At 39.9% G+C, this 56473-nt stretch overlaps 1 protein-coding gene across 1 annotated transcript; it reads left to right on the top strand.

The window, feature by feature from the left end:
* Nucleotides 1-9860: 9860 nt before the first annotated feature.
* On the top strand, nucleotides 9861-47532 carry LOC129356834 (transcription factor 4-like; the record flags this gene model as incomplete). Its single annotated transcript, XM_055026383.1, has 7 exons — nucleotides 9861-10601; nucleotides 10724-10780; nucleotides 11068-11106; nucleotides 14357-14429; nucleotides 46532-46587; nucleotides 47311-47386; nucleotides 47428-47532. Coding segments are annotated over exons 2-7 (403 nt in total), but the record flags the coding sequence as incomplete, so codon positions are not given.
* Nucleotides 47533-56473: the final 8941 nt, after the last annotated feature.

Here is a 56473-nt window from a genome sequence, read left to right on the forward strand (position 1 = left end):
GTAGAAAGAAAACTAAACTTCACTAATCGTCTCTGAAGCAACGTTTCACTGGTGAAATTGTTCAATCTGTTGATTGTTGAATGAATTTTGGGACAATCAGGTGAAACCAGATCCGATCCGGTTTGGGATTCCAGCTCCAGTTTTTCATGCCTTTCTTGCCTCTCTGAGCTTCTCACCTTTCCTGACACGTTTCCCTGGAAGGTGTGCTGCGGCTCACACCTCCAGGCAGGAAACGATAACGAGCTTCGCACAGAAACTCATCGCCTGCGCCGTTTATTTTCAGACGAGACCAAAAGTTTCATGAACGGCGGCTTCGAGTCAGAAGGGAGGGGAAGAAAATGGAAATATGTTCATTTTTTATTAAAACAATGAAGCTATAAACTGATGCATTTCAGTCAGAGGTTGCTATAGTGGAGGGGTGTTCAAAGTGCGGCCCGAGGGCCATTTGTGGCCCATGGACTGATTTTGTGCGGCCCACAACTGCAATTCAAAAATGATTTAAATTTGTCCCATAGATTCAGTTGGAGATTTTCAATTGTAATCAGGGTGAAAAATATAATTTTCTTACACGGGAAAATATAAAATACAGAGTATTCATGTCTTTATAATAAAGTTTTAACAAAACAAAACTTTTAGAGAAAATCCAAATATTCTGCATCCAAATCATCTTTTTTCTTTCTAAAACTTTGTTATATATAGAGAACGTTTATTCTGCCACATTCACAGAAATATTAGTTAATATTTATTGTTCCCATCAAATAAATTCATCTAAATTTAAAAAGTATAGCTCTTTAGCTTTAGCATGAGCATAGCTAGCTTTTTAGTTAGCAATGTCCACCAATGGCATTCAGACACGTTTGTGCAAGTCTCACTTTTCTCCATATAATTCTTCCATGTTTTACTCATAAGCGTTTAGCTGCAGGCTAACAAAATGGCTGCCAAACTGGTACATCTACAGTCAGTTTTCTCTAAAATGAAAAAAATTATTTTAATGATTTAATGACAGTAACTGATCTGAAAATTTTATTGTGAAACAAAAAAAGAAAAAAACAAAGTGTTTTCTTACTTGTTAACTTTATGCTCACAAACAGCTGAGGTCACTATCCTGTTATTTTTTCCAGTAAGAATCCCTTCAGTCAAACCTGAGGCCCGGGGGCCAAATCCAGCCCGCCAAACATTCAGAATGTGGCCCTTAAGTCAACATTAAAAGAACTTCAGAAATTAACTGTGTTCAAATCTTATTTTATCAATCTAATCAAATGTTTATCAATACTTTACATCGATTTGAAAAGAGATTCAATATCATTTAATTTTAAGAAGAACTGGAATTGAGAGGCAGATTTTTCTTCATATTTTCGTGGATATTTAATGGGTGTTCGATTTGTTCAAATTAAAGGAGTTTTCCTGAAATCACATCATTTCCTGTTTACAACAAACCAGAGTCCATATATGGATTTCACTTCCTTCCTTTCAATCAGGCTGGAAACTATTTTAAATTCACATCTGTCCGAAAACTGATGGAAAAGATGATTATGATTTATTTATATTTCATGTTTATGGTGTCGATGGATAGAAGAGAATAATGAAAATAAACCCGTAATAAAAGAGTCACATTTGATCTTAACCCTAAAGAAAAGCAGAAGTGTGTGTGTGTGTGTGTGTGTGTGTGTGTGTGTGTGTGTGTGTGTGTGTGTGTGTGTGTGTGTCCTCAGGCTGAAGCAGGTTTAGGAAATCTGTATTCCATTAACTGGTTTAGCTGGGATCCAGCCCTCCTCTCTCCCGTCTTTGCTGCGCTGATGCTCACAACCTGCTGCAAAGCCACATCTGGTTGTTCAAAGGCTCCGCCGTGTGTGTGTGTGTGTGTGTGTGGTGTGTGTGTGTGTGTGTGTGTGTGTGTGTGTGTGTGTGTAGGTATTTTCCCAGCAGCTGCCAGCAATCTCTGCAAAGTGCCTTGGTGTGCCTCTCGCACACATCGCCTCGTACAAACACACATTATTAAAACCATTAGTTGGTGTGAAACAATGTTTTTCCTGTGCCTCAGAGCGCTGCGCTCATGTACAGTAGGTGTGTGTGGACGTGTGTGTGCCGCGGCCGGAGGAGCAGGAATGCACACGTGAACCTATAAAAGGAAAAGGTTAATGAAAAGCAGGAGCTCTGTTCACGGTGTGCATGTGGGACGAAGCAGCTTGTTATTTAAGGCAAACTTTGAAAAGTAACAATTAGCCGTTTGCTGTGGAGACGCTGGCGTTGAGCTTTCTGTCACCAAGTTGCTGCAAATTCACAAAACGCTCAGCGATGCAACAGCCCAGCTTTTCAATAAACTCACTGATTCTCGATGCAGATATTCACCTGATCTGCTTTCACTGGGGACTACAGTTGCAAACCAACCTGTTCCCCTCCTGGCCTGTGGGGGCGCTGCACCAAGATCCACTGAGAGCAACTTCCCTCTTCACTAGATGGAAACAAGATGGAGGCATCAGAGTTTAGTGTTGGAGGATTTCTCTTTAGTTTTTGACTGAAGACCAGGAGCTGTTTCTGCTGCTAGCGCTAGGCTAACATGTTAGCTTTGGTTGTGTTTACCCAGAATGCCCTGCGCTGTAGTCCACTTCCTGCTTTCGGAGCGGTCTCTGGTCCGCTCGGCGTTCACATTAAACCGAACCCAGACTGAGGTTTGTGGTCTGACGTTTTTAGCCAGAAGCTAAACATGTCTGATCCAGGCTAACGGTTTACTCATGTTTTTGCGTGTTTAGAACTCATAATGCTAGCTTAAATTTACCAAAATGATTACCAAATCATTTCTGTTTCCTCTTGGGTTGTATTGTGGCGATTCTCTGATGCTGCGACATAATTCAGATGCTAAAATGCTAAACTTCCTCTGTTCTCTGAGTGGAATGAAAACTGTCTGGTTTTGTATTTCCAGTGTCGCCTTGTGTGAAAATGTCACCCAGTTTTTATCTGTCGGACCTGAACCGGTGGTGCCGAGGCGACAAATGTTTTCTGGACGTGTTGCATAATGGATGTTGTGTCTTTCTGTTGTTTGGGCTCATGCTGAGCGGCAGAACCGCCTGGAACCGTCTCTGCTTTCGCTCCGTCCTTGGACTGACTTAATGTTACGACATGAAAACAATGAGCAACTGGCGCAGATGATATCAGCACCTTTAAAAACATGAGCTAACTACAGATTCAAAGTTTTCTTTCAATTAAATGAAACAAAACAGCTTACATTTTTATTAAAAATCTGTTATAAGAGGGATAACTTGGTTGTTATTTAGTTAAATCTCAACATGACAAGTTGATAATCACTGCAGTCGGTTAGCTAACGGTCTTGTTTCCAAGCTAAATCAAAATGTACACTAGCTAGCTTCATTTATGTTAGCTTTCATAACAAGTTAGCTAGCTGGCTGCCTGTCAGTTCAATAGATTATATTTTTCTTTTAACTTTACTTTTAAATATATTTTCCTTATCATTGTTATGTTGCTTTATTTAAATGAATTATGCAGCACTTTGGTTATTGTCTGATGTTTTTATGTGCTATATAAATAAAATCACTATCACATCATTTCTTCTGAGCTAATAGATTTAAGTTATTAGCTGGCTAGCTAGTGATTTGTGGAGCTAGCTTAGCATCAGTTAAAATCCGGCGGTTTCTGCGCTAAGCTAAATATTTCTGGGCTGAAGCTGTTGAGCGATTTAACAAGCTTTGCCCACATTATTATTATTTATGATAAGAAACAGCATTTTGTGCACATAAAATCTGATTGTAATGAAACTGACAATAATAAAAAGTCAAAAGTATTTTAGTGAAAAATCTGCCAGACCAGCCAGAGATTACTCTGCAATCTGCTCATTTACAGCTCGCACATATAGAAGCACAAACACGTTTTGATGAGTTGTTGGAAGCTAAGATTTCCAACAATGATTGACCTTTTGTTTAAATATCAACAGGCAGATGGCGCTCCGCCGCGCAGCAGCCAAAAATCTGAGTCTGGGTTTTTACTGAGAGGAAGGAGCTAAAAATAAATCTGCTCAGCAACGGAGCTTCAAAAAGCTGAAACACTCAGAGCATCGCAGCAGAAACCTGCGACTCACCTGGAGGCTCCTGGAAGCTCCTGGAGGCTCCTGGAGACTCCTGGAGGCTCCTGGAAGCTCCTGGAGGCTCCTGGAGGCTCCTGGAAGCTCCTGGAGGCACCTGGAGACTCCTGGAAGCTCCTGGAGGCACCTGGAGGCTCCTGGAGCCACGCGCTGTGCTTATGCATCACATTGAAAGATTTTATTGCTCATGAAGACAAACTGTGTTTTAATCAATGGTCCAGCTAAATTTGCTGATTTAGCTGCTGATTTTCTAGCAGGTTGATGAAAAACAGCAAAAAATATAATTAATTGACAATATTTATTTAAATCATAAGGAATGTGAAAACAGTAAATTTAAATATTCAAAGCATTTTGATTATGCAGGGAGGCCCAGTTTGGCCCGGGGGCCAGTCCTTGTTGGTTTATCATGAAATAAAATGATTTTGAATTATTTTTCATATCAATCATTTTCATTTTGATCCTTAAAATATCAAAATTTCCACATAACTTTTTCTTCTAGTCCATCAGACTTTAGTTTTAGTTAGTAAATCTACTTTCACTGGTTAATGTTTCAATCAGTTTGATGTTCTTGTGCCAAACAGGAACCATAATTATTAAATCATGAAACCTTTATGTATGTAAATCTCTGGTTTTGTCCCGGCTGCAGCCCGGCGTTTCCTCTGAAGTGGTTCTGATCTTTTTATGTCGCATCTGAGCCGCCGCAGCTCCAAATAAACACACTTCCCTCAGGAACCACAGGGGCCAAACCAAACCGAGGGCCGCTTCTTTCCCTCCCAGAATGCACTGCAGCGGCGTTCGCCTTGCTGACTCAGCAGCATCGCTTTAAGCCTCGACACACAAACGACACACAAACGACACACACACACTTCAACGTGCGGCGTTGCGACGTTGCGTTGCAGCGTTGCGCCACATCAATGGTTAAAATAATCTCATTGTAATTTGAATTAAATGAATAAGAAAAATCTTAAAACAACTTTTTTGACTTTTAGACGAAGAAACGGAGAGAAAATTTGCTTCATTTTGATCCACATTATGCGTCTTTAATGAATCATAATTTTGCTTTTTTTTAAAAAAACTTTTACATCTGCACAAGATATTAAACTCATGTAGTTAAATGAGTTTCTCACTTTAATGAGACACATTTTATATATTGTTATAACGGGTTTCTTAAAGTTTCTCACTGTAATGAGACATTTTAGTGAGAAAGTTCTCATTGTAGCTTAGTTTGTGTCTCATTAAATGAAAGTTTTCTCATTTTCATGAGAAACTTTATAAGATTTAAAACTAGTCTCATTAACTGAGGTTTCTCATTTTAATGAAGTTTCTCATTTTCACATGATTTGCATCTCGTTATAAAACAGTTGCGCTCTTGAATCTCTTTCCAAGTTCTGCCAGAAACATAATTAAATATTTATGAAGAAAGAACGACAGTTTAATAACATAAATCATGAATTTACTGTAGAAATGTGTAAAAATAGTTTTTCTCTTTAATGTTTTCTGTTTCGTTTGGAGGGTTTTACAGAAAGTGACCTGAACTTCACCTCCTCTCCCTCCTTCAAACTCCGTCACCTTCTGGCCAACATTTACAGTAAATACAAACCTGAGACACCTGTGTAAACCGCTGCCGCCGCCATCTGCCTGCTGCAGACTCTGCTGTCAGGAGAAACCACCAAACGGCCAGAGAGGCGCAGAGGGCCACTTTAAACTCACTGAGAGAAGCTCTGAGTTTATAGCTGCTAGTGATCGGGGATCAGCTAGCTGCATGCTAACACATTAGCCTCAAAGAAGACAAAATAATGTAAAATGATCTAACATATACATCACAATTACCCTAAATGATGTGAAGTGAGAAATTAGAAATGATCATTTTACACCATCAAAGCAGAATATTTTCCACAGAAAACGTTTAAACTGACATTACAGTTTATTTAAAACTTTTAATATTATAGAAATTTGGTATAAAGGTGAGAAAACATAAACATGCCTTTACATTTTCAGGCAAACATCAGTTCATAGTCGTGTATTAGCTTAGCTTAGCCTAGCTTAGCCTTGCTAATCATTTCTTTAGATAATCTTAGTTTAGCTTCCCTTAGCTATCTTAGCTGGCCTAGTTAGCTAATCATAGTTTATATTACATGTCTTAGCCTTTCTAACTTTACTTCATTATCTATTCTATTTAAATTAAACATGTTTCAGATTAAACTTTAAATGTTTTTATTATTTTAAAATTAAATCTGGAACTAACAGGGATTTCTTAATATGGCTCCTTCACAGTTTTATTAATGTTTGGTTGTTTGTCTGAAGTTTGTTTCCAGTTTTCTGCTAACAAAATGAAAGCACCAAGACGTTCCACCTTTCGCTGTTTTTGGTTGATATGACAGCAGAATAGTTTAATGCAATGAAGTCACATTTGAGAACCAAACATTGACAACAAAAGCCTCTCTGTGACATGCAGCTAATAACCGTTAGCTGTTAGCTGTTAGCTGTGTGGTATCCAGTTCCTCCTCACTTCCCACTGCTCCCCACAGCTGGACGATTACACAGGTGTTTGGCAAAAACACACTGTTTGGACTACAGAGGGGACGTGTGTGTGTGTGTGTGTGTGTGTGTGTGTGTGTGTGTGTGTGTGTGCGTGTGTGTGTGTGTGTTTGCTTGCACAGCTTTCCTGCAGGGCTTTAGTGTTTAAATGTGTGTTTTTATTAGCGCTGATTCAGAGCAGGAAGAAAGCTGGTCTGAATCGGTGCTAAAAACTTTCACCACACGTTCTGAGTTTCCAGCTACGTCTCAGTTGTAGTCATGCTTGTAATGCTTTTCAAAACAAATCAGCGAGGTCCGGGTTCCTGCACCGTCTAGATGCTCTGGAAAAACAAAATGAGGCTTTAGAAATGTCTCAGCGTCGTCCTGACCTGGATTATTTAGCTTTCCTAGCTTCTCATCACCTTTTTAATTAGCTCCTTAGCTTTGCTTAAAGTTTACTTGTCTTGCTTTTACACTTTTCCTTTTCACTTTTAAATCATCTAAACGTTTTATTCCCAAATTGCTTAAAAATGTTTTTTCTTGTTGGAGGCAGAAAATGCTACTAAAACATAAACAAACACGTCTCGTACACAAGGCCTAAATCGTATTTTGACAAAAATGAAAGATTATTATTTTAGGAAGGTGACGATGTTCATTAACTGTTTAGTTATTTGTAGTGAAAGTTGTTTCCATTTTAAAAGTGTAATTTGTTTGCTTTGTTGCAGTTTGATAAATTTTTTGCTTTCTTGCTACTTTTGCTAACATCCTGTGGGCTCAGCCCCCTGGTGCTTAAGGCCTAGAGACGCCCCTGGATGTTGAGAAACATAATAGGAAGTAGAAAAAAACCAAACAGATTGACAAAATGAGACAAACAGGAGCAACAGGAGACGATAAATTCAACAAAAACAATCAAAACAAAACAGAATTAAGGCTTAAAAAGTGAATTTAAAGCCGACAAACAAGGAATTAATTTCCTCTCTCTGCACAAGAGAGACAAGAGAAAAACGTTTCTACACTTCTGTTAAAATGAATCTGATTTTCAGGTACCATGAGACAAATGGTCTTGATTTGGGGACATTTTCTGAGAGCCGAAGTTTGGAGCGTCTGGTTGGAATCGGACCGGTTCTGGACGTGGCGCCAGGTGAATGTGTTGCTGTTCGACCCGCTCACACAGAGATACGCTGTCAGGATGTAACTGTTCGTTCTGCTGCGACTCAAGGATGAAGCTCAGACTAAACTGTTGTTCTGAATGTTCTTCCTTCTTTCACACACTGATAATAAGAGTTTATTCTGCTGCTCAGACACAGAAAAACACCAAATAAACCTGATAAAAATCCAACAAATTCAACATTTAAATCAGCAGTAGTTTTGTCTCTCAGGTTTTTATGATCATTTTAAACCTTTTGCTGCAATTTGTGTATTTTTTTATTTTTTTAAATAAACATAATCTGCAGAATTAATCATTTTATAGTTTATTTGATGGGATTATCTTCCAGACAACAGTAAATACTTAATAGGTCTATTAATCTGCTAATATTTCTTTAATGGTATAATATGAGAATAGATTCGTAGTAATACAAAATGAAGCCGTAGAGTTATGAGAATGAAGTCAATGTTTTGATTATACATGATGTTGTAAAAATATGAGAATAGTTATAATATTATGACAATGAACTTTTATGAGAATAAAGTTGAAATAATGTGAATAAAGTCAATATTTCAAGGATAAATCTGTAATCTGAAGATTTTAATCTCTTATCCCTGATATTTGCTTTAAGGTGGTGCACTTTATTTTTACCATGTGTATAGTTCCGTATAACTTCTTATTATTACTACCCACATGCTGCTACCTGCTAGCTTGTTAGCATCTTTAGCCTCTTTAGCTCCTGCTTGACTTTCAGATTTGGGATTTCAGGCGTTCAGACCAATAAACCTGCTTCATGCTGCGACTTGGTGGTGGCAGCATCATGCTGTGGGTCGGAGTCGATGGGAAGAAAAACCTGAAGTAGAAATGGATATTATGGGATGGTTTAGATCAGGGGTGTCCAAAGTGAGGCCCGCGGGCCGTTTGTGGCCCTTAAAATGATGGAATTAAAGTTATAAAAGGACGAGAATAAAGTCATAAAACTGAAAATAAAGTCATGAGAAATTAATTTTAAATATTATGAGAATAAAGTTGTACAAGAAAAAAGTCTTAATGTTGCTGCAATAAAATCAGAAAATTGACAATGAAGCTGAAATAATGAGAAAAAAGAAAATGGCTTTAAGAGAAACTTTAATGACATTTAAAGTCATTTACTGTATAATTTCTAAAGCTCTGAAAAATAATGTTATGTTTATCATTTGTTTTGAGCCACATTCATAAAACTAGAATATTTACATCAGGAAAAGTTCTGGGTTTGAGTGAAGCCAACATGCAGTTCTCCAGTCGTCCACCAGGGGGCGGATGATGATAATCTGATCTGATAAAACGGTTTTAGAGCAAAGCAAACATTTACATTTAGATTAAAATCTGAACTTCAGACACTCATTCATAACCCTCTGAAGGCTGCAGTTATTCTAGTTGTTTGCATTTTTATACCACAGTTTTTCCTTCCACTAAACATTCCACCACTACAAACTGAGAGCTTCTTCAGAAATGAGGCTCTGTTTCTTGTCCTGCTACATCATCGTGTATTTTTTGCTTTGTAACTGAATCACTTCAATAAATGAACAATTTGTGGATAGATATTTATTGTTTTGCACTTTTTTCTTCCACTTAACTTTCTACTAATATATCCAAGCAGCTGAAACTCAAATCCCCCCCTTTTTTTGTATTTCTTGCAACTAAATCACTTTAATAAATTAACTATTTATGAAAAAAAGTTTCTTTTTTGCACCTTTTTCTCCTGCATTTTTTCCTTCTACTGAACTTTCTGCTGATATATGCCTGAATAGATCCATCCAGCCTCTTCAGTCGTTACATGTTTGGGTTTCCATTCTCAATAAGCCACAATCATCAAAATAGCAAATCAAAGGAAATTAAGTATTTTTATAATTTTTTTCACTTTATTATTTCAATTTAATTTTTGTGACTAAACTAGTTAAAATAATTAAGTGTTTTTTGGGCAGGTTTGTTGTTTTTTTCACTGTTTTGCATTTTTTTCTCCCACATTTTTTCCTTCCACTAAACTTTCCATGGAACAAGCGCGAGCTGTTTCTCCAGTCGTGACCTTTTTGCAGCATTTCCTCTGTAAAACACATTCATGTTCTTGTTTCCTGGATGTTACAGAAGAACTTCCAGCATGTCCCCCTGCGTGGACTGCGTGGGGTTTCTGGTGGGAATTCATGAAATAACTGCGGGTTTGGGTGATTCGTGGAGACGCACCTGTGTTAGTTTGCTAATTATCGCGGATGAAAGCAGCCAATCACCGCATCAAACCGCCAGTCAATCAAAGCGCCTCGTCAGTTTTCTGCTTCTTCCAGCTTTAGTTGTGCGCTCAGAGTTTTGCTCGCTCCTGCAGCCGCAGCAGCTGTGAGCTAGGTGGCCGCAGTCCCGCATTTATCACGCAGCCAGCCGCGCATCCAGGCAGGCAGCGCCGCGCAGGGGCTCCGTCCTGCGCACCGGGGATCTCCAGCAGCCGCCGCCGACAGGAGCGCACTGCCAGCCGGCGTGGGAGCAGCGCGCATCCCGCCTGGACTCTCCCTCTGAAACACTCAGCTTTTTCTTTTCTTTTCTTTTCTCTTGTTTTTTTGGGTTTTTGCGGCTGGAGAAGAAGAGCGAGTGAGTGCGGAGTGAGGGGGGGAACACGCGAAAACACTCCCCTCTCTCTTCTCTTCTTTTATTTCCTGTCAGTTTGTTTTATTTCCTGCTGCCAGAAACCAGGAACCGGGACTGAAGCGAGCCGCAGCGCGGAGGATGAAGCCGAACTAGCCCCGCTGGTCGCGGCTCCGCGCTCCTTTTTCTGGATTTATTCCGCTGTGGAGGAAAAAAAGCGAAAGAAGCGACCCGGTGCGCACAGACCCCTCTACTCTTCCTCTTCCTCTTCCTCTCCTCCCCTCCTGTCTCCATCTCTGTCCGTCTGCTTGTCCATGTTTGTAGGTGATTTAGCTAAAATGCACCATCATCAGCAGCGGATGGCCGCGTTGGGGACGGACAAGGAGCTGAGCGACCTGCTGGATTTCAGCGCGGTAAGGAGACGCGCCTCTCCGGCCGCCGCGGCGCGGCGCGGTGCGGCGCGGCGCGGCGCGGGTCTCTGACTCGCTGCTGCTTTAACTCACTTTAACTTCTGATGCTTCTGTTGTTTGGAGTAACTTGCTCTAACAGAAACAAACTCTGTGCATATATTGTTGTTTGAATTTGATTTTTTGCCTGTGTGTGTGTGTGTGTGTGTGTGTGTGTGTGTGTGTGTGTGTGTGTGTGTGTGTGTGTGTTTAGACAATTGTGATGCTGCATCAGTAATTTTGTTGTCTTGTAGATGCCAAACAGCGATTTGAAAATGTTCCCAACATCCATGGTAGTATATCTCATTTTAAGTCCTTTTCTTTCTCCCTGTGTTTCTCCTGATGATTTATTCTGATTTTACTGAGTTTCTGCAGCAGGATAGAAATGATCGATGCTGGATTTGCAAAATGCATGACAAAAAAAAAGCCCAGCAGGATTTTATGTCTCCAAACTTCATTTAAATTTCTGCCTCTGTTTGTGATGAACAGCTTGTGTTTTGAACTTGACGGACAGGAAGTCGTCTCCCAGCTCCCTGCCATGTTTTTTTTTTCTCCCTCTGAGATCAACTTTAGAGGAGGAGGGAAAAGAGAAACTGAAACACCCTGAATGCGCCGCAGTTCGCAGGAAAAAACTCGCATTATAAAACGTCTGCATGCAAATCGGGAATAAAAATCAGTTTAAGAGATTTAATACATAATGTTTTTCATTTAAATTAGACTGCAGAAAAATGTGCAGAGAAATATCCACAAATTATTTTAAATTGTTCAAATTCACCACAAATTGACTAATTAATAATTAAAAAGCAAAAGAAATGAAAGAATTTTTTCTTGTTAATTATAAGGAGTTAAAACTGAACGTTCTTGTTGCAGCAGGTCCCAATAATAAAATCTCTAAAGCTGCTCTGTAATCTAAATATCGGCCTTTATTTCCATAATTCTCCCACTTTTATCCTCTTGTTTCTCCTGCATCACCGTCAGATTGAGGAACCTGCGTATCCAACATGTGAATCAGTTTTGATTTAGTTGAATTGGGAGCAGATCCGTCGTCAGCGCGTTGAAACAAAGGAGGGCAGAGCAGCTAAAACCAGCCTGCTCTCTAATTTATGCGATTATGTGCCTTCATGGCGCCTGGCGGCCGTTTATCGATGGAGACGCTGATAATCCAGATTAGGACCAGAAAACGACTGAAACGGCGGCGTTTCTCTGAAAGCGTGGCGTTTGGTGTTGGGCGCCTCTGATTGGCCGAGGATCCAGCCGCTTTAACTCGCCTTGTTTCTGCTGCACATGTCTAGAGCAGGTGGCGACTAGCTGTGATGGTTTCTGCAACGTTTCAGTCTGAAATGAATCGCTTCACTCCAAGACGAACCGGCGCCTTTGTGACTCCTAACACTGCTCGAAACTCCTGTGTTTTTGTCTTCCTATGATGGCTGGACCAATCAGAGCCGAGTCTGAAACACCTGAGCGACTCGTTCCAGAGGTCATTCCAGAGTCGCAGGATGACGACCGGCGTCCATGTTTGTTTTAAAAGCCTTCAGACGAGACAAATATTCAGACCTTGATGTGGAAATCCTTGAGCTTCAGACATTTTGTTCCCAAACTTCCCGGCTTCAAACCAACAAACTCGTGATGATCCCAACTTTCTGACCTGCTAGACTTTTGGCTTGTTGAGACAAAATGAACTGACTGAACTGTGTGGATCGTTGGCCAGCTGACCCGTGGTTTCAGCTGATCGGGTTTCCTGACTGAACTTGCAGGAATAAAGAGCCGTGAGGTCAAAGGGTCAAAGTTGAGTCCCAACCTTCACAGCATTGACATGTTCATGACTCGGGGATCATTACTCGTATTAATCAGACTTCATGTTGCATTTGGAGGTTTGCATTAATCAGTCGTGGCGTTGCTTTGTATGGACCGAGATCCAGATCTGGAGTCTTGGTTTCACTGGACTGTTGGACTCATTGGACTCATTGGTTTCAGCAGACTGTTGGACTCATTGGACTCATTGGACTCATTGGTTTCAGCAGACTGTTGGACTCATTGAACTCATTGGACTGGACTTGGAACCTGACTCAGTTGGGATTTGACTCTGGATCCGTTGGTCTTGAGGTCGACTCGACTGCCTTTCTATACATGATCTGCTCTTTGCTTTGGGTTTTCTCGCCACACCGTTGGTCTCTTTGGACGGACTTGGACTTGGCTCTCAGGATGTTGGTCTTGCTTTGGGACTTGCTTTGTGGTTCTGACTGGAATGCTACTCATCTTGACTCCAGACTTGATCCTGGGTGACCAATGCTGGTCGTAACACGAGTCTTTGTGTCCTTTAGACTTTCTGACCAGATCTTGACATCGTCCGGATTCTCTTGGGTTTAAAACTCATTGACTTGTTGAATTGTTGAACCTTGTCTCGGACTCGCTCCCTGTACTGATATTCATATTGGAGTAGACAGCCCTAATCACGATGTAGCTGATGTTGACTAAGCAGTTAATTCCAGATAAGATCAGGATTTTGGTCTGGCGCCATTGAAATCCAGTTTCAGGGCCTGAGACTCGCATGCTGGTCTTGGTTTGGTTTGTCAGGCTGCTGCTGTAACTTACCTTGGACTTGCTTATAACTTTATGCTTGTTGGACCTGGAAGCTAGCTTCCTTTAGTGAGGATTGGACTCTGGACATGTTGTCTTTGTCTTGACATTTCTTGTTCAACTGTAACTGTGGACTAATTGAACCAAACCTGAGGTCTAAATAGTTTGACTCTGGATGAATCCCTCGGTGTTGTACCTGTTAGACGGAGTTGTAGTTTCTGTTGGTATTGATTGAGAACTTTGACTTACTGGACCTTATCTTGAGCTAACCTTGGTTTCAGACGTGTAGGATGAGTCGGGTCCAAAAGAGTTGGGCGTTGCTGGTCTTGACGAAGGATCCTTCATGCAACGTCTTGATGTCTGACGTGCTCTGCAGTTTCACGGCCTTGGAGGAGCTCGTTATGACACCTGCCTGTGATGCGGATGTTTTCTGACGTCTTCATCATCACCTGTTCCTCATGATTCCCAATCAGCCAGAATCAAGGCCTAGTTCAAGACTTTGACCCTCTTGGTGTAAGATTTGACTCGCAGTCAGTGTTGGACCTTCCACTTGAGATTTGACAACTTGTCAGATCTCCTACCTTAGACTTACTAGTTACAAGTTTTGTGTCGTTAGATTGGCTTGAGCTGATCCTGGACTTTGACTGAGCCTTTTTGACTTGATGTTCAATATATGAAACATCCCTGTGACACAGAGACTAAGGTTGATAAAACATTAATTAGGATACCAAGAGACTCTGCTGGATGATCAAACCCAGTCCAAGTCATGATATGAAGACAAAACCATAAATAAAATGCAGATGATGCCTGGACGCAGGCGGCCGATGTGCTGCCTGCGTCCAGCTGCAGGTGTGATGTTTGGAGTGAAGCGTTTCATGCACAGTGCAGTGATGTAACTGTAGATGTTTCTTGCTGTTTGCAGCGTCAGTGCTCTCAGAGGTAATCTGTTCTCTGTTTGTCTTGTAGATGTTTTCCCCTCCTGTTAGCAGTGGAAAGAACGGACCCACCTCCCTGGGGAGCGGACATTTCTCCGGCTCAAGTACGTCACCATCACCTTCCTCTCTTCTTCTACTTCCTCCTCATCTTTTTCCTCGATCCTCTCTTTCCCTACACCTGCTCGCTGACGGCTGTTTGAATGTTCCTGCAGTGTTTGGGTTTTCTGCCGGAGCGTCTTGCATCGCTGGGCCTCATTTTCTTTTTGATTTTATGCTAAATAAGTCTTTAGAGTCGTTGTACAGAGTGACTGTTAAAAGTTGTTGGTTAGTTTTTACTTGTTTTTGCTCAAACTGCCTTTGCAGCTCGTTTTCAGTGACCGGTCCAAGTTCTGGCCCAAACCCCCAGGTCTTCATTTGGTCTTTAATTTTTGCTGCGATGCATAAAGTTGTTGCTCATGTTCACTCCTGATGGAAACTTCCTGTTTTCCTGATTTGCTGCTCTTGTCCCTTCCTGCCGGTGCGTGTTGCTCAGATCTGGTCATTACATGCATTGTTTGGGTTCAAAGCAAAGAAACAAGCTGTGGATTTTCTCCATGTTTCTTATGTTGCAGCTTATTCACTCATTTTATTCCTCTGTTGCCTCTTTCAGCTGTTTTTGATGCTGCTGTTTGGTTTTTATTAAGCTCTTGTTGTGAATGTTTGTGTGCTGATGCTGGAAAAAGTGACGGAAAAGCCATGAAACGCCGTTTGGTTTGTTGTTCAGCAGCAGCTGATGGCGTTACGGAAACAAAAACCTTTTAGGATTATTTTCACTCAGTTTGGAGATGAATTGATTGCTGATTTATAAAATCCACACTATGCCAGCTTCCTGTTGACCATCTATGGACTCTGTTTGTGGGATCCAGTTAGCATTTATGCTAACTCATCAGGCTAATGAGACCCAAATACAACTTTCTGATCAAGCCCAAAAAATTTAATTTGAACCAGTTCCACATGTGGATCTGAATCATAAATGATCATTTTTAAAGATTGAAGGTCTTGTGTTGATTTTTGCCTCAGAGTTTAAAAGTGATTGGTCGTAAACAAATCTGTAGTTGCTTTTAATTAGGAAACGATCAGTTTATCATCAACATGTTTATTCCATATATGTTCCTTTAAATACTTTCATGTTTGCTGCCTGTGATGAACAAAGTGCACTGATCAGATTTAAAGCTCGTTGCTGTTTTTCCAGATATTAGCGCTCACTAGCTAACTCATCCTCAGCTCAGCTGTCAAGTTAATTTATTTTGTAGCCATTAATAAAATCTAAAGTATTATAAACTCGATCCAAACACCCTGACCTTCACACGCCACACTGACTGCACTGCAGCTAAAGAACGTAGCTTTGGCTAACTGTTAGCTCTAGCTAACTTAGCTAACAGCTAGATGAGCAGAGATGAACAAATATCTTCAAAAGTTGAATGAAATGATTGAGGTTTAGCATCAGTTGACGTGAGGCTAAGCTAATGGTTCAGAGGAGGCCTGTTGCTAATGGAGTTAGCATTAGCTTAGGTGTTAGCTGAAGATAAAGTTTACAGGTGAGCACAGTCCGTGGCATCACCCCTCCACCACCGAGCTGTGAAATGTTTGTCATTTAATGTTAGCGATAAATGTGAAACGTTCTCATGACCACAGAATTAATAAACGCATCAAATTCAACTCCAGCTCAACTGGATTTGTCTGCGATCAAAACTCATTGAGTTCTTCCTCTGCTGCCCGTCAGGCCGACTCCACACTTCCTGTTCTAACAGCCAATCGGGTCGTTCTGTTGGCGCTCTGCCTCCAAGCGAAGCTCGGAAGCCATTTTGTTTCTTGGCTGGGAAGCAGAGGGACGTCGAGGTGTCGCCTTTGTTTACCGCGCCGATGTGCCTGGTTGTTGTTTTCTGCTCCCTGCCGTGAATGCAGATCGCAGGGAAGACGACAAATTTACAGATTTGGCAGCTCGCTCGCTCGCCCCTCCTCCCCCTCTCTCTCTCTCGGTTCTGTTGGGCCTGAAGTTCTAACTCATAACCAGAACGTTCCTTTATTTTGATTCACATAGTTGTATCATGCAAACACACGAGCACCGCTCTCCTCGGACAAATCACGCCCTGGTTCCCACACACACAGACACACACACGCGTGCTGCCACCACACACAGACACACACACGCACACACACACACACACACACACACACACACACACACACACCCTGCCACACACACACACACACACACACACAAACACGCGCGCGCGCGTCCTGCCACCCCCGCTGCGGCTTTCTGCAGGCCTCGGCATTTTGATGAGCCGGCTGCTGAATGCAGCTAATTAGAGCCTGTAGGCTCCACAACCACCAGGCTGAGGTTTCCAACCGCCGGGGCGCGGCCACAGGCTGGGACGGGCCCAGAACGAACGAGGTCCTTCACGCCTTCCAGGCCTGATGGTGGATTTTTAAACCTATGAAGAAACATCTGGATTGAAAATCTACCTTGGTCACGATTTTCACTGAATTTCATAAATGTCTTTATTGGAGCAAAAAGGAAGTTTGAGTAATCCAGTTTAACCTGATTAATTAGAAGATCAATGAAAATGACCAGTTATTGACAAACTGCAGACTGATGTAGCCAAGTGTATGTGGTGGAAAGTTGAGTGGAAGGAAAAAGTTGTAATTCAAGAATATGTCATACAGGAAGTCAAAATATTTTATTAACATAATAAAAACTGCTGTGAGGTCTGAGATGTTTGAACTCCAGGTACCTGGAGATGACCTTTGACCCTCTGTTGTTCTTCCTCCCTGACGTTGTTAACGTGTGACACAAAGTGGGATTTTTAAAATGCATTTATTTTTAAATCAATATTTTTATAAATTGTAAAAATATTTTTCTAGTTTTTGTTTGCTTATCTTTCCTCTGTGGCATTTTCAAACATTTTTTAATTTTAAAAATGTTTTTATTGTATATTTCTAGTTTTCCGGCCTGAACAGGAACAGGAAGTTTTTCTTTTTCAATTAAGCTCTTTATTCGTATTTTGGCTCTTTATTCGTATTTTGGCTCTTTATTCGTATTTTGGCTCTTGCATTTTAAAAAACCTCCAGTTTCTGTTTCTGCAGCTAAAATCATTTCTACTAAATGTGTTTTACTCTGATTTGTTTGACTAAAGGAGAAAATTAATTAATTTGTGACGTTTTCTATTAATTTATCGTTTTCTGACTCCAGTTTTAGCCAAACGTTCCCAGCCTTCACTGCTCTGCTGTCATTTCTGTCAGGAAATCTGCACATTGTTGCTGAGGCGTTTCAATGAAAGCCGTGAAGCGGAGGTGAAAACATGTCGGATGCTAAGCTAAATCAGGCCCAGGCTAATGAATAAACCACAAAGAGCGACTTGTTTCCTGATGAGATTGGATTCCCAAATGACAGCTTCCCTCTGAATTAACGCCTTCATTCCGGGCCAGAAACTCAGCGCTGCACAAAGGCCTCAAACACGGCGAGAGAGGGGCGAGCGAGCGCGCGCTGCGACCCATGGCGGCGGCGCCCACGGTCACCGCCAACCAGGAAGTGGATTAGGAGCTTTAATTATTGAGAGATTTCAGCGTTGTTGTTTATTTTGGGATCATCCCTGGAAAGATAAAGACAGAGAGTTTCTGTGTGTGTGTGTGTGTGTGTGTGTGTGTGTGTGTGTGTGTGTGTGTGTGTGTGTGTGTGTGTGTGTGTGTGTGTGTGTGTTCTCCTGGATGACGCCGTTTGGCTTCACGCCGTCCATCAGAACCGCAGAACATTCAGACGTTTCCCAGTCAAACGGGAAACGTCTGAATGTTCTGGATCTGCTGGGAGTCCAGGTCAGGAAGAGCTGCAGAGGTCAGAGGTCAAACCAGGCGGAGCGGAAACCATGGAAACAGGTTTATGGAAGAGAAGAAACGAGGGAAGGTTCTGATGCAGATGGACCGGATCAGAACCACCGACTGTCCGTTCACCATAATGTTGAAGTTGTTTCTTCATAGTTTTCCATGTGAATCTGTTTAGTGCGGAGTGCTTCTGACTCGTTCTTCCTCTGCTCAGGTTCTCGTCCATAAACTCTGGCCCGCAGTATGATGCTGCCACCGCCGTGCGTCGCAGTGGACTTTATTTTTACTGATTTTGGTGTTTTGTTTGTAAAACTATCGGCGGCTCGTTGCGGCGCCGCTGCTGGTAGCCGAGGCCAGAGACCGTGCTGCCGTAAAGCGGATTAAAGTGCTGACAGCAGCAACAATGCTCTTTCTCCATCAGTCTCAGCGTTGGAGTTTGTATTATTTGCCTGAATGCGTTAATGGTTATAAATATCCGCTCCTTTCAGTGGATTTCTCTCCATTCATTCCTCTTTTCCTCGTCAAAACCTTGAAGACAAACGCGGAAACGCGTCGCCCGCCAGCGAGCGTCACGCGTTAGCGGGGCAATCTGGGCGCACGCGGCCCGATGGCGCGCCTGATTTTTGTTCCCTAATTGGCATAGCTTATTAAGTCAGAGTTGGCAGCGGGGCAGAAAGGGGGTTGCTTTAATAACATCCCCTCTCCGTTGGATTTGATGCACTTGTTCGGAGGCCGATAACGCGGCGCGCCGCCCCCGCCGCCGCCCTCCTGTCTTTATCCGGTGAAATGTGGCTCCGTTCCGCCCGTCACTCAGCGCCGCCGCGGCTGACGGCGTTCAGAATAGAGCAGTCCTCGCCCCCCCGCCGCCGCTCGCTGCTAAATTGTCTCGTTTTCCCCGGCATGGCGGTGCAGAACGGCTCACAAAAACACCCAGCCATGCTCCTAATTGTGCCTGGATTAGGGATTAATAGGCGTTTTTAGCTATAATGGCAAATATTATTAGCCCCATTTGCTTTTCTAATGCTAATAATGACTTTACTAATAAAGGCAGTGATTTCAAGGTTAGCGCCTGTGAGCTCCGATCGCAGCCGCCGGTTTTCTTCCCGGAGCTCAGGAGCGGCGGCCGCCTGCTCCGACGGGCCGCGCAGCACCGAGTCGGCGCGCCAGATGTTTTCCCCCAGGAGGAGGCCCAGAGGTGCTGAGCTGCTAGCGTTAGCTCTGCAGTCATTTAAACAACACAAACTTAACACTTTAAATGTCTTTTACTTGTTTTTTATGTTTTCTGTGATTCAAGCTTCAGTTGGGTTTTTTCAGATTGTTAAACATCAAGTCAAATTTAACATTTTTATCTATTTTAACTGTTTTTTATGTTTTTTGTGCTCTTTCAGTCCCACTTTAGGCTCCAAAATCAAACCAAGCTCAATATTTAAAACCTGTTTTTAGTTTTTTATGGCGTTTCTTGTTGTTCTCACTTCAGGCTCTAAACTCATAAAGTCAAATTTAATGTTTCAATACACTTTTTATTCTAACATTAGTTTTCACTTCAAGCTCAGCAATATTTAAAATCAAGTCAAATTTAACATTTGAAATCTGTTTTTGTTTTTCATGTTTTCTATGCATTCATTACTTTACCTGCAGAGGGAACAAATAGTCATCAATAGAAAAACAAACTGAACACTGACTGGAAAATGTTTCTATTTATTCATAAATCAGGTGAAAAATTGAAGATTTTTCTTTGATTTAACTTCCACAAAGAAGCAGGAGGAACAAAAATGCATAAAATTTCTTCAGTTTTATTTATTTTTATGTATTAAACAAACATGGCAGCAGAATCAGTTCTGCTACATTTATTTAATGGGTCACATTGTCATTAATTGCAAAACCGATGCGCTTCTCTGGGAGAAAAACAGTTCATAAAAATCGGACCAGGATGGACTTCCGGTTCCGGTTCCGGTTCCGGTTCTTTGTTCAAACACACCTGTTGCTGTGGCAACCAGCTGACAACTGCCCCACTAGCCACAGAGTGGACTCAGTCATTCAGGAGAACCAGGAACATGGCGTCTGTCCGGTTCTGATTTCAAGGTGATTATTTTCTAATAATCAATAATTACCTGAAGTTTGTGGCCGTGTGTCTGTGATGTCGCTGAGACCTTTCTGCCTGCCGTGCTGCAGTCAGGCTCCGGTTCTGGCTCCGGTTCTGGTTCTGGTTCCGGTTCCGGTTCTTCTTTTCTTTCTTTGTCATCCTGCCTGTAATCAGGAAAGTTTTTCTGTTTTTCTCTTTGCACCTTGTGGCGGATTTCAGGAGACAAACGCGGATGATTAACTTACTTCCTGACTTCTGCTCCATAATCACATTTCAGTTCATTCATTAGATCTGATTTATTATCTGAAATACCTGAGAACCTCATGACATCATGCTGCACTTTGTTGTTTGGAGCTGATGAGAAACCTTGTTGCACTATTAGCTTCATTCAGTCTGCACTCAGATCCACACATCTTCATCTCCACACATCTTCATCTCCACACATCTTCATCTCCACACATCTTCATCTCCACACATCTTCATCTCCACGCATCTTCAGCCTTTTGGTGAAGCCGCCGGCTCTCCTCGCCGCCGCGGTCGGTCCGTGACGTCAGCGAGGCGCCGCAGCGCGCGGCGGCGGTTGGTTTACACACCTGTTCGCTTGTGATGGCGGCTGGCGGCTAATTACCCGCTCCTTGAAACATAAAGAGACGGGAACGTCAAAACCCGCCTGCCTGGCAATTACCTCTGGCAACAAACAGCTCTCCAATCACAGCCCTGATTCTGAGGCGCCGCCATGTTTATGCTCACGCTGAAAGACGGAGACATGCTAGCTTGTTTTGGGTTTGGAGGCGCTCCACAGCCTGACCTCTTGACCTCCCAGTCAGCTGCTTACAGAGAGCACAATGTTCATAAAACTAATAAAATATGTTTTAAACAGAAATCTGGACCAACTGCATCAATGCGGCGTGGCATGGAGGTCATCAGCTTCAATCTGTTTAGGAGTCTGAAAAACTTCAACTTGCTTATATTATTTTGGTGTTCACACTTTTTCCTTCCACTAAACTTTCCGATAAACTTTGTGAGCAAGCAGCATCTTTAGGGATGATTTGTGTCCTGCAGTCAGCATTGGCAACATGGCCGAACCCTCATGTCTCAGGATTAAAATTCTGTCTTATTTTTTATTATTCTAAGAAACTGAAGTTTGATTTTTCATTCCACGGTTTGAGATTTCTGCTGTGGCTCTTTGGGGTGTTTTTACTCGAGCATGCTGTCCTGCTCTGATGTTTGGTTGTTCTGCTGTGGCCCAGTTTTACTCCTGACCTTCAGCGTTTGATGCGTCTTCCTGCTGAGTTTCCTCACTTCCTGTTCCGCTTCCTCCTTTGTGATCTCAGGAAGACAAAACGACAGAAATGAACTAAAGTCACACTTCAAACGTGAATCATCATCTGTCTGCTTTGAACCTGGGAGTTAGCAGGAAGTCGAGGCGGAAAGAATGTAAAGCTAAATGCTAACTGTTAGCGTACACGTTTCAGATTTTTTTCAAATTCAAAATTTAAGTTTTCTTTTTGTTTGGATTGTAAAAATCAAATAAAAATATAATAATTCCTCTCATGAAAATACTTTTAATTGATTAGGTCCTCTAAAATACCCAATGCCTGATTTCAGCAACACTGTTTAGTGTTAGCTTATGGCTAATTAGCCAAAAAGACACTGAAAATTAAAGTCCTTTTCTGCTATTTTTGCTGTTTGTCACATCATTTTTTACATTTTTAATATAAATATATATTGAACAACATTTTGTCCTTAAGCTAGCAGCAACATTTAAGCTAACATTTTCACATTTTGAACTGGTTCAGAACCTGAAGGTTTTACTGCAGTTTCTCTTTCATATGTTCATATGTGGAAAAGGCAAAACATGGATTATGAAAACTGTTCATGCGTTCTGGTTTTATTTCCAGCTTGTTTTGGTCTTTTTCTTGTTGTTCTCCGTTGAAATCTGAAGCATTTCTATAGAATGTTTGATCAGCTCAGCGTTCAAACAGATTTTCAGTTTGTTCCTCATCAGTGGAGCATAAATCTTATTTTTAGGTTTTCAGTCAGATATGTGAAAATAAAATAACGTTGCAGCAATCGATGCAACTAAAGATAAATTAATGGATCTTATTGGGAAAATAGTTTTTAACCCTGTAGATGTTCGTCAGGAGACAGAAGGCCGACTTTGTAACCATCTTATGTGGTTCTGAAGGTCCAAACCCAGATTTCCGCCTGGTCTCTGGTTTCCAGCTGGAGTAACTGAAACTCAATCGTTCCTCCAAAGACGATGACTTCAGTTTTGTTTTTGTTCACCTGGAGAAAGTTTTGGCACCCAAAGCATCAGTTGTGTTGGACCCAATATGCAAATGAAGCTGCTTGTTTTCTTTGCTGTTGGATTTACTTTTCCACTCGTCTTAATTTGGACCAGATCAGGAATATTTTCAGTCCATCAGTCGGTGAATAAAGTCTTTTGTAAGCCTGGAGTCTGAATCCCAAACATCCTGTTTCCTCCTCAACACTTCCTGCTCTTCTTCCTCTCGTCTCATTCGACTCGTTCTGCAGAGACGTCGAGTCGTTCACATCGTTCCCAACTGGAACTGTTGGTTCGTTCGTTCGGCGGGTCGAACCATCCGGCGCAGAGCGAGGGGCGAGGCGGACGGTGGTTCAACCCGGCTTTTGTTTTAGGCTCAGTTTTTGGCAATGCTTGCAGCTTCTGTGGCACTGCCAAGTTTCTCTGTGTGTGTGTGTGTGTGTGTGTGTGTGTGTGTGTGTGTGTGTGTGTGTGTGTGTGTGTGTGTGTGTGTGTGTGTGTGTGTGTGTGTGTGTGTGTGTGTGGATTTAATTCACTACCAACCCCCTCTTTTCCACACACAGTCTGTAAATTGTCTGGAACACCCCTAATGCCATCTGGTCTTGTGACGGGCTTGTGTGTGTGTGTGTGTGTGTGTGTGTGTGTGTGTGTGTGTGTAGATGTGTGTGTTTTTACATGCATGAGTAAAAACATAAGAACCACACATTTAATGCACCTTTCTCCTGTTTTCCCTCCATGCATAAACATTCACCCAGATTAGCAGGATCTGACATTTGTGCTGATTTGATTGTTTTCCTTCTTATTTTTCATTATTTCTTTTGTTTTAGGAATTAATTTCATGATTCCTTGTTGCAGTCCTGTGATTCATTACTCTGTCAAACAGAAAATACCTGAATAAATATGAATACAGGAAGTGGCTTTATTTAATAATGGAGAAAAAACAGTTGATTTCAATCAGTTCTTCCTTGTTAAATCATGAATTAATTGTGATGAATCACAGCTCAGGTTGAACTTTACCAAGTATCACTGCTGCATGTGTTGAATCAAGACGACCCGACTGACAACATGAAGTAGGCTAAACGTTCCCAAAAAGCAAAACTTAAGGATGAGAAACAAACCTGAGATCTATTTGCACAAAATGTTCTAGAAACAGAAGAAACAACATGAAAGTTTGTATGAAACTCATTGGTTTAATTTCCAATCATCGAGGGAACTTTACTCTGTTTTAAAAGCAAACAGAGGAATTTAAAGTTCAAACTAAAACTATTGATTATTGGATGTTAATCAGACCAACGCTCAGTTGCTACTGGAAACGGAGCTGAAACAGCCAAGTCAGTGGGCGCACAGCTGTGGAGGCTGTTGTTTGAAGGGAGGTGAAAAATGGACGACGACGTTTCCAACGGTCGTGCACATTTAGAGTCAACCTTTCAAGTGAAAGAAGAAAAATACTGAAACTGTTTTTTACTAGGTGCCTCTGGTAAGGCGCAGACTCCCAGTGGAGGGGAACGTTTGCTACCATAGCTGCTATCTTTTACGCTACGAGTTTAATATTTACTATTTGAGCTGTGATTTATACATCTCTAATTGGATTATTATGATCTGTGGCCAGTTAACTGTAGCTCTCTAACGGATCTGGTGCTGAACAGGAAGCAGTGGCACCAGATTAGATCCAGCTCCGGGCCCTGAAAGAGTTTGGCCCGGCCCTGGTAGATCATTAATAAATCAGAAAAATGCAACCATGATTATGTAAAAATAGTCAAGTTAACTTCCTGTTTGTGGGTGAAAACTTGAACGATGGCAGACGTATGGAGCTCCGACGATGGAAAAGTTTTCCTTTGGGGGGAATTTTGTTAGTAAACCTCATGTCTCCGTGTTGCAGAGGAACGTAGCGTAGCATGTAGCATGTAGCATGCAGCGTTTCGGTTTGGTTCGCAGGGATCAGGAGAGTTTAAAGAGACGGAGCGGATTCACATGAATGTGGGGATCATGCGGGTTGACCTGACGAGACCAGGCTGCTGGCTCCTCATTGGCTGATGAACATCTGGCTCTGTGTGTGTGTGTGTGTGTGTGTGTGTGTGTGTGTGTGTGTGTGTGTGTGTGTGTGTGTGTGTGTGTGTGTGTGTGTGTGTGTGTGATGCCACATTGATCTCCTCTCTCACATTCCACTCTGTCAGGACTGAAAAGCAGGAGCTCCTCACTCCAAACATTTCTCTCTTCCTCCATCTCTCCATTGTCCTGCTCTTTCCCCTCTTTTCTCTCTCCTCCCTCTTCTTCTCAAACATGGAAGAAGGTTCTTTTCATTTTAATCAGTTCATTTAAATTGTGTGTTTCCACTACAGTGAAGCAGCTCTTGGTCAAAAATCTTAATTTTGTTCTGTTTTGTATTAAAACTTCACCTTTTCCAGTTTCTTCTTGGGAACTTTTGAAAACTTCTGCTTTAAATGTTGCACATCAGTTCAGTTTGGTGCCTTAGTGACGCAGTGGAGCCCAGATTGGCCTTTTCAGATTTTGCTGTGGAAGTTTAAGTCCAGATTCATTTTCCTTGGCGCTGAATTGCTGAAGCATCCAGATGTGGGAGACGGTGGATGTTAGCTTCTCTGGTGGCGCTAAAATGGTTTCCATTGTTTGTATTGATGCATATTAAAGTATATTTGGTGTTTTGAATATTAAAATGATGAGTTTTAGGTGGTTAAAACTTGGTTTCACTCATTTTAGCTATGCATGGCTGCAGAATGCTAAACTGCTTCAGCCTCTTCAAAATAAAAGCATGAAGATGAAGAGAAGTGAAGCATTAAACCAATTATTAGGAATAATCACAGAGCTAAGTGCGCTAAGCATTTTAAAAGTTAGCAAAGTGCTACATGACAAACTAGCGATGCTATTAGCGCATTAGCCGGCTATAAGTGTGCCTCTGTGTTCAGGTGGGTGACTGTAGTGTCTGTTGGTTCTGGAACGGTTCTTTTGGGTCGGGTCCGTTTAACACACCTGGTGTCAACTTGACCTTTCACCCCAGGACGGCTGCAGCCCGAACCGGCCCTGAAGCTTCTCTATCCGGGTGGAAAGCGCCTCTGGATGACATCTGCTGCTGTTTTTGTCCAAGCTGCAGAATGTTAATTTAAAAAGTTGAGTTTATCTGCTCAGGATTAGTTGTTATCTGTCTTGTGTGACAGGTTTGTGTTTGCAATAACTTGAGGCTGAAACCTCGTCTCTGCTCGGCGCTTTTAGCCTTTGGTTAAGAGGATGTTAAAGAGGACATTAGATGGCTGTTTAGAGTTTCCACTTCTCTCTCATTTTCCGGCTTGCTGCCTGTTGGATTGCCGTCCTCTGACAGCTTGAAGCCATTTGAGGAACCAATTATCCAATAATGCAGCTTTATGAAGTTCCAACCCTGCTGCTGTTCTTGGAAGGCAGAAGATTTACGACACCGGAGCTTTATGGGGAACAACCGTCATTTGGAAGTGGGCGACATCCACGTCTGCAGAAAAACATTTGCATTAATGTCCTTCATTATCTGGGTTTAATATCTAAAGCAGCCGTAAATAATAAACAGCCCAAAGTTTTGTTTTCAGGTTTTAATTCTTGATTTGTTTGAAGACTTTAAGATGGAATCCTGAAAACCGCCTCAAGATCTGACCGCAGCTTTTCAACGAAGCTCAGATTTATTTTGACCTTTGAACCGCTTGGTTTCCTTTCTTTGCATCTTGGAGCGACCTGACAGGAAGTCGGTGTGTGGATGGCATCAGATGCCCCAAACAATCAAGATGTCAAATGAACTTTATTTGTGCTGCAAATTTTTACATTTCCTTTAAATAGTAAACCAACAATGAGCCAAAGAAAATTACATTAAAGAGGTAAAATAATGAGAAATAATGAGTAATTCAGTCTAGATTGAATGGTTTGTTAAAGTTGTTTTGATCAGAATCAGTTTGACCAGCTGGGTTTTTAGTTTGGCTCTGAAGGAGCTCAGTGTTTCGGCTGTTTCAGTTTTCTGGATGTTTGGTCCAGATCTGAGGAGAATAGAAGCTGAAATCTTATTTTAACAGATTAGGATCCGACTGCGGTCTAAACAAAACCTGTTCTTCACATTTTTACACTAGAGGTTTAGTTCTGGGTTTGGTTCTGGTTCTGGATGCAGAGCAGAATATAGATCTATAACTGTAGACCTATAACTCTGGATCATTCCTTTTTGATAATGTCAGTTTTGTTTCTGTTCAGATGATGAAAGTTTTGCCATATCCACATATGTATCTGTTCAGTGATTGGATGGGTTCAAAGGTCGTCTGGTGACATCATAACACAGAGCTGTGTATCGTCTGCATAGTGATGGAGCTGATCTTATTTCCTGTTGTATCCTGAACATCTGGATGCAGAATCAGAGGGTCCAGGGTTTGAGCCTTGGGGGACCCCACATATGATTTCTGTTTGTTTCAGTGAAAAGTTTCCTGTCAAAACAAAGAAACCCAGTTCTTTAAAAAGGTTCCCAGACCAGATGGAACCCGCATCATGGTTTATGTTTCTAGTTTGTCCATCAGGTGGAAATCTTCACCAAACTCTGGTTGTTTCAGAACCAACATCCTGATTGGTTCCTGCGTCTTCATCATTCTGGTTCCCTGACGTTCTCTAACAAACTGATGTCAGAGGCTGCATGTGTCCCACCAGCCCCGTTCAGTCCAACTCCAGCCCCGTTCAGTCCAACTCCAGCCCCGTTCAGTCCAACTCCAGCCCCGTTCTGTCCAACTCCAGCCCCGTTCTGTCCAACTCCAGCCCCGTTCTGTCCAACTCCAGCCCCGTTCTGTCCAACTCCAGCCCCGTTCAGTCCAACTCCAGCCCCGTTCTGTACAACTCCAGTCCGTCTCTCCAGAAAGTCCGGTTCGGTTGGTGAGAATGCTAAGCTAACACCAGTCCTCCAAACCTCGGTTTGGGTTCTGCTGAAGTGAACTCTGGTTCGGCCTGAATGCATATGTGAACAACCAAAGCTAGCATGTTAGCCTAGCGGTAGCAGCAGAAATGGCTCCTGGTCTTCAGCCAAAGACTAAAGAGAAATCACTAAACTCTGACGCCTCCATCTTGTTTCATCTGGTGAAACAGGAAGTTGCTCTCAGCATCTTCAGAGGTTTTAGTGTCGTTTCCTGCAGTGGTTGTTGCTGCAGCGCCCCCACAGGCCAGGAGGGGAACAGGCTGGTTTGGGTCAGAACCACAGCAGCTGGAGGTGGAGCAGATGGTTCTGGTTCCAGTAGAACCGGGTCGACCGGACCGTCAGGAGGAAAAACAGCCTAAATGACCCAAACTGGAATCTATTTGCTGATGCTTTGATCTTTTTCTGACTTTTATTTGTAGATATTTTTGAAAACTATCTTGTCTTTTATCCAGTCTGCAACTGGTCCAATAAAATGGATCAAAGTTCGATCAATATCTTATCAGTTTTCTGATAAAATGTCAACAAACGGACCTAAAACGATCTGCTGCATCTTTCTTGCACATGGACGCTGCACGCTGTGCCTGAATGTCTGCAGATCTGTGAGAATGTAACCTGAGACCGACACACACACACACACACACACACACACACACACACACACACCTGGCATTCCCACAATACCTCTCTCTCTGTGTCAGATCTTTTGTCTGCTCTCGACCTCGCCGCCCCCCCGCTCCGGCGTTGCAGGTGTTCACGGTGAAGCAATAAAACAAGTAGTGACTGTTCTCGGATCCGTCCCACGCTCAGACCCGGCAAAGAAGACAACAGGAAGTGGAAGCAAGATGCTGTTTTAATCAATTTTTAAAAAATGAATTTTAATATCAAGTTTTTTGTGCAATAATGCATATTTGTGAGGTTAGTGCAAATTTTTTTTGCTAAAATGGTGAAAATCATTTGGTTTAAATGATGCAAACTCCCACCTGCAGGGGGCAGTGTTTCTTGAACAACATTCATCCCTCAGCCTGACTTGATGTCAAATTAACACCCTTAAAAAGTCTTAAATTTATGAAATATAAATCACATTTGGGCATAAATATGTTCCCAACAGACAGCAAGTCGTCCAATAGGAATGTTGCATTTAAGTCGCCGCTGAATGCTGCCGCCGGATTGGTCTGCTTTCACTCTGTTCGCTAATTTCTAATTAACGCTCCGCATTAGCTTGGATGGAAACAGGAAGTTGCTCTTGGCTCTAGGATTGTCACGGGCATTTTTCACATCAGTGTGCGGGTCAAAGGTCATGTACCTGCAGGCTCTGTGGTGGCTGCAGCGGTGCAGCGCGCCGCATGAATGCGGTTCCTGTTGGCTGTTTTGGCGGTGCGCACCAGACGGCCTTTCTCTTAATAATAATGATGTGAAATGTGAAACAGCAGGTTCTGGTCTCTGTTGGCGTAATGAGTCTGGTAATCGGGTCCGACAGAGACACACACACACACACACACCCACACACACACACACATTCTGTGGTCACACTCTCACTCACACCTCCAGCATGAAACCACTGGATCACAAACTTTCTGTCTGTTAAGCCCCTAAAAGTTGATAATTAATTTCCTAATGTTGAGAATAAAACCAAACAAAACTGGAGACATTTTTAAAGTTTTTTTTCATTTTCTACTTTTTACCCCGGAGATGCTGGAGTGCCCTCTAGTGGCTCAACTAAGCATTACCATTGGACACATTTACGTATGATCAAATATTTTATGGCTCCTGGACATTTCAGAATGAACTGGGACAAACCCAGATGATTTTTAACTTTCCCAGTTGGTTGTTTTAAGGTCTGATGTCTTTCCATCTTAATAATGTGATGAAATTAACTATTATTATTATCATATTGAATAATTTAAGACCAGTTGAACAGCAGCTGGTTACAAATGGGCTAATTTGACTGTTATAAACTATTAGCTTCAGTAATTAGCTATTATGCTACTTGTTAGGTAGAAGCATGACTCAGATTAGATGTTAGTATGGATGATTAGCCGTTAGCATTACTCCTCTTAGCTTCTAGCAAGACTGGTTGGGTGTTGGCATAACTGAGATGAACTGTTAGCCTGTCTTTTAGTAGCTATTAGCTTTACTGATTTGCTGTTAGCTTGTCTTTTAGTTTTCTTTTAGTAGCTACTAGCATGTCTTTGATTATCCATTTGCATAAGTCCAATTAGCTTATGTTGACTCTGATTGTCTCTAGGCATAGTTCTGATAGGCGGTTAGCTTGGCTTTGATTAGCTGTTAGCCTGTCTTTTCCTAGATATTAGCTTGACTGATTAGCTGTTAGCTTGTCTTTGTCCATTTGTATAAGTCCAATTAGCTTTTGTTGACTCTGATTAGCTCTTAGTTAAACTCTTAGCTTGCCTCTTGCTGATTTTTTCCACATTTAATCCTGTGGAAGAAACAAAGATGAACTTATTTTTCACTCAGCTTTTTGGGATTTAAGAATACACATCTTATGGTTTGTGACACTGGTGATGTGATTTATGTCATGTTCTAACTTGGTCCAGATCATATTTGTGACGTTTCTGAACTGCCTTGGACCATGAAAGGCCATAAAACTATTTTTACTTGAAAGAGAAACTTAATGAAAACGAGCCGCCTGTTTGTAACTTAAATCATTTTTGTTTGGATGATTGCTGCTGTGGCTCCAACACAAACGCAGACGCACACATGGACGTCCTTTAATGCATTTAGAGCGAGCTGCAGGGCTCTCCGGCCTGCGTGTCCAGACATGTCTTATGTGGTTTTCAAAGGGGAAGCCTTCACTTTACTGTGTGTGTGTGTGTGTGTGTGTGTGTGTGTTTCAGTCTCTCTGAAAATCAATGCAGTTATGGAGTGCTGCACACACAGAGATACACACAAACTCCAGTGAGGCCTGTTCTCAGTCAAGTGTCACACTTTGCCCTCCTGACATCTGGTCCCTGAATCTCCTGTGTGTGTGTGTGTGTGTGTGTGTGTGTGTGTGTGTGTGTGTGTGTGTGTGTGTGTGTGTGTGTGTGTGTGTGTGTGTGTGTGTGTGTGTGTGTGTGTCTGTGTTTAATTTAACCAACCATTCCTTGTCTGTGTGACAGACTCTGCCAATACACTTGTACGTATTGTAAACCCAGCCAGCGTAGCCTGCTTGCTGCTCTGCGGTGACATTATTTGTTTAAAAACACCAACCTTTAAATCATCGGGCCGTTTCCTGTACGAACCAAGCATTCCTCAATCTCCAAAGAGTGTTTACAACGTTTTATAAATTCTGTTTTGTAATAGCTAAACATTGCATCACATGACCGTGAAGTAACATTTCAACAATGCAGGGTTGTTGGTAGGTTTGCCATTCGGTTTGTGGTGAACTAAACTGAAAGTTTACATTTAGAAATCCAGTAAAAGTGGATAAATACAGGTTAGCATTAGCACTGGAGCACAGCTAGCTGCTAAAGGAAGCTAGTTTAACTGTCAGTTTGCTGCTGAATAGCTGGTGGTTTTACTTTGTTTAGCTGTTTGAAGTTTTACTAATAGCTGTTAGCATTACATTTACTTTGGTTAGCTGTCAATGCTAACATTGAGAAGCATTAGCTTCAGATTTGCTTTGATTAGCTGTAAGCTATCTTTGAGTAGGTTTTTCATGTAGTTAGCTCTTAGCTTGATTCTTGTAAGCTAACACAGACAAATGAGAATATTAAATATGTTCTTATTAATGAAAATCTGTCTATGCACAGTGAATAAATGCGGACCTTTTCTTTGTCAGTTTGTCTTCTTTCTGCTTCATGATAGTTTCAAACTGTTGAAGATAAACGAGAATCAATGTGAAGGAAAAGGAGGCAGATCCCAGGCAGAAAGGAAGAACTGAGACATTATGAGGCTTTCAGGTGGGACCGAAACATGAAAAGTGCTTCCTCATTAAAGTGGTATTCTGTTAAAATATTTAAAGGTTGGATGAATGTTCATCATGAGTCTTTGGAGCCATTAAGCTGTAATTGCTCTGTAATGCAGAAGCGTGTGCATGTCGGTTTTACTGACGGGTTTTTCTCCCGCTGTCGTCCGGCGCTCGGAGGGGGAGACCTTGACGAGGAATGAGGGGAGGTTGAGGTGAGTGGGAGGTTTGGAAGGACAAATGAAGAATGTGAGAGAGATTTTTTAACACCAAGACGATATAATTTTTCACAGGTTACTTTTAAACGTGCTGCTCTGAAATAAAGCCTCACTTACCAACAGAAATAACTTATGTTTTGTTTTTTCTCCCATTATGTGGCCTGTTTTAAATGAAAGCTGCAAGATGTTGCTTTGGGAAAATAACGACCACCTGCTGAGCGGGTCGTTGGATAAATATGATACATCTACCACATTCCTGGAGAGAACTGCATGGTGCTTCTCTGTTTCCAGGCCAGGTGACTCTCAGATGAACGCTAGCTGTTGGAAAGGCCAGAGTCTGGGAGCTGCAGGGCTGAAAGCTGCAAGTCCAACTCGGCTACGAGACATATTGGACTTTCCAACAAACATAAACTTGGAGGTTTATGCTAACGAGACAAACGCTGATGGCAGTGGAGGAAACACTAGAGTAACAATATTTAGCGGAAGCTATTGCTAAAGCGCTAACACTGAAAACAATGGAAAACTGCACAATATTATATTTAGCTTCCCATCTCAGTTGAACATCGAGGTCACATGACACGCAGTGAGCCAATAGCATGTCTTCACCTAGCCGCCGTTGGCTCGTTGTTTTCAACTCAATTATCTTTCTTTTTTTAGGATGATTTCTCCTTCTGCAAGTTTAGGAAATAACTAATTTCTGAATTTATCTGTAAAAACTAAAGAGGTGAAGCTAAGTTAGCAAGAGAAAGAATTAGCTCTGCTGTTAGCATATTAGCGGATTAGCAGACATTAGCCCTGTTTTTACATACTTGTGATAAGATGATTTTTAAATTCCTGAATTGAGTCAAAATAAGTTACTTTAGTGAAAATCTTGAGCTGCTGAGCCTCAGTCTGGAGAATTGACAGATTGCAGGATCAGATCGAAGGGATGCAAAGCAAACGTCTGAATAAAAAGCCCTGGTCTCCGGGCCGAGTCCTTCAGGAGGGACTCAGAACCAGAAATGGGTGAAAAAATGTCAGAAATGCTTTGGCCTGGCTGAGGGCCGCGGTGTGTTTAGGAACAGCGTGTAACAGGCGGCGGCTCGCCCCGGTTCTCGTTCAGCCTGTCAGGACCTGAATCCTGAAGCTCCAGCAGCTCCACCACACAAAAACCAACATTTTTACGTTTCCACACACAAACTGAATCAGACGGACAGTTTCTGAACGCATCGTCCTTCTGATCATCAAACGCTCGTCAACAAGTGCTAAGAGAGCGAGAGAATGTCTGCACTCTCTCTGTGTGTGTGTTTGCTGTGTGTGTGTCCCTGCAGCTTTGCACCCATGCAGACATGCTAACTTGTTAGCGGCTTCTCACTCCTTGTTTCCAGAAAGGGAGGTGGCATCCAGGTGGCAGCTCACGATGCACCTCTCCCTGATCGCCGTTTACCGTCGCTGTTGGTAACAACCTCGTCATGAGAAAAGAGACACAGCAGGGAGTCTGCAGGCCACAAATAGCTCACAGCTTACCGTCTAGTTGCATTTTATTATTAAATATTGATTCACTTCCAGCCAGTGGCCTAAATTCTGACGACTTTGTTGACATTTTGATGTTTTGCTTTGGCCCAATTTTAAATTAGAACCTGCAGCAGTTTGAGTATTTTGTTACATAATAAAAAATACACAAAATTATAGATAATGACATAAGGAGGAAACTAAACATGCATGAATTATTTTTCTTTAGTAAATTTGGCTAAATGTGATATTATTTGAAAGTATTTAATTGATGCTTAAAAACTGATTATCTTCTTCTGGAAGCAAACGGGAAACAACCTGAAACCCAACTGATTGGAAGAGGAAAGAGAACTAAATATTTAGCTTTCTAACTAAAACATTTAGCACCAAACACTTATTTTTACAAGTAGAGAGTTTTCTTTAAGTATTTAAGTATCTAAACTAAATATTTACTTGGGTATAAATTTAGTAACAACTAAAGATTTTTTCAACAAGCTAAATATTCAAAATAAATATTAAAGCTCAGTAAATATTTAGTTTGAAGCTAAATATTCAGATTCTAATATTGCTAATTATAATTGGCTAACGTTGCGAACAGCGCCCCCTATAATTCTGTGTTCATCGTAATGAAACTGTTTAAGTTGTAAAATCTGCTCAAGCTTTTCATGGACTGATGTTCAGAAAGTTTGAGCTCCTAGTTGGTTAAATAAATATTTAGCTCTTGATTTGAAGGGTCACAGATTCAGTTTTTCTCCCTCATTTTCCAGTTTTTGTTCTGAATCAGACGGATGAAGCTCAGACTGCAGTTAAAATCAATGTTTAACGTCGTCAGATGAATTATCTTTTCATTTGGAGCTGAGAGGAGAGAAGACCACAGGAAGTGACGGATCCTTCCTCTCTGTTAAATAATTACTGGGAAAGAGAAACAAACACATTAGTTTCACTCTCGCTTATAATCACTCAGCCTGAGTGAAACATCTGTAAATGAACCAGAACCAAGATTCTCCTTTCTGAGCTCAGATCAGTGAAACTCGTCCAGATTCTGTATCTGTCATTTTCTGTCCATTATCCACTAATATTCATTTTCATAAATCAGATTATGTCTCTTAATGAAGTTTATTTGTCAGGTAAAAACCAACTAAACATCCCATAAACAAGTTTTCCTTCATTTGAACATCAAATCACTGAAGTGTGTTCAGAGACTCCCTGGGCAGGAAGGACCTCCTGTAGCAGTCAGTATCGCAGCCAATCTGCAGAAGCCTCTGACTGAAGATTGTAGCAGCATGACAGTTTCATGCTAACAGCTCAGTATCCAGGCAACAGAGACGATATTTCAGAGTAAAACGTCCTGGATGACGTCATCAGCTGTCATTAGCTGCTAGCTAGCCATGCTAATCCACTTCCTTTGCTTTTGCCGCCTTCCTTCCTGTGTGGTTTTTATGTCGATGAATGAAAGAGACGTTTGAACTTCCTCCTTCTCTCTGCTCTTTGGCTCAGCTCTGTCAGTGTTAGCAGAGCTTCCTTAAGATGCTAATTAGCTTCTCCCAGCAGTAAGAGCTAAAACTGATGTAGCCGCTCATCATCCAGAACCGGAGGGAATAAATGTCCAAAAATAAAACGCTGAACACAGAAGTTAAAAAAACAAACGAATCAGAGCTGCAACAGAAAAATATTACATAAGAATTATTAGTAGCAAATATTTCTGTATCTGTATCTCATGTGATATTGTAACATTTAATGTTTTAAATGCCTGGAAGCAGAAAATTACAACAAGAATGAAACGATCATCCTGAGTGGAGCTGATCTGTATATTATATGATATTAAATTACTGAAATAATCAAGCTGTCAATAACATTCTGATGTATTTGACTATATAGTCATAATATCCCTCGTTTTGGGTCCAATATGTATTTTACTGATTAGCATGTTAGCATGTCGCTATTAGCATCCATAGCATCTCTATTTCTATTTTAGTCATTTCATATTAATATTGAGCTCTGTGTGATTCAGAGGCACTCAGAAAAATAAAACATAAAATTATTGGATTAATCAAATTAATCAAGAATAAACTTATAAAACTACTAAAACTATGACTTTATTCTCAGAATTTTATTTTCTTAGAGTGGTCCTAATACGCCAAAAATGGAAATCAATTATTAGATTTTTATCATAAATAAAAATGACTTTCCTTGCTGGAAACTTGAAGATTTGATTCATTTGTAGGAAATTAAAATGATTCTGGTTCAGAAAACTGAACATATCTGCAGCTTTAACCATTTCATAAATTCAGAAACTGATTATAAACCATCAGTGATGTTTAAAAAAACCTTTAAACTGTACATTTGAGTCCACCTGAATATGAACTAAATAAACTCTGATGCTGGATATTTTCACTCAGCTGGTGTTTTGGTCACTAAATGGGTGAAAACGTTTAAAATCAGCCGCTGTCAGGCTGGAGGTTTGAGGTCGCTTCGTCGGCTCTGTGAGTGCCACTGATTTTCCCAGTAAATGGTTTCAGTGGTCAGCTATTATTAGCACTTTGGACCGGCGCCGGCACAATTCACCTGAGCCCCATTTTCACTTCCCCAGCAGTGCTGCAAGCCGACTGGCTCATAAGTGATGTGCAGGGCTTTTCCTGTGCAGGTGCAGCTGGTCGGACTGTGAGTCTGCAGCTTTTATTTATACGCCGTCCCGACCGCAGAGAGCAGGACGCATAAATTTAGACTGTCGCAAAGAATCAACTTTCTCTCATTTACTGGTCATGAAGCTGCAGATTAAAAACATACCTCAGCTTAATGTTTTTACTTCAAGAACTATAAAATATGCAACTAATGAGATGATTATTAAACAATTATTCACCCTTTGGATGTTGCAAATCAAATATAATCAACAAATGTAGATGTTTTTTAAAAAAAACCCAGAAAGTGTAACTCTGCAGTTTTCAATTGTTTTCAGCTAATATGATGCTTTAGCATTAGCTTACTCTGTTAATCATGTTGCTCTATAACTTCTGCTAAACAACATGTTGCTAATGGAATTAGCTTCTGCTAAGCCTTCTGTTATTATAGAGCTTTAGCATTAATTTTTGCTAAGTATTGTGTTGGTACACTGCTTTAGCATTAGCTTACAATGTTGGCATACTGCAGTAGCTTTAGCTTCTGCTAATTACAGTGTTGGTATAGTGAATTAGGATTAGCTTCTGCTAAACACCATGTGAGTCTCTAGCTTTAGCACTAGCTCCCACTAAGAATAATATTGATGAGTGCTTTAGCATTAGCTTCCAGTAATCACCATGTTGGTGTAGCACTTTAGCATTAGCAGCACTAATGTGTATGAGCAGCATAAGGGTTAGCGCAGCTAGAACTTTAGTTAGCGGTGCCCACCAATCTTGCCAACATTTATCCACATGACTTTCTGATTATCTTTAGAAACATTTCCTGCAACTTGTTGCTGATTTTGATTCCTAAAATTTTCTTTTCAAAACTCAAAATTGGCGTCTTTGGTCTCTAAATCTCCCTTGCTCCTCATTTCCCCATCTGGCTCATAGAGATGTTTGTCACATTTCCCAGCAGCCGAGTTGTGATTGTGTAGGAAAAGCCGGTCGCTTCCTCGCAGGAATCAGCGGGAAGAGCGTGACTGGAGGACACGAGCAGAGGAAGAGCTGATAGGACTCGAACCCCTCCGGCTTGGCGCTCAGCCATGTTTACACTTGACGACAGGACGCCATGAAAGAGCGAGGAGAGGCGCGAGATAAAAGCGAAGAAGAAAGGAAGTAGAGATGAAGGGAGGAGGGTGAGGAGAAGAAAGGAAAGAAGAGGAGGAAGGGAGGAAAAGGTTGTTTCTAGTGGTAATAAAATCAGATAAAGGTGTGATGTTGGGTGGAAACTGCAGCTGTGACCTTTTTAAGCCAAATGCTGCAGTTTAAATTTGGGAATTATTAAAATCATCATCAGAAAATCACAGTTTACATCATTTTGATATGTGAAGGCATCTGAACTAAAACATCAAGAAATGCTACTAGGAAAAATGATTATTGGTAGATTTGTCCTAATCAATAGAGGCAATATGTAAATAACAGCAACAAACATGAAGGCTGAATGAGGAACTTTAAAAATGTTTGGTATTTCTACCAATTAATCTGGAGTAATTGATGCGTGTTTGGCTGTTAGCATTACATACGTTAGCTCAAAGTGGGAGGTAACGCCTGCAGACCTGAGCGCAACTTTCCAGTAATCGCCACAGAGAGCATGAATCATGCAACACGGATGACTGCAGCTCCACTGTAAGGTGTGCAGCGACGCATGTCTGTGTGGGTAAATTCCCCGGCCTGGAGGTTCATGTCTGCACTTTAGCTCTGCTGAAAGGCTAGCAGATCAACGCTGATGTTTCTTTGGGCCTAAACAGCTAAAACAACACAAACAGTGGAGTTTTGTTTTCTCCCAAGACTCATTTAGAGCAGATTTAGCCGTTAGCTTCATTTGAAGGTTTGAACTTGAATGAGCTCACCTGGTTCAGTGTGTAGCTAATGCTGCTATGTTATTAATTTTCTTTATACATTAAGTATATCTCATATATTTATTGTATGCAAGGACAAAAACATACTTCAGAAAAACTCAAGTGCAAACCAGTAATTTTATTTAGCTAACAGGCGTTTAGCCATAGCTAGCCTAGCTTGTTTCATTGTGCTAAAATAGTTTTCGTTTCTTCATATCAGCATCAGAGTGGAGAACCGAAAGGGAATTTGTTGTTTTCTAATGAAACTTGTTAAATAAATTTCATTATTATTGGAGTTTTGACATTTCCAAAGCTCTTTGTGGCCAGCTAAGCCAGGCTAAATAATGTACCACCTTAGCCAGCATTGCTACGTTCATGGGTTTAATTTGTTTTGTTTATTGAGCAACGGCAACAACAAAAATCAAGACAAGGTGAAACATTTGACTTTGTACTAGGAGATGTTTTTTGTACAAGTGAAATTGGAGAAGGAAGGAAAGAGGAGGAAAAAAGATTAGTTTTTGTTAGCATGGCACTAAAAAACAAATTTTTCCCAAAACATCAAATATCAAGACAAAGATGTTTTTATTTATGAATCTAAGACTTTAATTAGATTTTATGGGATATTTTCTCTTTAGTTATGCTAAGCTATGCTATTCCCTATCTAGTTGTGTTCTAAACACAGTTAGCTAAAAAATAAAAAAAAGGGCCAAATGGCTCATAATTGTTAAAATATTTATAAACTACCTGTTTTCATTTTACAAACTGACCATATTTATTGAGATATTTACCACTTCAACAAGTCAGAGGATATTAGCCGGAGATGGCTGTACAAACGTTAAAGCACTAAGCTAATGTCAGGTACAATTATGTAAATTGTGACTCATTTCCATACAAAATGAAAATCTGTAAATGCTATAATAAAGTATTTCATATTTTAAATTTTCAAAGGTAAAGTTGTTGTTAGGCTAAGCTAGGATAAGCTAATGGACATATTGCGTCTTTATTTATATGAATTAAGCTGCGATTTTCCACATTATTCTTCCAGCAGGGCAAATTTGAAAGAAATATTCCTCAACATCTGAAAGTTTGAGTGTTTCTCCTCCGCAGGCGACTTTCCAAAACGCGAGCCAAGAAACCTGAATTATCCACCTGCTTTTGTGGCTCTGGAGCGGCTTTCTGCTGCAGGAATAACTGCTTCGCTACTGTTGATTTAAAAAGGGGAAAATGGAGAAAAAGCGAAAGCTGTTTTTTATTTTCTCTGCTAATTAAACACAGATGTCCCAGCACAATTCTCTGAGCATGTTTAACAGCACCACTGTTTCCTGATTTACTGTCGGCCATCTTTCCACTTGTTGAGAAACCGCTCGGCTCCTCCTCATCCAGCCCACTGGACTTTCTCCAGCTTTCAGAAAGCTCTCGGCTCCCCTCTTCCTGTGTGATTAAACTCACTCATATCTGTGATTGCATGAGCTGTAAGCTGGCAGGTGTCTATATGATAGAGTTTTACAAAGCCAAACACAAAACCTCCGCTGAGAGGAAGGAAGCTTAATTGAATTGTCAAACACGGATCTACCCAGAGACTCTGTCTGACAAAAACTCATCCAAAACAAACCTTGTCTGTTTCAATATCACAGCGTCTCGCTGCTTCATTGTGCGCCAACATGTCTGCCTTTCTGCTGGGCTCTGGTTCTGTTCATTAAGTCTGGGAAATCCAGGTGAAACTGAATGGAAATAAGGAATCAAGCAGATGAAAGACGGATGTTTCTGAAGGATTTAGATGATACATTCAGATTGAAGGAAGTTTGATTTTACTGCTGATTTCTGACACTTCTCTGGTCAAAATGCTTCTAGATATTATCTATATTTTAATTATTCAAACTAGTGCTAATTACTTCGCTGCACTGCTTACTTCTACTCTTACTTGAGTAAAATTGCTCCTCTGCCCACTGGGAGTAACTTGATTGAATGAACAACAAACATATTTCAACCACAATGTTTGTTTTCTTTTGCCTGCAGTTGTTATTTACTTGAATTATTTTCACTTTGGTTTTTAAGAAAACAGCCCAAATTTAAATAACTTTCCATTTGGTTAATCTGATGATGTAATTTTAAATTATTAAATAATGTTTTGTTCAGTGTGAGCAGATATTGTAAACTGGGCAGTTACTGTATGGACTGAGCGGCTGCAGGTGTTTAGTTTACCTGCCTGTCTGCAGCCTGACTCACCTTTAGGCCGCAGCGGCGCTCAGGAAACTTCCAGAACCGTAAGTCCAGCGAGCTGGCTAGCTTTACTGAATTCAGAGTTAGCTTTGTTTTATCATAAAATAACACATAATTAAATATTAAGATGAAGATGTATCGATATATGTTTGTTTATACATCTGAGATGTGAATTATTCAGCTTTAGACTTTTAAAACCGTTTGAAGTTTAGTGAAACGGTGGAACTTGTTGCTCAGTTGGGCTAGGCTAAGCGTTCGGCTAGGCTAAGCGTTCGGCTAAGCTAAGCGTTAGGCTAGGCTAACGGAACCTAGTTTTAACAGTTCGCTAAAAACGGTCAAAATAATTCCATAGTTATGTAAATTTTTACAAGCTACCATGAATAAAAAACATTTATGAACTGTCCATTTTTATTTAAATATTTGACATTTAAACAATAGTCAGAGGCCTTTAGCCTGAGGTATTCCTGATAACTTTATAGCTTTATGAGTCTATTAGTGCCGAATCTGATACTACAGAAACTGACACATTTTTGATGGACAGTTAAACAAATAGATGGATTGTTGGACTTGTACAAAGTAGTTCTTTTTTGCAGCTTGTTGTAGTTATTAATCAAAAAGCCTCGTATGTTAATATTTGTTGGCATAACAAACTTTTAGAGTTTGAAGTCCCATACAGATTCACTAACTTTATATATTTTTGTTTTTTGCTGCTAAAAAAAGCTAACGTAATGAAATGTGAAGGAAGCTGTGTTGATGTGTTTCATTGATGAATCCTAAATGTTCATCTTTCAGATTTACTGTTTTTTTTTTCTTTCTGTTTTTTAATTGCTTAAGGAAATGGCTACACCTGTTGTTTAGCTAGGTTAAACTGCTTCATATCTTGTTCTGTTCTAAACATATGGCTTGCTCGAAAAATTATTTAAAAAATGATTCATAGTTATGCTAATATTTATAAACTACCCATCTTTATTGTAAGATTTATAAAATGTTTGTATTAATTCAGATATTTTGCACATAAATTATTAGCCAAGCTAATAGCTAGCTCTCATGGCACATCTTAGCTAGGTTTATGAATGTCGTAAAATACCTGGTTTCAGAAAATATGCTAAATTTTTGGATGGATGTTGGTATAGTTACAGCTCACTGTTATTATCCATCATAAAGCTTTGTGTTAATATTTGGCACAACAACAAAAGAGAAATTGTAGCTTTACGTCTCAGCTAGCTTTACTGACTTAAAAGTTTCTGTTAGTAAAAACAATCTGCAAACAATTGTCATGTAAAAAACTGTTTTGAGATGTTTTCATTTATGAATTCAACTTCAGAGTTTTAGATCTTTCAGCTTAATAGTATGGCTGTTTGAACTATGCTAAGCTACTTCTGTCTTAAGCATTTATGTTGCTTAAAAAAAGTTTTAAAAAATCCCAAAATCTACTTATGTATTTACAAACTACCCATTTTATTGAAAAAACAAGTTAGAGGCTATTAGCCTGAGCTAGCCTGAGCTAGCCCAGCTAGCGCTGTAGCGGTATGCTAGGTTTATGAAAAAATGACAGAAATTTGACTCATTTTAGATTGTATTGATGGACTAGCTTAGTGGTGGATGGATAAAGTGTTTCTGAAGCAGTTTTCATGCCTCAATAATCTGAATTATTTCTATTTTTCAGTCATTGTTTTTGCCTCCAATCCAGTTTGCGCTTCAGAAAAGTTGAGCTAACTTTCTAACTTGTGACCAGTTCACTCCCAGATCTCTGTTTTGGTTTCCTTTTTTTGCTTTTGTTCTCCTGGTTGTGATGGTGTGCAGACATCTAAGCCACAGTTGGCTGGGCTTCACATGGGCCGGCGTGGCGGGGTTGTCAAAGGAATTGCCGCTCCACTTATTCTTCCTCCATCACAGCGACGAAGAAGAAAAACACAAAACAAAAAGGATCGGCCTTCTTATTATCAATATTAATCTCTTTTTTTGGAAAGGCATCTGTAGGCTTTTAAAAACAGCGCATTCAAGAAAGCCATGTTTGAACTTGCTAATGTTTTCCCTCTCTCTCTGTCTACACAAACTATTCTCCCTCTTCATTCAACGTGCCATTAGCTCTCCAAGCTGTTGTTTGTTTTCCCGCTTTAATGTTCCTCTATGAACAAAACGGCAGAGAAAAAGGGCCTGAAACATGAAGCGTGCTCGGTTTTAGTGTCTGTGTGCCACGCAGCGCGGTGGTTTGCTGAGGATGCCGCTGCAGAAACCTATTAGAGTCCAGATGTTCTAATTATAGAACGGCTCTGCTGCTTAATGACAGGAAACGCCGGGCGAGGTGTTTCAGCACAGAAACATGAATGAAACCGTCGAGCTCCACCTCAAGGCTGGAAATCGGATTTCCGTTTTCGGTGTCGTCCTGCTGGATTCGGAGGGCTGGGGGAGGAAAACATTCTGTTTTTGTTCCTCCAGCTGTTAGAGGCGCGGCTCGGGAATCTGGGCGTGGTTCTGGTCCGTTTGGCTGAAATCACTGTTTGTCTCTTGGAGAAAATGTTTGGAGGCAAAGACACAAGCAATACTAAAAGAAGCGACATTAGCAGAGTGATACAATTTATAGAGGAGGATTAGTGCCCATAATCTCTGGGGTGAGATTGTAAAAATTAACAGCAATAATTTGGATTATTTAGGCTGTCATAACAGGAAAACATGAGGGTTCATATTTCAAAGTCACATTTTTTTGCAATGTTATTCATTCAATATTAGTTTACAAACTAAATATTACCAAATTAAAAAAACTGTTTTAGTGTGGAGTTAAAGTTTCATTTTTAAATCTATTTTTGAGTTTCATTTTTTATTTCTTTTAGAAACAAATTAGCAGTAATTTAAGTGAAGCTTAAAGGAAAGGGAAGATGAATGAAGAGAGAAAAGAGGAAATAAAACTAAAGGAGGTGGACTTCCTGTACTGGTTGATGACATCACTTCCTGCTTGCTCAGCCACTCACACTCAGGGATTGTAGGTTTTAGACATTTTAAGCAGCTTTAATAGAGATGTAATCTGATTCTTAATTCTTACTGTCTTATTTCTCTCTCTCTCTGTGTGTGTGTGTGTGTGTGTGTGTGTGTGTGTGTGTGTGTGTGTGTGTGTGTGTGTGTGTGTGTGTGTGTGTGTGTTCTGGATTAAACATGATTGTAGTTCAGTAAAGGTACAAGAAGCTTTTCCTCCTCCGCTTTAAATAAGACGTCTGAATTAAATGTTTGTTTCTCCGTCTGGTTTTAACGTCCATCAGATTCTCATTTCTCTGTCGCTTCTTTATTTATTTTCCTGCTCTAAAGTTTTAACCCCTTAAAGTTCCTGCAGTTTGAGCTTTTAGTCCCTCATGCACAACATTCAACATGTTTTATTTTTTGTCTCATTTCAGTGTTTCAGAAAATCAAACCAGTTTAAATAAAACAATAGCACTGTTTACAGATGAAAATGTTCACTAAGAGAGAAAATAATCCATATCTGTGTCAAAAACCAAAGTCAGATTGGCAGTTTTATTTTAAATATTTCATTAGGATGATACATATTTAAGAAATAAAGTAAATATTTAGTATATTCTCTATTAGTTCATTACTCAGGTTGATATACTAATCATTTAGTTAAACAAAATATTTAGTGACTAAGCTAATGATTCAGCTCAAAATTAAACATTTAACTCTAAGTTAAATCTTTAGCTTTAACTTTGTAATATTTACTTTCAGACTAAATAGTTTTATTTGGTCTGTCCACAAAAAAAAGTTTATTTCTTTGGCTTACTGAACAAAAGAATTGTAAATTAATATTAATTAATTTGTAAACTAATTAAATATTAGTTTACAACTATTTAATTTGTAAACTAAATGATTATATAGAAAGCTAAATATTTAGCTTGAGTTTGCTAACTAAATAACTAGTTTATCTAAATGTTCATCATCAAACTAAATAAGTCACTAAACATTTTGCTCTGAGACAAACTCTTTTACTTTATAAAGTCAACTTTTAGTTTGAAGTTATATCGTTAGTTAAAATAAATAATTATGTTATTTAGCTTGCATGTTAAATTTGTTTGGAACTAAATTTTTAGTTTGTCAAATAAATGTTTAGTTTAAATTAGTAATTCATGTGAAAATATGACTAAGGAGACTAAATGACCCAAATTACTGCAAAGTTTTAACTTTATAAACATGTTTTGACTAAAGTGACAAAAATTTGAAAGAAAATGAGAAGCAACATGAAAAATACTCAAAAGCTAAACTTGTGAACTTCTGGTCGTCATTTTGCTCTAGTTTCATTTCTTTGTTTTTGGAGACTGAAGGGTTTAGTTTGGTTTGTGTTGAGGTGATGTGAAGATCTTGGAGGTTTCAGGATTAAATTAAACAAACTGACAGGTTTAATTGTTCCTACGGAGCTCCAAACAGGTGCAGCGTTGCCGGTCGTCACTGCTGGCCTCATTTCTGTCAGTCAGAAACCTTTTATTACAGACGTCATCATGTTTACATCACACGGTGCCCAGCTGCGGCTTTTCAACCCACTGACACCGTTTGGACCCGGCAGGTTGGAAAGTTTGATTCTCTGGGTTAGTGGGTCAAAGTGACGCATCGTGGATTCATGAATCAGAAGAATATGTCAAATGATAAAACAGGAGTCAGGAAAACGGGTTTGGATCTTTAATGACCTACAGAAATTCAGGTTCATTTGGTTTTAGTGTCTAAAACTGTTGTTTACAAACATTCTTGTTTTTAATCAATCAGTTTGAATTTCTTTTTAGTACGATTTGGTGTGATCGTCACTTGTTTCGGGCTTTTACTAAAGAAAATGTGTGTATAAAAATGAAAATGTTTAGTGCATTTAACTTCCCATAACTCAGTTTGTTTGAATAAATTGCAAAGCTAAAATTTTCTGTTTTTTTTTGTGTAAACTTTCAGTTCACAGTCTATGTTGTAGTTTTGGTTTTTGTAATTCTTGAAGTAGGTAACTGTTTTTATTCATGCTCTTATTGTGAAGTGGTGGAGACTGTTTACACAGTTTCCTGTCCTAATATCTTTATTTAAAACAAACATGTAGAAACAAAATTAAGAAAAAATATAAACAATATCTAATGGCATAGACCATGGGTATCAACATGGTTGAATTTTAGCTTTAGCTTTAGATTGTGGTAAATATGTTGATATTGGTGGAAATAATGTTAATCATTAGCAGTTTAGCATTAGCTTCCACTAAATGCTGTGTTGGTATAGTGCTTAAGTTTAGCAGAACTGTTTATGATTAGCATTTTAGCATTAGCTTTTGTCAAATATTATGTTAGTATAGCAATTTAGCATTTCTGTTGCTATTGCTAAGTAGTTTAGTATTGGCTACTGCTAAATACCAAGTTTTTATAGCTCTTTAGTGGTGGAGGAACAAATGTTTATGATTAGGGGTTTAGCATTAGCGTCCAGTAAACACCATGTTGGTAACGCTTAAATGTAGCACAGCTGTTTCTGATTAGGGCTTTAGAATTATATTGGTCTGTTGCTTTAGCATTAGCAGAACTATTTTATTATTTTGGCTGTAGGATTAGCACAGGTAACCTTTTAGTTAGCTTCACCCACATCTGATAACTGATAAGTTGATGTAAATATTCCTGAATTTTGGCTGCTTCAGTCCTCCATACAGGACATTACTTTATGACACAAACAGCTCAGGCTGTAGAACTGACTTGTTGATTTATTTTAGAAGTAAATATTGTATTTATAAGTTAATATTTTTCCATGGAAGAACATGACTTTAATTTAAGCTACTTTATGAAATGAGTGCATGTAACATGCTGATTTTCAGACAACAGGTTGGGTGTGTGAGTGGTAGTTTTTGGACACAGTGGTGTTTTTGTCCACTCTGATCCCCACACATGCACACATGGGCTAACTGTATTAATAGGAGTCTGTTTTGTGTCAGGCAGATCTTAATAGGATCATTGTGAGAGACATGGGGCTGTCTGTCAGTCTAAGTTCATTAACTGATGATAGATAACCTGCAGAGTGTGTGTGTGTGTGTGTGTGTGTGTGTGTGTGTGTGTGTGTGTGTGTGTGTGTGTGTGTGTGTGTGTGTGTGTGTGTGGTTTTCGGACTGATCCTCCCTGTTTGTGGGTCTCTAGTGTAATTTATAGCCCTCAATTGGACGCCTTATCAGGTGCAGGACACATGGACGCCTCCTTCTCTCCTCCTCCTCCCATCCTTTAACTCCAACTTGGACTTCTCTCTCATTTTCCTCTCATCCATCCCCCAATCCTCACTTTTTATTACCCAGCGATGCTTTTTCATAATTGCTGCTCGTTCTCTCCTGACGTTTTAAAAAGTTGTCAAACTTCAGTTTTGTTTTGTGAAAACATCTCTGCAGCCGGACTGGAGACATTTGGGTTGATGTTAGAGAGTCGGTTCTGCTGCAGGTCCAGATGTTTAATCAAACATCTGGACTTAAAAACTGGAGTCTGTGGGGAAACGAGAGCATCCATGGCATTTCCATGGTTACTGAACAAATGCAGCCGGCAATAATAAGACGGTTTGTAGAAATGATAGATGAATAATATCAGATATACTGAGGCTGGATGGATGGGAATATCTGGACCATTAAAGTTTCTGATATTCCAGACTTCAGTTCCAGTTGCAGCTTCCCAGACCCGATGCTTTCTGTATTCAGTAAGAACTTAAATAATCTCCTTCACTGTAATTTGAGCTAATGTTTGTCTCGTTTACATGCAGGTATGGAGGAAAGAACAAATGCAGCTTCATGGGCGAGTGGAAGTCGTTCCTCTAAGGTTTGTTTTGTTGCTTTTCTTCCAGTTTTATTAGCAATCAGAAATACTTTAGAATAATTTGATTTGGTCTTAATAACAAAGCAACTGTTTTCATGTAGAAATGTCCGGCTGTGTTTGTGAAGTTACACTGTCAAATATTAACAGGAATATTTTGGATTATTTCACCACAGAAAATTCAGGGATCCATTTCTCAGTGTTATATTTTAATTTATAAACGTCGTAGTTTGAAACTAAATATGTAGTTACATGTAGTAAATATGGCTTCAAACCTCACATTTAGTTTGAAGCTAATTATTTAGCTAAACATTTAATTAAATATTTAACTAACTTTATATTTAGTTTCATAACTAGATGATTAGTTAGCTAACAAATAATTAAATATTGATCTTGCTAACATTTAGTTTTCTAATGAATGGTTAGCTTAGAGCAAAATATTAAGTTTGAAGCTAATTATTTAGCTGGCTAACTAAATAGTTGTGAGCAAGTTCATAGCTAACAAACTAAATATTTAGTTTATTCCTAAATACTTAGTTTGAAGCAAGTTTAATTAGTTAGCTTCAAACTAAATATTTATGTTGCTAACTAAATATTTAGTTTGTAGATAAACATTTAGTTTGGAAACTAAACATGTAGTTTAATAAAATTGCTAGCTTGTAGCTAAAGTTCAGCTAACGTCCCGTTCAGCTAACTTCCTGTTCAGCTAACTTCCTGTTCTTTCTGCAGAGTTACGCCGATGGATCGCAGTTCATGGCGTCACATGACAGCCTCTCGCCTCCGTACTCAAACTCCAGGCTAACAGGTGGGCTAACTTCCTGCGTCTCTCGGTTTGTCGTCCGTCAGGCGCGGATCGGATGCTTGGTTTTGGCTGTTTGTGTCTGCGAGTGGAGAAACGCCAGCCGGCGTCTGCTCGTTTACCCAGGATGCTCTCTGCCTCTGGCGCCAGTTGTGAGCAAATGGCCACTGACACAGATAATCTGCCTCACACACACAGCAGAGCCTAATTACCTTTGACTGGATGCATCAACAATGGAAGACGCTCTCTGACTCTACCTGCCGCCTTTCTGCTTTTCGCTGCTTTGATCCCAAATGTTTCATCTGCTTCATTCATACTGAACAAACATTTTTATTTAAAAACAAAAAAATATCCACTGTTTGGTGGACACATTAGATCATATATATATAATCGTTACAGAGAGTCACATATTTTAGCTTTTATTTGGGTTAAAAGCTGCTATATCTGAGTTTTTTAATGAAAAGTTTAGTGGAAGAAAAAGATATGTTGGGGATGGGAGGATTTATATTTCTGTTAATTTTCTAAAATTTATATTAATAATTGATTGAATTATTATTTTTGTTTACTACGTTTTCTATAACTAGTTGATGTACTTTTACTGAAGTAAATTAATTTAAGTGATGAAGTTAAAATCCACATATAGATTAATTTATCACATTTTCAGTGTTTATTTCTGTTAAATGCAGTTGCAGCTACATGTTCTGATGGAAAGTTTAGTGGAAGGAAAAAGTGTGTTGCAGGAAAAAATTCGCATGCTTATTTGGAATTTTATTAATTATTAAAACGGTGAATATTGTTATTGTGCTATCTATAAATAATTACTTTCAATACAGAAAGTGAAACCAAATATAGATTCACGAAGGAGTCACATTTTGAGGATTTATTTCTGTTCTGCTGTATCTAAGCACTTTCATGGAAAGTTTAGTGGAAGAACAGTTTGGTTGAAGTGACTCAGAGCTCCATGTCATCACCTGCTGTTGTTCCACTTTGTGTTTTATTCTTATTTTTATTCTCCAGTGAGACGTGGAGCCTGCGAATGCTCACAAAAGTACCAGTATCTGCTTTCATGCTCATGATAAATTAAAGTAGTTATTATAAACAACCTGCTCTTAGGATAATTCATACATATTTCTAGGTATATAATTGCCTTTGTGGCTACAAATTGATGAATATTTAAATGTTTGTAAGTAAATTAGCTGAACAAAGGGACCATTAGATGATATTTTCTTTAGTTTATTTTGTGGAGTTTAATCCTAATCCAGTCAAAGCTGCAGGTGGAGCAGCAGGAGTGATCCATTGTGAGCTGGATGTGTTGTGACAGCGTTGTGATTACGGTTTGCGACTCAGAAAGGGAAATATCAGAGTCTTCATCTGCAGCCGCGACGCCACAAATTTACTGTTTTGATGCTAACGCTAAGAGACGGAGACAGCCGGCGAAATGCAGCACACAGAAACGTTTTCACCGTCTTCCTCTGGATGTTTGGGTTCACACAACCAGATCACTGAACAATGGTAAAACCACTCCCTGTAGCTATGGAAACTATGTAGGAAATGTTAGCGCTTAGCGCTCATTGCTAGCGCAGCCCGCCTAACGCAGTGAAAAAGTTCAAAATGAGACAATATTTCCACAGACTGGCCTTTATTAAGATTAAACCAACAAGATAAACGATACACAAATAGCAACCCAACCTTATTAGCATCATCCTGTAGCATCATGCTAGCAGTGCAACAGGAGCATCGTCCACTCTGGCCTCCTGCGCTCTGTGGTTCATGCTCATGATAAACCTGGTTGAAAGCCTTGTTTTTACTCATTTTGCCAACTTGTTGGGTTCATTTTTAGCGCCTCACGTGAACGAGACGAGCGCCTTGGAGTCAGAGGCGCAGAGAAGCGGGTCAACATAAACACGTTTCAGATAATGAGCCAAAAATCACTAGAAAAACTAAGAAAGCTAAAGAAATGATCTCTCAAGTCCACTGGGGTCACTTTATGTTTGTGTTTTTGATTTTTAATTTCACAGATTTCTGACCTCATTTCCAGTTTATCGTTTGGTGAATTTTGCGGCGGATAAAATGAATGATTTGTTCCACAGCTCTGGAAGCTCTCTGGTAAAACTAAACCAAGGGATTTTGCAGTTTTACCGTCTATTGTGAACATCACTCTGGAGTTATTTCCGTGCTTGAACTATTGCCTTTGATAATCCCTTTCATTTAGTAGTAAATGACAGTTGTCTGTTTGGATTATACGCAGAGTAAACCCTAAAAGGAAGCCGCAGTCCAGAGTTAAATAAACCCAACCTGAACATGTTAAGTGTGAAGCTGTCTTTCTGCCCCCTCCCTCCTTTGTAACCTTGTGTGTCGTCTTTAAACCGACCCCCCGTGCAGATTAGAGTGATGTTATGCTCTAGATAATCAGCGGAGGGATTAGTGTCATCTGAGCGACCTCACTAGATTAATCTGTGGCTACACACACACACACACACGTTCGGTGATCTAGCAATGAGAGGATGTGTGTGAGGGAGGTGATGTTTCTGTTCAGGCACGCAGGTCATTGAGTCAGTGGTGACGTCTCTGTGGTTTGAATCTGGTCTTTCAGTGTAATGGTTGCCATTTCTTTTACTTTAAGGTGTTCAGCGCCATCATTCTGACCATGGCTCCATATAAACTCTGTCACAAAACTAAACAGGCTCAGTGGTTTCAGCTCTCAAAATAACAGTTAAATATATCAAATGCTTGCTCAACTTGTCTTGTTTTTCTGTATTTTTTACTCTAATAAGCTGTTAGCTTGATTCTGATCAGCTGTTAGCTTGATTCTGATCAGCTGTTAGCTTGATTCTGACTCGTTTATAGCTTAGCTCCCAGTAGGTGTTAGCTGTTAAATTATTCTGAGTAGCTGTTGGCGTGTTTAACTGTTGGCTGCTTTAACAACTAACGATTATTGTTGGCATAACCTCAGCAGTTGTTGGCCCATTTCTAAATGGATGTTAGCTTAGCTTCCAATAGTTTTAGCATTGTTTCCTACTGTTTAAGGTCATGATAGCTGTTAGCTTAGCTCTCAGAGACTGTTAGTTTGAGTTAGTGAGCTGCTAGCTTGACTCTGCAGATTTAAGGTGGACTTTGAGTCATCCTTAAAGCTTGTCAGTGTTTCTGTTAGCTTTAGCCTGACAAGCTGCTAGTTTGGTTTCGTAAATCTGATTTGTTGGTCCAACAATTGGAGCATTTCACAGTTTTCCATCAATTTTTGTTGAGGAAAAAAGGTCAATAAAATTGTATTGATGAGTGTTGATATGAATGATGCTCCGTAATTCCAGCGTCGTTTCTTTGGCTGGCTCGAGGCTGATTGAAACCTTCGTCCTCTTTTGTTCTGACTGTTGTTTCACATTTTAAAGTAGAAAACGAAGGCAGGAAACAAAAGGAGGAGCTGCGTATGTACCTGACGATGTGGCGCCCCTCCTGCTGTTGGTGCTGAAACGCCGTCTGTCTGACCTCTGTGCGACCTTATTAATGAGTGTTGAGCCATGAGGCCGGACCCCCTCTGAGGAGGTCACATCTGGACACTTTATTTAGAACTACATATATCTGTCTCTCTTTTTATTGCTCTCACCCTGAAACGTTTCTGTTTTTCTCTTCCATCTTCTTTTCCAACCTGAGCCGTCGCTTTCTTGTGTTTTTGGGAGGTTAACGTCGAGAGTTTCTGTCCTCTTCTTACCTCCGTCTCCTCGTCTCGGCGTCCTTCTCCACCCCAGGAGCTCATCACTGCAGCTGGGTGTCGCGGCTCGGTTTTCCCCTTTGGCACCACGCTGTCCCAATGTGCTGCTTTCAGCTGCTTCTGCTCTGACTGTTCAAACACAGACAAGAAATAACTAAAACATAAACTAAAGTACGCAAAACTTTTTGATATTCCACTAGTGTCACAAGAACAGTTTATTCAAAAGAATAAGAAACTCAGTTTCAATAAGTTTGGTTATGCAGTAAGTTGTTAAAAAACACCATCTGCCTACCACTTCCTGTTGCGTGATAATTTTTAAATTTGTGTTTCTATTCAACTTCACTCATTAAACTCAGTGGGCAGGATTGGATGAGACCCTGTCATCTGATTGGCTGCTTCAAACAGGAAGTCAAGTTAACTTCTTTCAATTTTGCTATGACTCTGTGCAGAATTATCTTTATTAATAGTAATTAATACATTGCTTCTGTTTACTTCCAGTTTTAATAAGCTAATGTGCATTGAAATAAGTATGTCACATGTTATTTTTTACTTGAAGTTGGCACTTTTTGCCCTCCGTAATAGCTATGTTTAGACAAGAAGCCATTTTCTCATAACAATCAACACACGATTACCTTACTGGAAGGAAACCAGTAAGGTAATCAGTAAAGTGGGCTTTTATTACTACAAAAATATAAACATATGGGACCACAGCAATACCAAAACTGTATTCCAATTAAGAAAAACAGAGTTCTCACTAAATGTGACATTCATTGAAAGAAACTTTATGAAGTGAGTTTAGAGAAGACAGATTTTTTCCTGCCTGGGTGTTTTTGCGGTTCTTCTGGGCTGATTGACGTCCCGTCTCTCTGTTCTCCGTGTTTTCAGTGGAAGTCGTAAATTGATTAGCGCTGCACTGACTTGACTGCATTAACGGGGCGCGCTTTGTGAGCCGCTGCGGAGTATTTAGCGTATTATTGTTTTGAAGGGGCCGTGCATCACGTGTAAATGATCTGCTGTAATTAGATCTGACACGGTAATAATGGCTCTCGTCAAGACGAGAGGCGGAAACAGAGACGACTGTAACAGTTTCACCTTCTGCTCCCAGAAAGTTTCACTCTGACGAGTTTTCTGGACGCAGCGCAGCAGATTACACCTGCTTTCAGTGATTCAACAGAAATGTTCGTTTTGTGAAGAGAAAAGCAGAAAAAGCAGGAATTACAGAGAAAAGCTTGAATTCATGGATACATTTCTCTTTTTATTTTACAAATGTAAAGGATAATCTGCAGTTCTGATGCTGCTGCTGAGAATTAGTGAAGGCGGTTTGAAATGTGGTTTATTCTGACCTGTGAAAGGCCCTGTTTCTGTCTGGTGTCGGTTCTGACCCATTTAAATTGTGTTAAAGTGAAATCAGTTATTTTACTGTTAGCTTAACCTCAGCAGCTGTTGCAGCACATTTATGTTTTTACTAATTTTAAAGGTAGGTTCAGATTATTCTAATGTTGTTATGATTGTATTCTGGAAATATTACGGCTTCCTCTGGGACATCAAGATTTGTTTTCTCATTATTGCAACAATTCTGGTCATTTAACTTCCTGGTAACATTTTTCTATTTGTTCTTCTGATATCACAACTTTATTCCAATAATGTCACGACTTTATTCTCATGTCAAGTTATGTCCACCTCTCCCTCCATCCCTCCATTATTCCTCCATTCCTCCATCCTCCGTTCTCTCCATCCTGTCATCCGTCCAGATGAGTCCCTCAGAGACCGAGCTCAGGTCACTCATGTTGCTCTGTGTGTTTTCTTCATGGTTCTCTCTCTCTGTGTGTGTGTCCTTTATCTTCCCATCTCTTCACGGCTCTGCTGTTATGTGTATGTACAGCAGTGTGTGTGTGTGTGTGTGTGTGTGTGTGTGTGTGTGTGTGTGTGTGTGTGTGTGTGTGTGTGTGTGTGTGTGTGTGTGTGTGTGTGTGTGTGTGTGTGTGTGTGTGTGTGTGTGACAGACTGTGAAATGGTGCGTAGTAGCACCTGGGCCCTTCAGTGTTGATTGATCGGCTTGGTCATGTGGAAGAGTCCCATCTGGCCAGCCACGCTACTGTGTGTGTGTGTGTGTGTGTGTGTGTGTGTGTGTGTGTGTGTGTGTGTGAGGTGAGAGTGATAGAGATGTGCAGCATTAAGCAGTGTGTTTATTGTGAACGAGGGAGAGAGAAAGAGCTCCTCAGTTGTAACTGTGACACCCAGAGGCCAGAGATGAACCGGATTCTGTCATCTGAGAGACGAACTGGGAATCTGAGCAAAGTGGGAACAGAACTGGGAACCAGAACTGGGAACCAGCGATTCATTCAGTGACAGATACAGAACCATTCATGGGTTCATTTAGTGATGCATTCAGGGACCAATGGATGGATTTATTCATGCTGTTGCAGCTTCATGTCACAGAGAGACGGATTCCAAAACTGCAGAAGATTCACTGTCACCTTTTATCAGATTTTCAAAATAAAAGCTTTAAGTTGTAAAAATGTTTGGGCCAGAGTGAGAAAAAAATTGTTTTCATTACAAGAATCAAATTGTAATATGAAAATAAAGTTATCATGATAAACTTTATATTATGAGAATGAAGCTAAAATACAACAAGAAAGAAGTAGCAACACAAAAATATATTAGCATTTGATTATTGGGATATAAACCAGAACTTAGATCATTTTTATTGCTTTCTGAAGTCAAATCAGATAAAACTTCTCATGTTTTAGGTTCTCTAGAATCACCAAAGTTATTTCTGTTTGCTAAACTCCGGGCGACGCAGTGAAAACATTATTTATTGATTCTGACGTTCGTTGGTCACGTTTTGTTTTCGGGGATAATTGTTAATTTGTCTGACTGTCTTCAAACCTTCTGGATGCATAAATAAATAAATCTGACAGATTTTATGAATTATAAATAACTTTATTAATGTTAACTGACCTGAAATGTGAAACTTTTGGTTCAACTATAAAAAATCCAAGTCAGTTTGGATCATTTTCCTAACTGATGCCATGTTCTCCTGTCTTTCCTCTGATGATGAGAATTAATGTTGTTTCTTATTTTTACCCCAGGAAACAATAATTTCCAGTTCCTGATCTAAATGTTTGAACGTTAAAGGAAATGTTGGGAAAACTAATATTGATGACTGTAATGGTGATGACATCACCGTTATGGTGATGTCATCACCATCTTAGTGATGTCATCACCGTTATATCGCAGTTATCTTATGAATAAATGTTCCCAAATTAAATAAAAATTTATTGAAATAAAATGATTATACTTAATAATTGAATTAGACATTAAATTAGAATATCATTTTATTAATGGTAATGTTCATATTTAAGTATATCCAAGTAGTTACATTTAGATTATTAAATAGATTTTAAATGTATATATTTTATTTTTAAGCCAATTTTAAATAAATTTTTAAATTCAATTTAGTTTTTGCACTGACAAAAACTCAAACTAAACTGACAGTTGAATGTTTATTGTATAGAAATGATTATTTTGGAATTATATATTATTATTATTATTAGATTATATATTATTACAGCTTCTTGTTCTTTAATGCGGCTCCTTATATCAAAATCTGAACATTGTCACATAAACAGTTGGTTTGTAAAAAAGTAAACAATAGTTAACTTTATTTGAAGTTTTATTGAACTTTTTCACAGCTGCAGCTCATTGTTTTGATTCAGTGACACAAATAAAGGCAGCAGTGATGATGATGATGATGACGATGATGATGCAGAAATTTAGATATTTCAGGTGATTTTTAGTAATTCTGATATTTCAGGTGTATTTTAATATTCTGGCTCCAAATAAATGTCATTCTAAAACTAAAAAATACTGAAAACGTTTGTTTTCGGTAGATGAGCAGGTCTGGGCTACAATGTGGAGATAAATGTGACAGAAAGAAAAGCAGGTAGAAACCAAGACGGAGAGACAGATTAGGAGCAAAAGACGGGAAAAGAGTCGTTTATTTGAAACGAAGCCAACAGATAATTAATGCCTCTGACATCACAGTGTTCTAATTAAGCCTGGCATTCATTAAGCCGTGTGTGTGTGTGTGTGTGTGTGTGTGTGTGTGTGTGTGTGTGTGTGTGTGTGTGTGTGTGTGTGTGTGTGTGTGTGTGTGTGTGTGTGTGTGTGTCCGCTACCAGGTTTTAGAAAGGGGGATATGTTTATTTTTTTCAAACAATAGAAAAGCAGAAGTGGAAGAAACAACAGAAGTTTGTTCAAGTTTGCTACTAGTGTTAGCCACACATGGCTAATTGTACAAGTATCAAGATGGCTGAATTTCCTAGAGAAACACCCAGTGGTCTTTGATTAAACAGGAGCCTATAAATGTGTGATCCATTAGTTTTAGAATTAAAGAGTTGATGCTGCAATTATAAAACTTCTTCATAAACCCAAATGAGAGCTAACTGGCTAAGCTGCCATGTAGCGACTCACTAGCTAGTCTAAAATTAGCTTACATTTGCTCTGATTACTACGGATAACGGGGTTGATGTGTGATTGGTAGCTAATTGGCTAGGCTAACAGGTTTTTATTTACCAGGCTAAGCTAACACTTTAAACATAACAGATTATAAAAAAATGAACTTGCATATAATTGCTGAAAATCTAGATCAAACAATTACTGCTAACTGGGTTGTAACTGAATAAGCTAGCACATGATGGCTAAAGGGTTATGCCAACATGTAATAGTTAATGTGCTAGCTTAAGAGATGCTAGCTAACTGACTATTGGATTATGTCTTATTAGCTAGCCTAACAGATATAATACTGCTGCCTAGATCTTCTTTAAAAACTGTTAATAGTTTTTTTAAATGTAGTTTTTAATAGGCTAGGCTAGTAGCTAATGTAAAATATGACTACCATCAGAGTAAGCCGAAGCTGTACATTTAAGGTGCTAGCCCAACAAATGCAGTGTAGTTGATTTAAGTTTTAAAGATAAACTTGCTGTTGGTTTGAACTGGTTAGGCTAATATTTTAAAGCTCTTTGCCTTTTTAAAAATTGTTCATCTAGCTATAACTAATGAGCAAGGCTAAAAGGCCAAAGCTATCTTACTATGTTAAGAAATGATTACCAGCTTAATAAGCTAAAGCTTTACATTGAAGTTGCTAGCCCAACGCATTTTAAATATCAGTTTTGGGCTTGGCTAACAGCTCAAAGCTAACTTTCTTGGTGAAGATGTAATTGCTAACCAACAACAGGCTAAAACTTTTAAATTCTAAGTTTAATAATCAATTGTTGTTAAAACCAGAAGACCCAGAGAGCCAGAAATTCAACATTAGAGTGGAAATGTTGAGAAGTTTAGTGGCTTTTAAATGATAACTGTTGGAGAAAATCATAAAACAGCAT

Source organism: Poeciliopsis prolifica, unplaced genomic scaffold (assembly GCF_027474105.1).
Source record: "Poeciliopsis prolifica strain line A6 unplaced genomic scaffold, Auburn_PproV2 SCAFFOLD198, whole genome shotgun sequence".
In the NCBI taxonomy this organism is placed as follows: domain Eukaryota; kingdom Metazoa; phylum Chordata; class Actinopteri; order Cyprinodontiformes; family Poeciliidae; genus Poeciliopsis; species Poeciliopsis prolifica.